Consider the following 72089-nt stretch of genomic DNA (forward strand, 5'->3'; position numbering starts at 1 on the left):
CTTGTCTTCTGCCCGCGTGTTGGCAGTTAGGGGAGAGTCTCTGTTGGGCTTGTCTTCTGCCCACGTGTTGGCAGTTAGGGGAGAGTCTCTGTTGGGCTTGTCTTCTGCCCGCGTGTTGGCAGTTAGGGGAGAGTCTCTGTTGGGATTGTTTTCTGCCCGCGTGTTGGCAGTTAGTGGAGAGTCTCTGTTGGGCTTGTCTTCTGCCCGCGTGTTGGCAGTTAGGGGAGAGTCTCTGTTGGGCTTGTCTTCTGCCCGCGTGTTGGCAGTTAGGGGAGAGTCTCTGTTGGGCTTGTCTTCTGCCCGCGTGTTGGCAGTTAGGGGAGAGTCTCTGTTGGGCTTGTCTTCTGCCCGCGTGTTGGCAGTTAGGGGAGAGTCTCTGTTGGGCTTGTCTTCTGCCCACGTGTTGGCAGTTAGGGGAGAGTCTCTGTTGGGCTTGTCTTCTGCCCGCGTGTTGGCAGTTAGGGGAGAGTCTCTGTTGGGATTGTTTTCTGCCCGCGTGTTGGCAGTTAGGGGAGAGTCTCTGTTGGGCTTGTCTTTTGCCCGCGTGTTGGCAGTTAGGGTAGAGTCTCTGTTGGGCTTGTCTTTTGCCCGCGTGTTGGCAGTTAGTGGAGAGTCTCTGTTGGGCTTGTCTTCTGCCCGCGTGTTGGCAGTTAGGGGAGAGTCTCTGTTGGGCTTGTCTTCTGCCCGCGTGTTGGCAGTTAGTGGAGAGTCTCTGTTGGGATTGTTTTCTGCCCGCGTGTTGGCAGTTAGGGTAGAGTCTCTGTTGGGCTTGTCTTCTGCCCGCGTGTTGGCAGTTAGGGGAGAGTCTCTGTTGGGCTTGTCTTCTGCCCACGTGTTGGCAGTTAGGGGAGAGTCTCTGTTGGGCTTGTCTTCTGCCCGCGTGTTGGCAGTTAGGGGAGAGTCTCTGTTGGGCTTGTCTTCTGCCCGCGTGTTGGCAGTTAGGGGAGAGTCTCTGTTGGGCTTGTCTTTTGCCCGCGTGTTGGCAGTTAGGGGAGAGTCTCTGTTGGGCTTGTCTTCTGCCCACGTGTTGGCAGTTAGGGGAGAGTCTCTGTTGGGCTTGTCTTCTGCCCGCGTGTTGGCAGTTAGGGGAGAGTCTCTGTTGGGCTTGTCTTTTGCCCACGTGTTGGCAGTTAGGGGAGAGTCTCTGTTGGGCTTGTCTTTTGCCCACGTGTTGGCAGTTAGGGGAGAGTCTCTGTTGGGCTTGTCTTTTGCCCGCGTGTTGGCAGTTAGGGGAGAGTCTCTGTTGGGCTTGTCTTTTGCCCACGTGTTGGCAGTTAGGGGAGAGTCTCTGTTGGGCTTGTATTTTGCCCGCGTGTTGGCAGTTAGGGGAGAGTCTCTGTTGGGCTTGTCTTTTGCCCACGTGTTGGCAGTTAGGGGAGAGTCTCTGTTGGGCTTGTCTTCTGCCCGCGTGTTGGCAGTTAGGGGAGAGTCTCTGTTGGGCTTGTCTTCTGCCCGCGTGTTGGCAGTTAGGGGAGAGTCTCTGTTGGGCTTGTCTTCTGCCCGCGTGTTGGCAGTTAGGGGAGAGTCTCTGTTGGGCTTGTCTTCTGCCCGCCTGTTGGCAGTTAGGGGAGAGTCTCTGTTGGGCTTGTCTTCTGCCCGCGTGTTGACAGTTAGGGGAGAGTCTCTGTTGGGCTTGTCTTCTGCCCGCGTGTTGGCAGTTAGGGGAGAGTCTCTGTTGGGCTTGTCTTCTGCCCGCGTGTTGGCAGTTTGCTTTCTGATTGGGTATAGGTCATATATTATGGCTTCTTTGTCAGAGTTTGTGGATGTGTCCTCAGTGTCTTTCTTAGATGATTGCAAGAAGACGCAGTTGGGTCGAAATAGCAGAGTATCGTGAATTCAGCCCAGGGGATCAGATGTTCGCTCTAATGCCACTGCAGGTCTCACCATTCCAAGCTAAGTCAGGGGTTGGGGTTGGCTGATGAGTGTGACGCCAGATGAAGAGAGCCGAGTTGGCGGATGCTCTCTCTCGTTCCCCGGTGGGATATTAAGTCTCCTGGTTCTGGCTAACTAGAGGACTGTCGGATTTTTACTTGCATTGATGTTATGGTACCTTTTTGTTGTTGGTGTAAAATACTTGCCGAATTCATCAGAACTAACCCAAACAGCTTATTGTGAACTATTTTAGTTTTAAATCAAAGTTTATTTGTAATTATACCCACGTTTTCCTTAAATACTCAGATATTTGGTTGGAGTTTGGTACGTTGTGTGGTTTTGTTCGGTCTGGCCTGAATGGAGCCCGGTGGCTCGGCAGGACAGAGATAGCAGTGCTCTGAAACACGTGGTCCACTTTGATAAAGTGGCTAACTTTAGCAACGTCACTTAATGCCATTATCGTGGGAAGTAGTTCTGAAAGTTAGCTGATAGCAGGTTAGCATGGATTCAATCTAGAGAGTTAAAGTACACTTTAAAGCGATATGGATTCATTCTGAACGGTGTTGCTGCTTTTATTGATGCTTTTAACTCGTGAGTAAACTAAAAAATGATACATTTTATTTCTGGTGCCAGATTATGATGAAAACAAATAGACCAATATATTTACTATGCGTTTTGTTTTTCTGCCTGTCAGATTCAACATGGAAGCCTCCGACATTTTGAGAAGTAATAAGACATCCATTGTGGAAACTTTGGGAGCAAAATACAGGCGAATCCTCAACAAAGCTTATCTGAAAGACTTGATAACTTCACGTGAGTACAAAAAACTGGAAAGCATCAACAAACTAGATGCAGAGGACCACGTTGTGGAGTTGGTGGATAGCATCCTGGACAAAGGAGAGGCGAACTGCCAACTCTTCCTGGACCTCCTGCAAACTGATGAGGCTATCCAGAAGACTTACCCTGAGCTGAAGGACATACTGGAGGTGAGATAACCTAATATTGAAAAAGCACACTTCATGTTAAAATGCTTGCGTCAGGGTTTTTAGTTAGTCTTTGTAAAAAGACCCAATTAACATCCTTATGATCCTTATCAACTTACATTTTGAAAAGAATGCGTCCAATTTCCAAGATGGCCGTCATTTCCATCCAAGTAAACAGTATTTTTAACATTTTCACCAATCGACCAAATTCTGTGATGTTTGTTTTGAGTTACAGCCAAATTCACAATCTAGAAAGTTCTTCAGAGCGATGTTCTTTAAACACAGAACGTTACAATGTGGGGCACATTAGAAAGCTCACTGATGAGAGTGTTCTATGTTAGCAAGCTACCAACACTGAACACCATGATGTCCCCAGTGTACCTCTACACTCCTACACCCCAACATACCTCCAACACCTACAGCTGCACTGCATGTTGGCTACCCAGTTTTCTGTTGGCTGATTATTTAAATGTTATGGCTTAGACCACTTCTGAGTCATTCCTGACGTCTGAATTCTGTTTCTACGTGGTTATTGAATGTATGATTTGACACGAAGATCAATCATTGAGCGAGTGAAAGTGATTTAAAGGTGGGGTAGATAAGTTTGGAGAAACCAGCTCGAGTGGCTAGAATCTGAAAATACACAGCCGGAAGAAATCTGCCACTTCCTCACAGAGCCCCTCCCCAAGCACACAAACGCACACATGACCAATGAGGGCAGAGATCAGTTTGTGCACAGATGGAAGGCTGACAGGCAGGTAGGCCATCCAGTTAGTTTAGCCGGCTCAGATGATTGGTCGTGCTTTTTACAGCTCCACGGCTTCAAAGCACTTCAGATATTCATTGCTATCGGGATGTTGAGAGCACTCCATGGAATATAACAACAAGTGTATCTCGAGCCGGTTTCTCAAACTTACCTACCCCGCCTTTAATGGCAAAAAAAGGACATTTCCAAACAATCATTGGTGACCGTCTTGAACATTGCCGCCATCTTTGGAGTGGCAAGCGGGCTTCTTCAAAAGAGCCAACTCAAAGGAGTTTGTTTGTTTTGAGTACTTGCTTCCACTTTTGGATATTTATGAATATCTTTAATGATCTGCAGCACTATTTAGCAATGATATCCACATAGCTATTATTATTCATCAGAAACCTTAAAGAGTAAATGTATTAGATTGTGTCCACGTGGCCCCGCCCTAATCCATTCCAGTTCCATCATTTTGTGTTTGTGTGAAATAGTTTCTGTTGTTTTCAGGGCGATCAGTACGAGTTGAAGAGCCAGCCCACCGGCCTCTGCCTGATCATAAACAACAAAACGTTTCCTGCTGATGGTGTGAGACGTAAAGACGTGAGACATGGAACTGATAAAGATGCTGGTACGTTACAGAGTTGACAGATTCATATCATCATCCCGGTGTTGCCTGTTGAAGCCTAACTAGGTTTTATCTCACTGCAGAAAGATTGGGAGAGGTGTTCAGCTGGCTGGGGTTCAGAGTGCTGATGTGTAAAGACCAAACCAAGGTCCAGATGGAGCGAGCGCTGAAATGCTTTGCTTCTCAGCCGGGCCTTTCTGAGCTGCAGGAGCTCAAGGTCCAGGTCCAGGAGTGGACTGGCAGCGGACTCACCAATCTTCTAGAGCAGTGGTTGCCAACCAGTCGATCGCGATCGACCGGTCGATCGCGAGTGTGGTGCGGGTAGATCGCGGACCGTTAAAAAAAAAGTAACAAAAGAAAGAAAAATGTAATTAAAATAATGTTTGAAAAATACGTTTTTAGATATAAACCTATCATCCACCACCCCGTTAGCAGGTGCCACTAGATTGATGTATATTTGAGACACCTCAATAATATAATACATTAACCGTGCTTTACGTGAACCTCATCATGACACAAGAGACAACGGAAGGACTGTAATTTCCCCTGTTCAGTGAATGCAACAGAGGCAACACACCAGACCAATCAGAGAGTTGCATGGAAATACACGTGAGCTTGTGTCATTCAAGCTCGGCTCTGTGTGTGTGTGGCAATAGCGCATTTAGTGTGATAGAGAGAGGGAGAGAGGGAGGGAGAGAGGGAGAGAGAGGGACCGGGGCTAGCGGGGACCGTGATGTTAGCATCTGGTTTGCTAGCTGCACTAACTAACTAACCAACGGACATAAGGAGCTGTTTCCACAACAAGCTGGAGGAGAGTCCTCTCCTGTCAGACTGAGGGGCTCAGGTGACTCTCTTGAGTGATTAGAACGGTTTTGTCCCAAGTTATTCAAAAGATTATTTCCGCGGCACACCTTCATATGATCATTATAGTTATACAAACAATAAGAGAATAAATGAAAAACAGGTATGAAATACTATATGGCAGTAAAACAAGAATACAGTTTGAAAGGGGAGTGATTTGTAAAATATCCATAAAGAAAAAGAAAATCTGTTTACAGTTCTGTCTCATATGGGTGCTGAGAGAGGTATCCATAGATCTCTTAATGTTGCTCTCAAAGTGCACCAGATTGATGCTTTCAACTTCAATATTTAAAAAAAAATCTTCCCAGGGGAGCATCCCCCCGGACCCCACTAGAGGAGGTTAGGACCCCCCTAGAGGAGGTGAGGTCCACCCCCCAATAGCACTTTACCCCTGCCTATATGCTGTGAGCTGATTATGGAGCCTTCATTGTAACAGTAATTCAGATGAGCCAGATATAAAAGGCCTCAAATTGGAAGCACTGTCTGGGCCGTCTTTTTCACTCAATTCTGCAATAGGTGGATCTCTCCTTTCACCTAGGCCGAGGTCGGGGATCTTTGGCTTAAAAAGGTTGGTGACCACTGGTCTACTGTATGTCAGTGATGGGCCTGGTCAAACAGACAAAACCCATCAAAGATCCATCAAAAGGAAAAACCTCCCTCTATTCAGCCGGCCTCCAGTCCGAGAGAAGTCCAGGTCCCACAACAGCTCTCATCTCTGAAGAATGACTGTTCTCTGTTCTCTAGGCTGTACATTGTATCTGAGATACGTGATGGAAGTCTGGATGAGTTTTTTGAGCATGAAAACCAGGCATGTTCACCATCATTGTCACAAATGGGCAAGCTGAGCACTGGTACCAAGTCATATTGGTGGGCTGTTTGGAGGACCTGATTTCTTTACAAGAGAATGCATCTCACCGCACAGTACAGGTCATCATCCTTGAAGGGGCTGCTCTTGTGAACATGCTACGACCTGGTGCTGCTAAGACGCATAATCAGCAAAATGGCGCAGATTTTTAAAAGACCGCATAATACCCGCATTTTTCCACACAAAGTTGAGGAAAAAAAAAGTTAACTCGTCTTGACGTGAAGTAGTGACGATGATGACCTGACGTCATCAGCTCGCGCATCACAGAAGGTAAACAACACCGTAGAGTGAACGTGTGGAATTCACACGACGAACATTTTTGCTGAAGACCGGGCAAAGCAGTACCCCGATGTCTTTCAAGAAAGTGGGGGGAAACTATTCTGCACCCCGTGCAACTGTGTGTTGGAGCATACGTCTGAGAGAAAATCGATGGTGACGACCCACTTTGATTCATTCAAACATTCTAAAATGCTTTCTGCTGCTGCGGACAAGAGAGCCAAACAACTCGCGTTCACCGAGGCACCAACCTCCAAAACCCTTTAGAGGGCTACAAGAAACGAAGTGAGTAGCCTACAAGATTGAAGCTGCAGATAACGAACGAGTAAATGAAAACAGAATGATGCGGAGAAGTGTGTGTGTGTGTGTGTGTGTGTGTGTGTGTGTGTGTGTGTGTGTGTGTGTGTGTGTGTGTGTGTGTGTGTGTGTGTGTGTGTGTGTGTGTGTGTGTGTGTGTGTGTGTGTGTGTGTGTGTGTGTGTGTGTGTGTGTGTGTGTGTGTGAGGGAGTGATTAAAATAGGCCAATTGCTTTCACAATAAATAAACATTGAATGTGTTGAATTGAATAGTAAAGGGCTTTAACGTTAGTGGCAGGTTGTGTGTGAGAGAGAATAAATAAGACAGCCCAATATTTAAAAAGAAATCTATTCTTTTTCGCAACTTTCCGCAATTTCACCGCATAAAATCACAGAGAAACCTTGCATGTTTAATCGCATAATCAAGGATTTTAGGCCGCGTTTTTCTTGGCATGTTCTAACAGTGTGCCAAATTTCATGTTTTTATCATCAAAAGCAAAATTATTTCACATATCTGCTGGGCTATAATAAAAGCTTTTGATGTGAGGTGGGATGTCTAATCTTTATGACGTGTGATGACAGGTGTCATATGTTTATGACGTGTTGTTTATTATGGTATAATAAACCTTTGATGTCCGTCCTTTGATGTCCGTCCTTTGATGTCCGTCCTTTGATGAGTGTCTGATGACCTGTTGTTCAATTGCCCTTCCTAAAAGATTAGTTTAATATGATTTTTGTTAATTAAGGAAGTTCTTTTAAGTTTTATGGTGTGTGAACTAATGTTAAATTACTGTATTAACTATAAGGAAGTCTCTTTGAAGTGGGTAATAATAATTTAAAGATCTTAATGACCCATTGATCTTTTATTGTTTAATTACTTAAACAACCATCTTGTGGCTTCACAGTTCAGTTTCCTCTCTTTTTTCTCTCTCCCGGTTACTTTATATTTTGTCACTTTCCGTTGTACCCCTAGTCCAGTAGGGAACGTAACAATACTATGGGACAGTAAACCAAAAATATTGTTTAAAACTGGAGGGATTAAAAAATATGCATAAATAAATGTTAACTGGTAAAATAAGATATGAATGAACAACAAGAATAAAATAAGTTGCATTTATTTGTTATTGGCTGAAAGTGGGTGATTGGTTATGTTCACATACTTATTTGGTTATTAAAATGTAAACCGATCTTTTTCATATGGGTGTTTTAGAGTTCCCCTAGATCCAGTCTCTAGTCATTGTGTGCTCAAAGTGCGCCAGATTGAAGCATTTTACTTTAAAATGTTCAAACATGTCTTCCCAAATCTAACATGTTCATACAATACTGAATACATTTGAAGCCTTTCTGATGCATATAACCAACATGTCAATACATTTCTGTTTTTGTAGTTTATTTTGTAGAGATTACAAAGATCTCGCCCAGGGCATCAACTTCTCTAGAACCGGCCCTGGGCACAATAAACACGATTACAATAAACATCAAATATAGTAATTGGTATTTGTTTATGTACAGGTATTTAATTCAATTAATTAAAGGTGGGGTAGGTAATTTTGGAGAAAGCAGCTCGAGTGGCTAGAATTTGAAAATACACAACCAGAGAAAATCTGCCCCTTCCTCACAGAGCCCCTCCTCCAACACACAGGAACGCACACATGACCAATGAGGGCAGAGATCAGTTTGTGCACAGATGGAAGGCTGACAGGCAGGTAGGCCATCCAGTTACTTTAGCCGGCTCAGATGATTGGTCGTGCTTTTTACAGCGCTACGGCTTCAAAGCACTTCAGATATTCATTGTTATCAGGATGTTAAGAGCACTCCATGGAAAATAACAACAAGTGTATCTCGAGCCGGTTTCTCAAACTTACCTACCCCACCTTTAAGTGACAGTTCTTTGTTTCAGTAGTTTTCTTTTTTCCTTTACAGAATGCTTTAAGTAACTAAGTAACACTATTATTAAAGGACATTAACAGAATTTGCTGCAACACTGAATGAAAAACTCAATCGATCCAGGTCACTGCATTCTAGGCTGAAGTTTTCTCTTCTTTCACATTACACAACCATTTCCTGCGTTCTTAGTGATTCTTAGCCTCACAGGTGTTATTGTTTTCCATAAACGCTTCAGCCAGCCACTGGCGGTGTACCGCTGAAAGGGGTCTGACTGCAGACCCCTGCAGAATGCAGAGAAAAATTAGTTTGGCCTATCGCACCAGTAAAGCCAATAGATCGTAATATAAAAAAAAACCGCCCCTGCACAGAAATCCTGTTTATTCCTCCATGTGTTGAATCCGTTCTAAAGTCCTCCATGTGTCCAGGAAGCTTCCAAATAACGGTAATTGATTTCCCCCTCATCACTCAGTTACTCAACGGCTTTCATAGAAATGTACGAGTTCTGCAGGCTACGGGTCATGCTTGAATGTATTAACCTAAGACATAATAGATAGATGTTTGTTTCAAAGGTACTTTATGAACTTGTATGCATACTGGAGTAAACAAATGGTTGATCATTATGATCCTATGTGTCCCCAGAGTCCGGCAGAGGCTCCGGCATGTAGGGCTTCTGTTTGTACAAAGTTCCAGTTCCCCCCCCCCCCCACCAAAACATGGACCAAGTGATCATCGTTCTTTGGGTATAAAGAAAGATTTATTCTGCAACAAAAATCTGTGACAAAATAAAATACAATTATTCAAAGTGACGATTAGAAAAATAGAGATTAAGAATAATAAAAAAGATAGAATGCATTTTAAGAAACCCCCCCCCCCCCCCGAGTTGATTATACCTCCTCAAGTCAGACATTGTGTATCGTCATGGCCTGGCTCTGGGCCATAACGGAAACAGACACGGTATAAGGAAGATATTCATTATGAACCATTCAATTGAACAAAGAGCTATGGGGGGTGTTAGTCAGTAAGATCAGTAGTGTGTGTGTGTGTGTGTGTGTGTGTGTGTGTGTGTGTAGCATGAATCAGATAGCTGCTCTCCAAACAGATCCTCAGCAGAGAGAGAGGCTCGGGCGTTTCACTCCTCAGGTACCGGCGGCCAGGTGCCCTCAGTCAGTGCTGATAGGGAGGAAGGGAGATCGTTAAAGAGCCACACACACACACACACACACACACACACACACACACACACACACACACACACACACACACACACACACACACACACACACACACACACACACACACACACACACACACACACACACACACACACACACACACACACACACACACACACACACACACACACACACACACACACACACACACACACACACACACACACACACACACACACACACAACAGGTCATCAGACACTCATCAAAGGACGGACATCAAAGGACGGACATCAAAGGTTTATTATACCATAATAAACAACACGTCATAAACATATGACACCTGTCATCACACGTCATAAAGATTAGACATCCCACCTCACATCAAAAGCTTTTATTATAGCCCAGCAGATATGTGAAATAATTTTGCTTTTGATGATAAAAACATGAAATTTGGCACACTGTTAGAACATGCCAAGAAAAACGCGGCCTAAAATCCTTGATTATGCGATTAAACATGCAAGGTTTCTCTGTGATTTTATGCGGTGAAATTGCGGAAAGTTGCGAAAAAGAATAGATTTCTTTTTAAATATTGGGCTGTCTTATTTATTCTCTCTCACACACAACCTGCCACTAACGTTAAAGCCCTTTACTATTCAATTCAACACATTCAATGTTTATTTATTGTGAAAGCAATTGGCCTATTTTAATCACTCACTCCCTCACCCACACACACACACACACACACACACACACACACACACACACACACACACACACACACACACACACACACACACACACACACACACACACACACACACACACACACACACACACACACACACACACACACACACACACACACACACACACACACACACACACACACACACACACACACACACACACACACACACACACACACACACACACACACACACACACACACACACACACACACACACACACACACACACCAGGAGAGAGTAAAGCAGGGGTCCTCACAGTATTGTGTGTTTGGCGATGAGGCTTCAGTTGCGAGGAGTCAACACAAGACGCTTCCTCAGGGTGTGCCAAATTTTGGGCATCTGCTTTACTGGACCATGGATCAAAACACGCTCTTTCCCGGCTACTTCCTTGTTCACGCGGCGGAGAATGACTTCAATTTCTTCCTTCCTGAAAAATATGAGGGGTAGAAGAACATGTCATCACATGATGGTCACATTAAGTCCAGGGTAAAATATACATGCTAACGATTTCATCATCAGATTTAGATCTACAACATCTTTCAGATATTTCAATAACTACATCATTAAAGTTGAGTTTGACATTTACCTCTTACAGCCCTCTATTAGCTGCTTACAGACAGATTGGATGAACACGCTCCCCTTCATTGGGTCTCTATTAGCATAACAATCTTGAACAGTGGAACTATGAACTAGAAAATCTGCTTCCTGAGGGATGGATGTCGAGTGAGAGCCGTCAGCCTGCCGTGTCGAGTCAGAGTTAAGCGGACGGCTTGATGCCACCGTAGGCTGTACCTTGCCCCCCTGGCAGGACTGGATCAGGAACACTTTGGGCTTGCCACTGAGGGGAGATTGAGGAGTTGCCATGAAGGTTCTCGTTATTTGTTTGATACGGAGGGACTGCCCATCAACCCCCGATACGACACCCTTGTCTCCGTGACTGAGAACACAGCAGATGAAGGCATCGCCATGCTGAGGAGCCTCTAGAAGATTGGTGAATCTGCTGCCAGTCCACTCCTGGACCTTGAGCTCCTGCAGCTCAGAAAGGCCCGGCTGAGAAGCAAAGCATTTCAGCGCTCGCTCCATCTGGACCTTGGTTTGGTCTTTACACATCAGCACTCTGAACCCCAGCCAGCTGAACACCTCTCCCAATCTTTCTGCAGTGAGATAAAACCTAGTTAGGCTTCAACAGGCTACACCGGGACGATGATATGAATCTGTCAACTCTGTAACGTACCAGCATCTTTATCGGTTCCTTCTCTCACGTCACCACTATCAAAATTTTTGTTGTTTATGATCAGGCAGAGGCCGGTGGGCTGGCTCTTCAACTCGTACTGCCCGTCCTGAAAACAACCAAAACTATTTCACGCAAACACAAAATGATGGAACTGGAATGGATTAGGGCGGGGCCACGTGGACACAATCTAATATATTTACTCTAAGGTTTCTGATGAATAATAATAGCTATGTGGATATCATTGCTAAATAGTGCTGCAGATCATTAAAGATATTCATAAATATCCAAAAGTAGAAGCAAGTACTCAAAACAAACAAACTCCTTTGAGTTGGCTCTTTTGAAGAAGCCCGCTTGCCACTCCAAAGATGGCGGCAATGTTCAAGACGGTCACCAATGATGGAAATCACTTTCACTGGCTCAATAATTGATCTTGGTGTCAAAATCATACATTCAATAACCACGTAGAAACAGAATTCAGACGTCAGGAATGACTCAGAAGTGGTCTAAGCCATAACATTTAAATAATCAGCCAATAGAAAACTGGGTAGCCAACATGCAGTGCAGCTGTAGGTGGTGGAGGTATGTTGGGGTGTAGGAGTGTAGAGGTACACTGGGGACATCAGGGTGTTCAGTGTTGGTAGCTTGCTAACATAGAACACTCTCATCAGTGAGCTTTCTAATGCGCCCCACATTGTAACGTTCTGTGTTTAAAGAACATCGCTCTGAAGAACTTTCTAAATTGTGAATTTGGCTGTAACTCAAAACCAAAATCACAGAATTTGGTCGATTGGTGAAAATGTTAAAAATACTGTTTACTTGGATGGAAATGACGGCCATCTTGGAAATTGGACGCATTCTTTTCAAAATGTAAGTTAGTACAGGATCATAAGGATGTTAATTGGGTCTTTTTACAAAGACTAACTAAAAACCCTGACGCAAGCATTTTAACATGAAGTGTGCTTTTTCAATATTAGGTTATCTCACCTCCAGTATGTCCTTCAGTATGTTCTTCAGCTTAGGGAAAGTCTCCTGGATAGCCTCATCAGTTTGCAGGAGGTCCAGGAAGAGTTGGCAGTTCTCCTTTCCTTTGTCCATGATCTTATCCACCAACTCCACAACGCTCACGTGGTTCAATTTGTACCTGTTTCTGGACAATTCCAGTGTTTTGTATTCACATCGATTTATCAACTTCTTTTCATAAACTTTGTTGAGGATTAGCTTGTCGTCTGCACACAAAGTTTCCACAATGGATGGCTTATTACTTCTCAAAATCTCGTAGGCTGCCATGTTGAATCTGACAGGGAGAAAAACAACAGGCATAGTAAATATATTGGTCTATTTGTTTTCATCATAATCTGGCACCAGAAATAAAATGTATCATTTTTTAGTTTACTCACGAGTTAAAAGCATCAATAAAAGCAGCAACACCGTTCAGAATGAATCCATATCGCTTTAGAGTGTAACTCTCTAGATTGAATCCATGCTAACCTGCTATCAGCTAACTTTCAGAACTACTTCCCACGATAATGGCATTAAGTGACGTTGCTAAAGTTAGCCACTTTATCAAAGTCGACCACGTGTTTCAGAGCACTGCTATCTCTGTCCTGCCGAGCCACCGGGCTCCATTCAGGCCAGACCGAACAAAACCACACAACGTACCAAACTCCAACCAAATAATAGTTCACAATAAGCTGTTGGGTTACTTCTGATGAATTTGGCATATTTTTGATCTACTATTAAGCTCTGTATTTTGAATAAATTACTTAATAATCTTAACACACAAGCACACAATGTACCGAACTCCACCACAGAAACGTGGGTATAATTAATGTTGATTTAAAACTAAACTAGTTCCTAATAAGCTGTTGTGGTTAATGCTGGTGAGTTCTGCATATATTCCATCCTCTATTAAGCTCTGTATTTAGCATGCCTCTCCTCATAAACTAACAGACTACCTGAATTCTATAATGCATGTTTTTCCAATGAGGTCTGGTTTAAAGCACCGCTAACCCTCCTGTTGTGTTCGGGTCTGACCGATTTACTACTTTCATCACTTTTTAGTTTTACATTCGACTGCATTAAGGCTTCATGAGATCCTTCAGAGACATTTGAACATAGAAAATGCTGATCCCCACTTTCATTGCATTTTGGATGATTTAGTGAACTTTGTAACCGCCATAAAGAAAAGGAATTAGTAACCATCCGGATCAATTTGATACATTTCCTGCTCTTATGTGCCCCCCCCCCCCCCATGGATCACACCTGGCACACGCAGTACATGTTCAGTGTCTATTCTTTGTATATTGACTGCAGTTTTTCATGTATAGAGAGCCACAGGGATGCGTCCTAAAACCCGGAAGTGAGCTTCTTCCAGCTCCCTCGACAAAAAAGATTTTGAAAAGTAAATCTATCGATTAGATTTATGATTAAAAAAATATAAAAGTAGGGTAGACATGTGGATATCATCCGGCTGAACAAAACGTGATCCGTCTCTTCAATGTGTCTCAACCACAGACCTTATTTCCAGCTACTTTCCTAAATCCTGTGGAGAAATCTCATTGCTTTTTTGTCGAGGGAACCGGAAGAAGCTTACTTCCAGGTTTTAGGGTGCGGCACTGCAGCACTCTATACCAGTAGTCTGATACATTATTTACAGTTTGAAAGGGTGATCAATGAAATGTGGTGATTAATGGTTTTTGTGTTAATGTAACAGCAGTTAAAACAGGACCGGTCAAATTTGAGTAAGGGGGAAAAACCCAACAGCACCATTAAAGAGCGAGCTTACCTGCATCAAGTCCTCCGTTAGAAAAACCTGGACCGGGCTCCTCTGGGGGGTTTGTATCCGAGAATAGGAGCTGTTTTTCGGCTGCAAGAGTGTGTGTTCTCCGCTCCTCTGTTCGGAGAAGTGACTCCTTTACAACTTGACTTTGAATTAAAAGCAGATTCAACCCGCAGAAAGGGGCGGGGCCTGCCCTGAGCTGTGACTGACAGGAGGGGGCGGGGCCTGCCTTCAGTGCTGACTGACAGGCAGGACTCAGTACTACACTACACATGTATAAATAATTGATTGATTAGTCCAGGTGATGTGTTTGATGTCTTCAGATATATCAGTTTATAATAAATATTAGTTGTTGTCATACCCTGGGTCTCCACTATCAGCTGCAACCAGAAAGGACATCAAATACCACCAACATACAAATATGTATTCAAAGATTATTGTTATTTCTGAAAAAAATCTGATATATTAAAATAAAGAAATAAAGAAAAATAATGTTCTATAAAATGTCTTGATTTGTCAGTGAACATTTTATAAAAATACGATTAATTAATTAAAATACTCAATAATAATAAGGGGTCAAAAACACGTGAAATGCCCCAAAAATAAGAACAGAAATAAAAAACTGCACTTTTTTCCTTTTGTTTCTTAAGAGAGAATAGTTTCTTGGATATTTAGTTAAATTAAGAAATAAAGAAAAAGGAAAATTACTTTTAGAAATACTAATATTTAATATTCACATAAATACAAAATATTTCTTGTAAGATAACAACATTAAAAAAGAGCAGAAAATTAGATGTGAAAATGTTTTGCAGGTAAAAATCTATTGTTTAAATTATAATAAAGTAAGACATTTATTTCGTTATTATTTCCTCTCGTTTTTCCAGCAGAGGGCGCTGTGGGATCAAAGCAAACGTTTAAGAAAATGCACTTGTTTTTTGTGCAAATTTAAGATTTTCAAATACAAATATATGATTGTAAATGTCCTGCTTTATTCTTATGTTTTCACTGGATAATCACCCCTCAATATTCTGAGATTAAATTAATAAATCAATAAATAAATGCTTAAAGGTCCCATGTCATGCTTTTCCGGTTATCACCCGTCCCCTTGTGTGTTATGAAGGTTTTTATGCATGTAAACGGTCTGCAGAGTCAAAACCCTCAAAGTACAGCTTGTAGCGAGTAAAACTCTAACACAGAAAATACCTCGTTGGAGATATGTCATTTTCCATTGTTTACTTCCTGGGTACTGTGACGTAGGAATGGCCAGTAGCCGCGCCCAGAGCTATGACGTGATACGGTCATGCGTTACCCAGAACCAAATGGACCAATCCGTGGAGCCGTTACGTTACGTCCGCGGAGCCGTTACGTTAAGCCCCCGCTGATTGGTCCAAATTGACCAATCCACAGACTTCCTCACACACACACTCAGTGCAGGCAGATCTGCTGATCCCTCCTCTCTGGCTGCAGGCTGATAACAGACAGTTGGGATCTCTCTGAAGTTCTCTCTGCAGACCCATTCTCTCTGCAGACCCATTCTCTCTGCAGACCCATTCTCTCTGCAGACCCATTCTCTCTGCAGACCCATTCTCTCTGCAGACCCATTCTCTCTGCAGACCCATTCTCACAGCGTTTATCAAACTTTTTCTTACTCAATATCAAGACACACTTATTGTTTTTACTTCGGCTGTGACTTTGTGTGTGCTCAGGGTGAGTTTGGCTGTGTTGCGCTGTGTATCGCTAAACAAGGAAACCACACCTCCACGGAGCTCAGCGCGATTCACAACGTCCCGACCAATCAGAGCACACTGTGCTCACAGGGAGGGTGGGGGCTGGAGCTATTGGAGCTACAACGGGCCGTTAAAGGCAGAGAGTGAAATTCAGTGAATACACGTAGTTTACAGAGATGCTGTTTGAGAAACCAAATTGATTTTGGAACATTGCACAATATAAATCTATTCTAGTCGACCTCAACAATGGAATTATGATCAGTGGAAATGGCCATGACACGGGACCTTTAACAATAAATTAAAGTTGATCTAAAAATCACTTTCTACCATGCAAACTTTTTTAAATCGTTTTTCTAATAATAAACTAGAATAATGATTTTTTTTGTGTTTTGATGGTTGAGATGTCGAATCCTGGATTTTGCATTCATTTGTCACTTCTTTTTCAGTTCATTTTTTATTTAATATACAGTATATTATTATTTCATTGTGACGTCTTGTCTATATACTTGTGCTTTAAAATGTATTGTTTGATTTTACATGTTTACATGTTACATGGAGCACGTTTCATGAATGTGACACTTTTATTGTCAGAGATAGCAAGGGGTGCATATCGTGGCAACCAGGCCTGTCATAAGAAGCACCACCCACCCCCAAAGAAAATATGTTTCTATTAGTACCACCCTCAAGCACTTGATGTAAAAATCCATTAGCTCATTTAGACCCGAATAATGGACACAAGGTAAAAGAGTATTCAGTCAAACAAGCTAACAAGTGCTTGTTAGCTCCCGGAGCTACGGGTCGTTAACGCGTCCTCCAGGAGCTGTGGCCGGCTGTGCGCTGTGCAGAGCCTCCACGGACAGGTTTGTGTCAGCTTGTTGCTGGTGACGGCTGTGTCCCCGCACCCTCTCCCAGCCAAGTTGTCCTGATTGCCGTCTTATTTTTTGTTTGGCTTAGACTTTCTGGTGACGACAGTGTTCCCGCTTCCTCTCCCATAAAGTTGCCCTTTTGAAAGTTCTGCTTGTGGCGTTGTGCCCGAGCTATCATTAGCATTTGAGTCCCAGCTTTGGCTGCGTCCCTCATTCAATTTAGTATGGAAAGCCCAGTGTCATATTTTAAACCCGTTTTTCGTTTAGATGCAGAGAGTAAGGTAAGTACTTTCTATTTCATAGAAGCTAATTATCTGGTCTTAACATTTGTGTTGTGACTTGGTTGCTTGATTGTTAGCAGCAGCCGCTTGGCTAACACCTTGCATGTACTGTTAAGCTTCATTATTTAACTCAGCCGGTGAGGGCAGTGCTCTCGCTCCCGCTCCCGGTAAACGCATGGTATGGTTGCAGTAGCGCTATATCGTTATATTTACTTCTCCTAGTACTAGACTCCTAGCACTAGGACGATATGCAGAGAACAATCTTCACTGTGTGTGCATTGTGTTCTGCATGTGTGGCCATTAAAGAGGATTTCATCCTCCCAATATTATATTATCTAGTGTGCAGCCGTTTGGCTGACACTTTTAGGCACCGCTCACAGTTACTATTGTAACTACGGTTCAAAGCCGCGTAAGTACTGGCCATAGTCAATACCGTAGCTACGGCTCTAGGTGGTGTAAGTACTGGCCATAGTTACTACTGTAACTACGGTTCCAAGCCGTGCAAGTACTGGCTAGAGTTACTACTGTAACTACGGCTCTATGCTGTGTAAGTTCTGGCCATAGTTACGACTGTAACTACGGTTCCAAGCCGTGCAAGTACTGGCCATAGTTACGACTGTAACTACGGTTATATGCCGTGTGAGCACTGGCTATGGTTAATGCTCTAACTACGGCTCAGTGCTGTTCTCTTCTTTAGAAGCTAGTTATCTGGTCTTCGACATGTGTGTTATTTGACTTGATCTCGCTTGATCGTTAGCAGCAGCCGCTCGGCTAACGTCTTGCGTGTACTGTTAAGCTTCTTTATTTTACCCAGCTAGGTGAAGGCAGTGCTCTAGCTCCCGCTCCCTCTGCCGGTAATGCGGATGTAGCTACATCCCTTTTTCTGTTCGGCGAGTAGCAGCACAGCTCTACTCTTTCCGTTCAGCAGGTAGCTGGTGAAGGCTTTGTTCCCGCACCTGCTCCCGGTTACGCTGCATCTGGCATTCGTCTCTAACTCAACCAGTGAAGGCAGTGTTCTCGCCCCAGCTCCTGGTAGACGCGGAACTGCCCTGTCACACTCGATTTCGCCAATTTTCTTGTTGCCCCAGCTGTTCGACACCTCTTTTAGCAGAAACAAAGGCTACATTAATGTATTAAATCGATGTTAATCCATGTGTGTGGATGTGGAATTAACGGACGTGACGTTGTGCAATTGCGTTGCCAGGCAACAACTTGGCTTCATGTTAATTTACAAACTCTTCAACTACAACCGTAGTTATATTTAAAAACATGTTAGAAAGCCTCACAAAATACTTTAATGTAAATTTAAATTTAAATGTGAAGGAATGTGTGTATAAAAAAACACATCCATCATAAACAATACCGGAAACAGACATAGGCAAGATCCTCAGCTCGGTGATTGGATGGTTTAGCCGCAATGCATGCTGGGATTTGGTGTTTATGTGATGTGAAATCTGAAAACATTTTTTAAAAATAATACTTTATTCCGAGTGTGCTTGCTTTTCTCTTTGGAGGTCATTACATAAGGGCACTGTATTACACGGTTCGGCTGCATTAAATATTACACATCTGCCGTAGTTCTCTATTTATAGAGCCCTGATGAGAGGACTTCTAGACAAACATGAGGAACTGCCGCCAACACTGAAAACGTGACGTGGATCATAAATATATCAGAAATTAAACAACTTCTTACATTTCTTTTCACACAATACGTCTCCTTACAGGATCAACACTAATTCGGCTGACTTTTATATTTGATCCAATCGGTAGATAGGCTTTATTTACTTATATTTTTATCATCAAAAGCAGAATTCTTTCAGATATTTCACATATCTGCTGGACTATTAGGGGTCATAAAGATTAGACATCACACTTCACATCAAAAGGTTTTATTAGGGGTTGTAACAGTCTGAGAAGTGTTTATATTTGGATTTTCATTTGTGTGCCTGGCTTATCAATTTATGATTTAGTACATTTGAGTGAAATTAGACAATTTTAAAATGTAGAGTATTATCTGGTTATCGAAATGTAGAATGGTTCACATTTGGGATGTGGTCGGTGAGTTGCATGACCACAGTCAGGCGTACTAATGTGACGAAAGTGGTATGAATATTCCACGGTCGTTATTGCGTAACAAAACTGGACAGAGTGAGCAGCTTGCTTTTGCTCCTGACTTTTAACATTCTCACTGTAAAACAAAAATTCCTCTCTGTTGGGAAATTGAACTGTATTCTCTGCAACTGCTTGCTATGAAGAAATAGCAGCATGTACAACGCTGTAATTGATGAGTTTGGTGTGTAACAAATGCTTTGTGTTAGAAATGTTTCCCGCACAAGGAAACAAACAAATCACCTTCTATGACTCCAAATTCCCCTAGTTCTTGTCTCATCTGATAAGACTTGTGTTTTTTTCACTCAGTTCCTTGTTTGTCACTCGGGTTGATGTTTGGCTCTTCCTTAACTGTGAAACAGTTGATTTATTTGATCAGTTAGTATCAGTTGAAGTAATTCAATCTCTATTTCCTTGTCTGTTGAAGTGGCTGAAACCAGAAACCTCCCAGACCCGGACAGATACTACTCACCATTTTGCATTTCTTTACAGAAGGTCAAACAGTAATATCAGCGGGTTCAACAGTGAGATGTGTCCTGATGATCAATCGCTAGGTTTAACTGTGACCTCTGGGTTGACTGTTAAAAGAATGCTTCGCTGTTTTTAAGGTAACACATAGTGAAGGTGGTACATTTCCAAATATTAAAGCTTTGATTGTGCTACAGTCATAATAAATCGGATCAGACAGATGTTTCATAAAAAGCTTGTGAATCACTTTTAAAAGAGCTCATTTCCACTCACTTTTACGCTTGTTATTAATCTATTTTCTGCATTTTAGCTCAACGAGGAGCCTCTAACGATGAACCAGGAATCCCCCTCTCAGGAGTTGGTGCCCCTGAAGAAGCGGCGCACACACATTTCAGACAAACTCAACTATTCTCTCAATATGTGGAGTATCATGAAGAACTGCATCGGCAAAGAGCTGTCCAAAATCCCAATGCCTGTGAGTCTTTTTAAGAGGGTACTCCAGATCAGATGTCACTTACAGGAATGATGTTAGTTGGCATGACCAGAAAGGACTCCACCTTTTCTTTTTAAATTCTTTGTTGCAGGAATGCATTCAGTCAAATAAGTGTGTTTTAAGAGCGCACTGCTTGACTTCTGGCACCAACACATTCATGTGATGCCAGGTCAATCAAAAACACTGATCGTCTTCATGTCTTCACTTCCTGTTGGTCAACATTCTGCCAGAGCCATCCAAGTTTCAAATGGCTCTATTGACAGATTAATGGGAGCAGTGGCGAACAAGTTGTGTTCTCAATCAGCAGATAATCTGTCGATTAACATCTCCCATCTTAACTTAGCTTTCTTTTGTTGGCCCTTGTTTCGTTTAGATCAAACACGATCTGCTATAGCGTGCACGTTTCTTCTTCTTTCAAAAACAACCTTTGAGGCGCTTGGTTTGTAAATACACATCAACTTTCACACAATGAAGAGAAACAAAAACAGAATACAAGAACATATCCGACATGGGGCGACAAACATTGTAAAATCAAATGAAACAAATGAAATAAACTATAAAAAGCACATTAGTTATGGATACAATTTAAGCTGGATAAAAGCACTACAAATGAATATAACATATCATACAGTCCTGGCCTCCCCAAAATCATATAACCGTTGTTAACAGCAGTCCTTGTGAGTATATATACATAATAACTTGTTATTAGATATATAATAATGTGCTCTTAAAACACACTTGTTAGCTTGTTTGACTGAATACTCTTTTACCTTGTGTTCATTATTCGGGTCTAAATGAGCTAATGGATTTTTACATCAAGTGCTTGAGGGTGGTACTAATAGAAACATATTTTCTTTGGGGGTGGGGGGTGCTTCTTATGACAGGCCTGGTTGCCACGATATGCACCCCTTGCTATCTCTGACAATAAAAGTGTCACATTCATGAAACGTGCTCCATGTATTGGTGCTAGTCCTTCAACTATACCCTCAAAAGTGCTTGATGCTGGGAGCAACAGAAACACATGTCACCTAATAGGATCATCTCATTTGAATAAAACCGTTATGCCTTAACCTTCAACACTTCATTTGAGAAATGCATACAAAAAGTCACTTATTGGGAACATTTATATAATTTATTCTAATTAAAACACAATCACATATTGAACATAGCAACTTACAACAAACATGTGTGAAATACATCAAGTATCAAAAATGGGTGATGCCCCCATGGTTTTGCATCCTGTTGGCCTTTGTACACATCGGGGTCCCACCGCTGACAGATGGCACAGCAACTCTGAGGACACAATAAATACTTGTTGTGTAAGGTATGCATTCTGGGGTTTTCATGATGATAGAATATCTCACATGTATTTACCATTCTAACCATTCCTTCAATTATCGAATTCTTTCAAAAACATAAATGTTGTGTTATGAGTAAGAAATACTTATATTTAGAAAAACAAGCACAACATGAATCCTTTATCAGTTAATTCTGAAGACGCCAAATATAGTAGCAACTACCAACGCTAATGTTATGTTGATAAAGTCTGGAAACATATTTCTGCTCATTTCTTTTATTTGCAATGTGCAACAGGAAGTGACCCGATGTTCTTCATCCTGCAGTAACAGCAAAGCCTGCTGAGATCATCTGTTGAGACAAAGGTCATCAATATCTTCAGATAAACCACATTGCAGATTTGGGCTCAAGTTGACCCATTCCAATGTCTGACTAAAAGGAAAATGACATAAGGACACATGTTGTGTGCAGAGTGGTCTTTTATTATTTTGTGTGAAGAAAAGGCAAAACACACACGTAGATGTTCTACATGATGAAAGGTGAGCACAGAGGAGCCCTCTCCGTACCCTCTGTCGAATGGGAACCTGCTCAATGTCATTAGTAGTAGTATTCATACCGCTTCAATCAAAAAAGTGATAGTTGGTGTGACAGGTGACACCTCTCCCTACTTATTTTATGACCCCAATAAACCTTTGATGTTAGGTGTGATGACAGATGTCATACAGGTGTCATATGTTTTATGAGGTGTTGTTTATTATGGCATAATAAACCTTTGATGCCCGTCCTTGGATGAGTGTCTGAAGACCTATTGATCTTTTATTGTTTAATAGAGAGGCAAAGTCCCTCCCTTTCCGGGGGACCTCCATGGGACCTTATTTAGGAAAACTTATGTATTGAAGTCAATGGAGAGAGAAAGATTATCTTTTGATCCCGTTTGAATTGTGCAACGAATTACACATATGATGTTTGTCAATTAAAAAGATAACTTTGCAAAAAAAATAAAAAAAGATGTGTCGTAAAACCGCTTCAATGAACTACATCTCCCGTCTCGCACCACACACCCAGACGGCCGTCACGTTGGCACATTTCACTTCTTTCTTTCAGAACGAGGCGGAAAGTATTAAAAGAGGTGAAAATCACTCCAAGTCTGGGCATGTTGAGAGCTGTACACACACACAAGGGGAGTTAGTCGGTTCATTAGAGCCAGCATGCGGGAGAGGTGGAGTTAGTTAAAAGAAATAACGCTCAAACTAAATAAAAAGCCACTCATTTTCATCCACTAAGTCACCTAAAACCTTTCAAACGAAAATGGCAAAGAGACGCATCGATATGGGTTTAATCAGCGAGACGCCTGTGACAACTTACCGCCATCCATCGGGAGCGCCAGTCAAGAGAATTGAATTAACTTCCTTTCTACCATCTGAAGAATGGGGAAACGTATGGACCCCGCAGTGTTAAAGCAACGGATTGGGCTGTGTTACCTCTGGTGTCTTCCAGAGATCTCCACGCAACAGTTGTATCAGAAAAAGCAGTGCATCAAGAAACCATCGTGGAAGCAGCGGTGTACAAGAAACCTATAACAAAAAGCAAAGAAACGCTAACTGTTGTCGAGATAAAAGAAGAGTTCTAATTCGTCCCTACTGACCGCCAGAGGCGGTGCTTTAAGCACTGGATATGTCCATCGCGCGCATGCGCAGCTCGAGTGCCAATAACAACAAAGTCACCTGTGACCCACGTGACACCGGCTATAGCAGCCGGTGTCGTCAGAGGATCTGTTCCTTTCATCTTCTCGCTGCGCGAGAGTACCGTGGCTACATTTTTGTAGCAACAGCGTTCAGGTTTGAACGTTTGATCTGAGGGATTTATCTGCAAGCAGCTATCCGCGTGCAGCTTCGCGACTGACAGCCGGAGCTACGGGTCGTTAACGCGTCCTCCAGGAGCTGTGGCCGGCTGTGCGCTGTGCAGAGCCTCCACGGACAGGTTTGTGTCAGCTTGTTGCTGGTGACGGCTGTGTCCCCGCACCCTCTCCCAGCCAAGTTGTCCTGATTGCCGTCTTATTTTTTGTTTGGCTTAGACTTTCTGGTGACGACAGTGTTCCCGCTTCCTCTCCCATAAAGTTGCCCTTTTGAAAGTTCTGCTTGTGGCGTTGTGCCCGAGCTATCATTAGCATTTGAGTCCCAGCTTTGGCTGCGACCCTCATTCAATTTAGTATGGAAAGCCCAGTGTCATATTTTAAACCCGTTTTTCGTTTAGATGCAGAGAGTAAGGTAAGTACTTTCTATTTCATAGAAGCTAATTATCTGGTCTTAACATTTGTGTTGTGACTTGGTTGCTTGATTGTTAGCAGCAGCCGCTTGGCTAACACCTTGCATGTACTGTTAAGCTTCATTATTTAACTCAGCCGGTGAGGGCAGTGCTCTCGCTCCCGCTCCCGGTAAACGCATGGTATGGTTGCAGTAGCGCTATATCGTTATATTTACTTCTCCTAGTACTAGACTCCTAGCACTAGGACGATATGCAGAGAACAATCTTCACTGTGTGTGCATTGTGTTCTGCATGTGTGGCCATTAAAGAGGATTTCATCCTCCCAATATTATATTATCTAGTGTGCAGCCGTTTGGCTGACACTTTTAGGCACCGCTCACAGTTACTATTGTAACTACGGTTCAAAGCCGCGTAAGTACTGGCCATAGTCAATACCGTAGCTACGGCTCTATGCTGTGTAAGTACTGGCCATAGTTACTACTGTAACTACGGTTCCAAGCCGTGCAAGTACTGGCTAGAGTTACTACTGTAACTACGGTTCTATGCTGTGTAAGTACTGGCCAGAGTTACTACTGTAACTACGGCTCTATGCTGTGTAAGTACTGGCCAGAGTTACTACTGTAACTACGGTTCCAAGCCGTGCAAGTACTGGCTAGAGTTACTACTGTAACTACGGTTCTATGCTGTGTAAGTACTGGCCATAGTCAATACTGTAACTACGGTTCTAAGCTATGTAAGTACTGACCATAGTTACTCCTGTAACTACGGCTCTATGCTGTGTAAGTTCTGGCCATAGTTACGACTGTAACTACGGTTATATGCCGTGTGAGCACTGGCTATGGTTAATGCTCTAACTACGGCTCAGTGCTGTTCTCTTCTTTAGAAGCTAGTTATCTGGTCTTCGACATGTGTGTTATTTGACTTGATCTCGCTTGATCGTTAGCAGCAGCCGCTCGGCTAACGTCTTGCGTGTACTGTTAAGCTTCTTTATTTTACCCAGCTAGGTGAAGGCAGTGCTCTAGCTCCCGCTCCCTCTGCCGGTAATGCGGATGTAGCTACATCCCTTTTTCTGTTCGGCGAGTAGCAGCACAGCTCTACTCTTTCCGTTCAGCAGGTAGCTGGTGAAGGCTTTGTTCCCGCACCTGCTCCCGGTTACGCTGCATCTGGCATTCGTCTCTAACTCAACCAGTGAAGGCAGTGTTCTCGCCCCAGCTCCTGGTAGACGCGGAACTGCCCTGTCACACTCGATTTCGCCAATTTTCTTGTTGCCCCAGCTGTTCGACACCTCTTTTAGCAGAAACAAAGGCTACATTAATGTATTAAATCGATGTTAATCCATGTGTGTGGATGTGGAATTAACGGACGTGACGTTGTGCAATTGCGTTGCCAGGCAACAACTTGGCTTCATGTTAATTTACAAACTTTTCAACTACAACCGTAGTTATATTTAAAAACATGTTAGAAAGCCTCACAAAATACTTTAATGTAAATTTAAATTTAAATGTGAAGGAATGTGTGTATAAAAAAACACATCCATCATAAACAATACCGGAAACAGACATAGGCAAGATCCTCAGCTCGGTGATTGGATGGTTTAGCCGCAATGCATGCTGGGATTTGGTGTTTATGTGATGTGAAATCTGAAAACATTTTTAAAAATAATACTTTATTCCGAGTGTGTTTGCTTTTCTCTTTGGAGGTCATTACATAAGGGCACTGTATTACACGGTTCGGCTGCATTAAATATTACATATCTGCCGTAGTTCTCTATTTATAGAGCCCTGATGAGAGGACTTCTAGACAAACATGAGGAACTGCCGCCAACACTGAAAACGTGACGTGGATCATAAATATATCAGAAATTAAACAACTTCTTACATTTCTTTTCACACAATACGTCTCCTTGCAGGATCAACACTAATTCGGCTGACTTTTATATTTGATCCAATCGGTAGATAGGCTTTATTTACTTATATTTTTATCATCAAAAGCAGAATTCTTTCAGATATTTCACATATCTGCTGGACTATTAGGGGTCATAAAGATTAGACATCACACTTCACATCAAAAGGTTTTATTAGGGGTTGTAACAGTCTGAGAAGTGTTTATATTTGGATTTTCATTTGTGTGCCTGGCTTATCAATTTATGATTTAGTACATTTGAGTGAAATTAGACAATTTTAAAATGTAGAGTATTATCTGGTTATCGAAATGTAGAATGGTTCACATTTGGGATGTGGTCGGTGAGTTGCATGACCACAGTCAGGCGTACTAATGTGACGAAAGTGGTATGAATATTCCACGGTCGTTATTGCGTAACAAAACTGGACAGAGTGAGCAGCTTGCTTTTGCTCCTGACTTTTAACATTCTCACTGTAAAACAAAAATTCCTCTCTGTTGGGAAATTGAACTGTATTCTCTGCAACTGCTTGCTATGAAGAAATAGCAGCATGTACAACGCTGTAATTGATGAGTTTGGTGTGTAACAAATGCTTTGTGTTAGAAATGTTTCCCGCACAAGGAAACAAACAAATCACCTTCTATGACTCCAAATTCCCCTAGTTCTTGTCTCATCTGATAAGACTTGTGTTTTTTTCACTCAGTTCCTTGTTTGTCACTCGGGTTGATGTTTGGCTCTTCCTTAACTGTGAAACAGTTGATTTATTTGATCAGTTAGTATCAGTTGAAGTAATTCAATCTCTATTTCCTTGTCTGTTGAAGTGGCTGAAACCAGAAACCTCCCAGACCCGGACAGATACTACTCACCATTTTGCATTTCTTTACAGAAGGTCAAACAGTAATATCAGCGGGTTCAACAGTGAGATGTGTCCTGATGATCAATCGCTAGGTTTAACTGTGACCTCTGGGTTGACTGTTAAAAGAATGCTTCGCTGTTTTTAAGGTAACACATAGTGAAGGTGGTACATTTCCAAATATTAAAGCTTTGATTGTGCTACAGTCATAATAAATCGGATCAGACAGATGTTTCATAAAAAGCTTGTGAATCACTTTTAAAAGAGCTCATTTCCACTCACTTTTACGCTTGTTATTAATCTATTTTCTGCATTTTAGCTCAACGAGGAGCCTCTAACGATGAACCAGGAATCCCCCTCTCAGGAGTTGGTGCCCCTGAAGAAGCGGCGTACACACATTTCAGACAAACTCAACTATTCTCTCAATATGTGGAGTATCATGAAGAACTGCATCGGCAAAGAGCTGTCCAAAATCCCAATGCCTGTGAGTCTTTTTAAGAGGGTACTCCAGATCAGATGTCACTTACAGGAATGATGTTAGTTGGCATGACCAGAAAGGACTCCACCTTTTCTTTTTAAATTCTTTGTTGCAGGAATGCATTCAGTCAAATAAGTGTGTTTTAAGAGCGCACTGCTTGACTTCTGGCACCAACACATTCATGTGATGCCAGGTCAATCAAAAACACTGATCGTCTTCATGTCTTCACTTCCTGTTGGTCAACATTCTGCCAGAGCCATCCAAGTTTCAAATGGCTCTATTGACAGATTAATGGGAGCAGTGGCGAACAAGTTGTGTTCTCAATCAGCAGATAATCTGTCGATTAACATCTCCCGTCTTTACTTAGCTTTCTTTTGTTGGCCCTTGTTTCGTTTAGATCAAACACGATCTGCTATAGCGTGCACGTTTCTTCTTCTTTCAAAAACAACCTTTGAGGCGCTTGGTTTGTAAATACACATCAACTTTCACACAATGAAGAGAAACAAAAACAGAATACAAGAACATATCCGACATGGGGCGACAAACATTGTAAAATCAAATGAAACAAATGAAATAAACTATAAAAAGCACATTAGTTATGGATACAATTTAAGCTGGATAAAAGCACTACAAATGAATATAACATATCATACAGTCCTGGCCTCCCCAAAATCATATAACCGTTGTTAACAGCAGTCCTTGTGAGTATATATACATAATAACTTGTTATTAGATATATAATAATGTGCTCTTAAAACACACTTGTTAGCTTGTTTGACTGAATACTCTTTTACCTTGTGTTCATTATTCGGGTCTAAATGAGCTAATGGATTTTTACATCAAGTGCTTGAGGGTGGAACTAATAGAAACATATTTTCTTTGGGGGTGGGGGGTGCTTCTTATGACAGGCCTGGTTGCCACGATATGCACCCCTTGCTATCTCTGACAATAAAAGTGTCACATTCATGAAACGTGCTCCATGTAACATGTAAACATGTAAAATCAAACAATACATTTTAAAGCACAAGTATATAGACAAGACGTCACAATGAAATAATAATATACTGTATATTAAATAAAAAATGAACTGAAAAAGAAGTGACAAATGAATGCAAAATCCAGGATTCGACATCTCAACCATCAAAACACAAAAAAAATCATTATTCTAGTTTATTATTAGAAAAACGATTTAAAAAAGTTTGCATGGTAGAAAGTGATTTTTAGATCAACTTTAATTTATTGTTAAAGGTCCCGTGTCATGGCCATTCCCACTGATCATAATTCCATTGTTGAGGTCTACTAGAATAGATTTATATTGTGCAATGTTCCAAAATCAATTTGGTTTCTCAAACAGCATCTCTGTAAACTACGTGTATTCACTGAATTTCACTCTCTGCCTTTAACGGCTCGTTGTAGCTCCAATAGCTCCAGCCCCCACCCTCCCTGTGAGCACAGTGTGCTCTGATTGGTCGGGACGTTGTGAATCGCGCTGAGCTCCGTGGAGGTGTGGTTTCCTTGTTTAGCGATACACAGCGAAACACAGCCAAACTCACCCTGAGCACACACAAAGTCACAGCCGAAGTAAAAACAATAAGTGTGTCTTGATATTGAGTAAGAAAAAGGTTGATAAACGCTGTGAGAATGGGTCTGCAGAGAGAATGGGTCTGCAGAGAGAATGGGTCTGCAGAGAGAACTTCAGAGAGAATGGGTCTGCAGAGAGAACTTCAGAGAGAATGGGTCTGCAGAGAGAACTTCAGAGAGAATGGGTCTGCAGAGAGAATGGGTCTGCAGAGAGAATGGGTCTGCAGAGAGAATGGGTCTGCAGAGAGAGAGAATGGGTCTGCAGAGAGAATGGGTCTGCAGAGAGAGAGAATGGGTCTGCAGAGAGAATGGGTCTGCAGAGAGAATGGGTCTGCAGAGAGAACGGGTCTGCAGAGAGAACGGGTTTGCAGAGAGAACTTCAGAGAGAATGGGTCTGCAGAGAGAATGGGTCTGCAGTGAGAACGGGTCTGCAGAGAGAACGGGTCTGCAGAGAGAACGGGTCTGCAGAGAGAATGGGTCTGCAGAGAGAACTTCAGAGAGAATGGGTCTGCAGAGAGAATGGGTCTGCGGAGAGAACGGGTCTGCGGAGAGAATGGGTCTGCAGAGAGAATGGGTCTGCAGTGAGAACGGGTCTGCAGAGAGAACGGGTCTGCAGAGAGAATGGGTCTGCAGAGAGAACTTCAGAGAGAATGGGTCTGCAGAGAGAATGGGTCTGCAGAGAGAACGGGTCTGCGGAGAGAATGGGTCTGCAGAGAGAATGGGTCTGCAGAGAGAATGGGTCTGCAGTGAGAATGGGTCTGCAGAGAGAATGGGTCTGCAGAGAGAATGGGTCTGCAGAGAGAACGGGTCTGCAGAGAGAATGGGTCTGCAGAGAGAATGGGTCTGCAGAGAGAATGGGTCTGCGGAGAGAATGGGTCTGCGGAGAGAATGGGTCTGCAGAGAGAATGGGTCTGCAGAGAGAACGGGTCTGCAGAGAGAATGGGTCTGCAGAGAGAATGGGTCTGCAGAGAGAATGGGTCTGCAGAGAGAATGGGTCTGCAGAGAGAATGGGTCTGCAGAGAGAATGGGTCTGCAGAGAGAATGGGTCTGCAGAGAGAATGGGTCTGCAGAGAGAATGGGTCTGCAGAGAGAACTTCAGAGAGATCCCAACTGTCTGTTATCAGCCTGCAGCCAGAGAGGAGGGATCAGCAGATCTGCCTGCACTGAGTGTGTGTGTGAGGAAGTCTGTGGATTGGTCAATTTGGACCAATCAGCGGGGGCTTAACGTAACGGCTCCGCGGACGTAACGTAACGGCTCCACGGATTGGTCCATTTGGTTCTGGGTAACGCATGACCGTATCACGTCATAGCTCTGGGCGCGGCTACTGGCCATTCCTACGTCACAGTACCCAGGAAGTAAACAATGGAAAATGACATATCTCCAACGAGGTATTTTCTGTGTTAGAGTTTTACTCGCTACAAGCTGTACTTTGAGGGTTTTGACTCTGCAGACCGTTTACATGCATAAAAACCTTCATAACACACAAGGGGACGGGTGATAACCGGAAAAGCATGACATGGGACCTTTAAGCATTTATTTATTGATTTATTAATTTAATCTCAGAATATTGAGGGGTGATTATCCAGTGAAAACATAAGAATAAAGCAGGACATTTACAATCATATATTTGTATTTGAAAATCTTAAATTTGCACAAAAAACAAGTGCATTTTCTTAAACGTTTGCTTTGATCCCACAGCGCCCTCTGCTGGAAAAACGAGAGGAAATAATAACGAAATAAATGTCTTACTTTATTATAATTTAAACAATAGATTTTTACCTGCAAAACATTTTCACATCTAATTTTCTGCTCTTTTTTAATGTTGTTATCTTACAAGAAATATTTTGTATTTATGTGAATATTAAATATTAGTATTTCTAAAAGTAATTTTCCTTTTTCTTTATTTCTTAATTTAACTAAATATCCAAGAAACTATTCTCTCTTAAGAAACAAAAGGAAAAAAGTGCAGTTTTTTATTTCTGTTCTTATTTTTGGGGCATTTCACGTGTTTTTGACCCCTTATTATTATTGAGTATTTTAATTAATTAATCGTATTTTTATAAAATGTTCACTGACAAATCAAGACATTTTATAGAACATTATTTTTCTTTATTTCTTTATTTTAATATATCAGATTTTTTTCAGAAATAACAATAATCTTTGAATTCATATTTGTATGTTTGTGGTATTTGATGTCCTTTCTGGTTGCAGCTGATAGTGGAGACCCAGGGTATGACAACAACTAATATTTATTATAAACTGATATATCTTAAGACATCAAACACATCACCTGGACTAATCAATCAATTATTTATACATGTGTAGTGTAGTACTGAGTCCTGCCTGTCAGTCAGCACTGAAGGCAGGCCCCGCCCCCTCCTGTCAGTCACAGCTCAGGGCAGGCCCGCCCCTTTCTGCGGGTTGAATCTGCTTTTAATTCAAAGTCAAGTTGTAAAGGAGTCACTTCTCCGAACAGAGGAGCGGAGAACACACACTCTTGCAGCCGAAAAACAGCTCCTATTCTCGGATACCAACCCCCCAGAGGAGCCCGGTCCAGGTTTTTCTAACGGAGGACTTGATGCAGGTAAGCTCGCTCTTTAATGGTGCTGTTGGGTTTTTCCCCCTTACTCAAATTTGACCGGTCCTGTTTTAACTGCTGTTACATTAACACAAAAACCATTAATCACCACATTTCATTGATCACCCTTTCAAACTGTAAATAATGTATCAGACTACTGGTATAGAGTGCTGCAGTGCCGCGTCCTAAAACCCAGAAGTAAGCTTCTTCCGGTTCCCTCGAAACAAAAGCAATGAGATTTCTCCACAGGATTTAGGAAAGTAGCTGGAAATAAGGTCTGTGGTTGACACCAGTGGTGTAGTCTACTTTTTTGTAGTGGGTATTGTTAAATATGTTCTTTATTCTCGCGTCCAGGAGAGAAGCTTTAAAATGAGACTAAATGGAGTCTCTGAAAAGATTCAAATGGGATACTTTAATTAAAAAAGGCGCGGTAGTGTTACAGACAGAATATTGTTCCGTCAGACAAACAGCTGTGGTCCGGTTCTCCTGAGCAAGAAGAAGACAGCGGATCTCTCCTCCGGCGCTGCTATATATATATATCCTCTGCTGGCTCCTCCCCGCCAGCCGGCTCGCCTCGTCTCTAATGTCCGTTATTGCATTTAAACAGAGGATTGGTTCTTTTCACATTCAATATATGCTTAACACGCCGTTTCTCCTCATATTCTCTTTCATCACTTTTCATTTAACACATTCTAAACGCTGTAATCAATACTCTAAACAATACTTCTCGGCTCGTTTGGTTGCCGGTCATTCCGGATGTTGTCACATGCTACTCTCGTCTGTAAACAATAATGTATTCAAATAAACTGTACTTTCATTTAATATTCAACATGGTAGTATCTCGACATCTATCGTTGTAGTGTTAAATCAGTAGGTTTCGGTTTTCACCACACCAAGTCATTTCGCTTCTCAATTCACCTCTTTAGGAAATCGTATATTAGCCACATGCTACATGCTAACCGGAGATGTAGGATTTTCAGAATAAAAGCTTAACTGCTTGTGCACAAGAATTTCTGGTTTTTCAGTATAAAAGAGCGTTTAAACTGACGGTATGTTTAAGCTACATTATACCATCAAAACATTGATTTTAATTTCTAACAGTCCCTCCTTACACACCTAAAAGGTGTGTATAATACTGAAATCAATGAGTTCTTCATCTGAACTTTGCATATTACATATCTCATATTAACAAACATACAATCAAATGGAATGGTTTCACAGCCGGCTTTACAAAAATACAAAATAAATTCTTGTCTGTGTTCAAACCTAAAAGTTTTCCCTTGTGCATAACTTCTAGTCTTTACATTCAATATCATTCTTCAAAATAGCAGCAATGGCTTGGTATCAGAACATTTCTTCCTCCCTCCTTTCACAGAAACCGTTCTCATACCACGCTCAGTGTTAAGGCACTTGTTTTTACAAAGTGAAAAGAAACAAACCATTTTAGAATAGCAATGATTTATACAACATGAAATCTACCATATTAGAATAGTATAAAATAATAATGTCAAATACAATGGACTATCTTAGAATAGTGTAAAATTAATTGGAATAATAAAAATATACTATCTTGGAATAGTATAAAGTAAATTGAAATGGACTCACTCCATTTTAATTTTGCTCACTTCTTCACATGATATCATGTAAAGAATCACATCGGCTGGACATTCATTGATCAATCTCATCTCCGAACATCCATATCATTTAAACTAACTCATCATTGTCATCCACATCTGTATACGGGGTGGGTCGTCTTGTTCTGCTAGCATTTGTAACTGTCTCCTCCTGAGAAATTTACCCTCCCTCCTTTCATACCATTTAAGGTATGAAAGTAATATGTTCTCTAGAAGGGGCCGTTGTACGTTCTACTCTGGGGTACGGCATTCTAGACAGTCATTTCTGGGAGAAGATTTTGGTCAGTTACAACAGTTGTAGAGTTTCATCACTTAAAGGTTCCTACTCAGTACCTTTGGGTGGTCTGTTCTAATGCAGTGATAAAGTCCCTGAAATGGTGTGAGAACCAGTGGAATATCAATAACTCATTATACTAATTTATTTTCAATTCTTGTCTCCTTAAATAGCTATGCTAACCCCTTTAACAGTGTGTGGAACCTTGGGTGCCCGAGCATGTGATAATTACTCCCTCCTTTAACAAGGACTTTAAAAACAGAAGTCATTTCATTAATGGTTTGTAGTTTAATTCAGGAATTTACACCTATGGCAGATATGTTTCTCCTTTAAATAACATCTCTAAACGTCAGGTCATCACTGATTGAATGGATGACCTTTAGGAGCTGGTGGCGCTTGTCTTTTAAAACTCATACTCTGGTGCCGTGCGCTCCCCCTGAAGCTGCAAGTAAGATTTAAAACATCTGCAGGGTGGGTTGAGCGACCCCTTCTCCCTGAACGATATTTGTTGGTACAAATATGTACCATCACAATGAGTGATCCAAGGCCCCGCATGTATTACTCCCAATTATATTAGTTTTTTTTTTTTTAAATTAAACTTTGCTTTCGCTCTTTGCCCAGTGTCATTTTAAAACTCTACATCTTGGACGAAAAACAACTGTTATTTCCACCTTAATCTTCCCTCCTGAGGTAATAACCATGCTACAATGGAGAAATCAATACTCTAGATTGGAACACCATCTTTGGCTTGGTACTAGCTCTACCTTTAACATTTTCCATACAAATAAAGATTTGTCTGCTTTTATAGAGTGGTTCCTAAAACCATCCCTTTAAACTGTAGGTCTATACTGTAACAAATTAAATCTTACCCAAATTCACACATGAATAAAAAACTCTTAAAGAATAATTTGTTCATATTATGAAAAGATTGAATAATCTGTTCTACCCTCAGTGTGTTTTTAGGGTTATTTAATAGTTTCCTCTTTTTTCTTTATAAATTCACCAATTGATTAATTCATGGCTGATAAATCTTTTTCTTTACGTATTTCTCGTTGGTGAATAAGTGTGTTTATGTGTAAACTCACTCACTCCCGTTTTCCTTCTCTCCCCCTCTGGTTGTCAAGCCACGCCCCCCTCACGTTCTGCCGGACCATGCCAACTCCTCCGTCCTTTCCTCTCCTCCGTCCACCTTCTCCTCAGTCCATCTGCTCTTGGATCCTTCCGCTGTAACTCTTCTCAGTGTCCCATCTGCTTTGCTTTTCATCTCCTCCTTTACAGTCTCTACTTTGTTGCATGGAGGGCGTATTCCGCTCTCATGTCCCACACTCTGCTCTTGTGCCCAAATCTTGTGGCTCAGCTTGGAACTTCATGTCCTGTGGGGGACCGATGAGAGTGTGCCTTTTTATGTCACCTGGTTTTGGTTCTTGGTGCCTCAGGTGGAGATGGTTCTGGATGCAGCGTTGGAGTTGTTGGTTCAGCTCTGGTTCTCTGTCTGTTCTATGGAGGAGGAGGAGTCTTCCGTGGTGAGGTCTTTTGTCTGCTTGGACGATGGGGTCGTAGCGTTCTGACAGGTGGAGAGAGAGAGATCTCGGGAGGCATTACGTATAGTTACATTCTAACACACTGAGGTAAAATAAATCCAACCTTTTCCACTCTATTTTCCTAATCTTACTTTCCATCTTAGTTGTTAAATGTCATCTAAACACAATTCATGTCTACTAATAATTGTACCATATCCCTAAACATTGCCTTCACCCACTGTAACATGTTTATTCCAATTAACTCTTTCAGGAAACCATTTTCTTCTATAAATTTAAATACCTAGATGTTTCAAGCACCACATATTTCACACACTATAAAAGAACGTCTCCATATTTTCTCCATCACTTTAAATCTCACTGTTATTTAGAACCGTAGTAACTTTTGTGACTGGACATATCTGCAATGTCGCCACTATCTGCTGGGGAATCTTGTTCATAGAGTTTGTACATACAAAGCTGTACTTGTGGGTTAGTAGCCTGTGTCAACTGTAATCATTTTCAATAATTGTGCTCAGGTCACCGGTCGGTTGTTCATAAACTTAACAGGGGGTGTTTCTGGTAAAGACTAAAACATGGATCCAGTGTATTTAGAGATTCCCCTAATCTGTAAATCCCCATCACTTACATATCCCAATCACTTAAACCCATCTCATCATTTGATACAAGAACTGCATATAGGGGGGGGTGAATCATCTTGATTATAACCGCCTCTTGTTTGGGACCGAGTATTTCTAACTCCTCCTCTTGTTGCTCAGCTGATCTTTTGGCTCTGGGGATAAGTGAAAGTCTGTGAAACACAGCTGGAGTCTTGTTAGTGATGTGGGCATTCTATGAGTGAACTAATGGATCCATGTCTTACATAATATTGTACTCCCCTTCCAACCAGAAAGGTGCCAAGTGTAATGAGCACAATCAACAATGCTATTCTGCCTCTTATCCCTAGGGGACCCCACGATTGGTTTGGCTTTGTTCTCGTCATCATCTCTATTTTATCCCTGGTTGTGTCCGTTACAGAATTTAAATAATGAGTCCAAAAATAACATAACAAATTGGACTCTTTTTACAGATGTAAAACAAAAAATAGGTTTTCACATTAATGTACAATCTATAAAAATCTATAGACAATTTGTCTTTTGAGCTGTTTCTATCTTTATCTTATTTCTATTTATTGTTTTGTTCCAGCTCTGCCAAATCAGTCCTAACTCCCAATAATGTTCTGGAAGTTGCCAGTGAAGGGTGACAATGTGTGAGGTGGTGTCAATTTGCTCCTTTTTCTTTACCTTTAAACCGGAGCGCGTTTGAAGTTCGTTACAACCTTTCACGCTTCCGTCCACCGGGGATGAGCCCACTGTCTTTTGTGAACTTTCACCCTCACCCAATCACCTGGCCGAACAAGAGTCTCTTCTGGTGTCTCGTCTGGTATCTCTGTAGTTTTCCTAGCCTGCTGTGTAGACAAAACTTGCATAATATTACTCAGAGTTCTGACATATTCATCCACTTCTATTTGTCTAATATCTAAAACTGGACCACTCCCTCCTTGGAGAAGGCCCGAGCTTCGGCATACCTCTTGTTGACTACATGTTATTATTTATTAACTACAACGTCACTGAAATCAACATATCTGTATAATCATGACACTCCCTCCTTTGAGCATAAAATGCTCAATTAATATTGCAATGATTACCCTATTCTGAACAGGACATGTAAAACCCATAACGTTGCATTAAATAAATATAAGTTCTCCGTGTACCCACAAGGGGTACAAAAATATCATATGATTTATGGTTTTCTGATGTTATAAATGCATATTCACTATAAAAAAAAATCAGCAATTAGCACTTCTAAAAGTTTACTTGTTTCAATAATGGCTTTTGTCATGGTATTATGCATCATCGTTGCTGCGAAAAACAATACCCCTGGTGTCGCTAATGCGTCTCAATAATTCTAGGATTAGAGGATTGGTTGACACTGCTGAACTAACATATGATAAAATAATCTGTCTCCAAACTGGAGGGAAAATATGAACTATTCTCTCAGAGAGTGACCTGCATGAAGGGCTGGTGCTGGTTGATCATCAGCTGGATACAGTCCTCTTGTTTGCCATTGTTCCAACAGTTTCTCCATGTGGTTCCATGTTTTGTGTCTAAGATTTGGAGCTGTTATGGCATCTGATCTGATTTTTACCCTTTCCTTGATATCTGCAGTTGAGCCTGGCCCTGCGTCTAGTCTCAACTTAGTTTGTTTTGGTGACATGTTCTCTAATTATGTATTAACCTATCAAAGATGAAGCACTAATCTTCTGACTAGCACCTTCGTTGCTGTTCGTCCGAACTTTAATTTTTTTTTTTTTTGCTCAAAGTTTTATTATTTTTATAGATTTTTTTTTTTTTTTTTTTTTTTTAAGTTTAAGGTAAAATATTAATAAAGTTAATTAATATATAAAAAATATGCAAAATTAAAATATAAAATGTTAAAATAAAGTTGTACCGTGTATGGTTTTGACTTTGAAATATGAATTTGGTTCAAAATCACAATGTTATGGTGTTTCCGCTATTTGGGTAATAATTCTGTACTACCACCAGAGTGCGCTATTTTAAATTCCAGCTTAATCCACTAGGGAATAGCTGTTTCAAAACTGACTCGTTTTTAACACAGGAGAAACTTAGTTTCCTCAAAAATATCTTTAAAATAGGAATTTACACTATGGTTAAACAACACAACACATAACCGCCAAAACACATTTGCAAAGAAGAATATTCACAAAACCGCCAATACACATTTGCCAGCAGAAGTACTTCCAATAGTTCTAACTCTAACAAGAAGTATGATGTTCTTTAGAAGATGGAATGCCCAGCCTCAGTGTGTTAAAGCAAACAGAGTACTTCAATTACCATTTCATGAAATGGTGACTGCCGTGGCTCACCGTGAACATGAGGTCAAGACAAAATGGCAACTGGTTTTCCAACCTTTGACCTGAAGAACAAAGGGATTTGAGAAAACACCTGGAGTTGAAATTGGTGAGGTGATATTTTGTCTAGTAAATTCAACACACAACACTGTAGTTTAAAATAACATTTCCATTTAGTTTACAATGATAAATGGGCCTCATACCCTTACGTCATAGCCCTCTACCCATGTACGTAAATGTTTTGACTTTAAGAGCCAGTATGGTCATCTCTTCTGTTTAAACACGCTATTTATGGGACAAATAGGACGCTAAGCAAACACAATCAGAAGAATATCGTCTATCTAACGCACGAATGTCGCACTTCCTGCCGTAATCCACAACGCAATGTCTTGAAAAACAGAATGGTGTAACCACTGAGAGCTTCAAACTACTCAGGCCTTTTCCTTGAAATAGGACTTTTTTAAAACAGCCTCACGCTGTTTGTTACACAAAACACTCACTCCAATAACCTTAGCTTCAAACTTTGGCTGTGTCTTTGCCTCAAGCAGTCCCGACTGCTTAATGGCCTAAAACCATTCACGTAAAACGCCACAAAAGACACATATAGTGATTGGCTTCTAGCCGACATGTACTAACAGACAAACGAATAGCATGCAGGGTTAAATAGAAAAAAAGAAATTGAACTCACCCTGCCTGTAACAAAGCAACGCCACGTGGTAATGCTACCAATATTTATCAATTTAGGCTTGTTTTAACTTAAATTGCACAGCTATTTTCAGGATCCGCTGGCCGCCGTCAAACACACAGAACTAACATTGTCCTACATTAACTATTGAAGAATTCGATATAACAGGTTTCTCCTTACCTAGTTGATTTGAGCTCTCTGTGTGTTGAACGGATGCCAGCGGGTCCAGCAAGCAGCCTGCTGTAGTCTCTCCCGGTTTTGCGAGATCCTGGGCTAGCTCGCCAATTGTTAAATGTGTTCTTTATTCTCGCGTCCAGGAGAGAAGCTTTAAAATGAGACTAAATGGAGTCTCTGAAAAGATTCAAATGGGATACTTTAATTAAAAAAGGCGCGGTAGTGTTACAGACAGAATATTGTTCCGGCAGAAAACAGCTGTGATCTGGTTCTCCTGAGCAAGAAGAGAAGAGACCGGATCTCTCCTCCGGCGCTGTTATATATATCCTCTGCTGGCTCCTCCCCGCCAGCCGGCTCGCCTCGTCTCCAATGTCCGTTATTGCATTTAAACAGAGGATAGGTTCTTTTCACATTCAATATATGCTTAACACGCCGTTTCTCCTCATATTCTCTTTCATCACTTTTCATTTAACACATTCTAAACGCTGTAATCAATACTCTAAACAATACTTCTCGGCTCGTTTGGTTGCCGGTCATTCCGGATGTTGTCACATGCTATTCTCGTCTGTAAACAATAATGTATTCAAATAAACTGTACTTTCATTTAATATTCAACATGGTAGTATCTCGACATCTATCGTTGTAGTGTTAAATCAGTAGGTTTCGGTTTTCACCACACCAAGTCATTTCGCTCCTCAATTCACCTCTTTAGGAAATCGTATATTAGCCACATGCTACATGCTAACCGGAGATGTAGGATTTTCAGAATAAAAGCTTAACTGCTTGTGCACAAGAATTTCTGGTTTTTCAGTATAAAAGAGCGTTTAAACTGACGGTATGTTTAAGCTACATTATACCATCAAAACATTGATTTTAATTTCTAACAGTATACTGTAATAATTGTATTCATCCATCCTAGAGCGACGCATCGCGGAGCGACACCTCATGAACACCATCACACTCACTAATGCATAGACTAGTCTTGAGACTGTGTTATCAACATGTCAATGTATTATAAACATTTGTATGTGACTTTGAACTACCAGTGACATTAACAATAACAAAATAAAAGAATGAACAATGATGGAAAAAGCCCACTTATCTTCTAGGGTTGAACAATTAATCGAAATATTCATCAAAATCTCAATATGGCCTACTGCAATTTTTAAGTAATATACAATAAATATGGTCATGCTATAGATGTCCCGACCATCACATCATATTCTACACTTAAAAAAACATCTTTGTTTCTCATAGATCTGCACAAATATCACACAATAATCATTTTCAACATATTTTTCAATGCATTAAATATTTATTCAAACTTGTTCAGCCCTATTATCTTCCATAAATCATTGTCAAACTATGTACTCTATCAGCTTAAATGAACAAGCAAACATCCTTGAAGTGCTACAAGACAAATTAGCTTCAAACAAAAAAACAATTAACAAATATGCTTCACCTCAATAAATGAGGGTTGAAAAAGCACTCAACATGTCCATACTGGGTTCACTGTGTTAGTCCACAAGCCCTGAAAAAAGGATGGAGCACTTCTGGACATAGTCTGGTAGTCTACAGAGCTTTCCAGATATGTTTGTACTCAGGCATCTGAGGTGGGCATTGCCTCCTTGCTTGCGTGGCAGAGCGATGGCTTCTCAGCCATGTTGTGACGTACTTCTTTGGCTCAAAAAGTGTTACAGGGGGCCCATTGATGCTGATCATCATCAAATGACTTACATTTGACAACAACAGTGTCGATCTCTTGTCTGTGCATATATTGTTCATGAGACTGAAGCCCCTTTCACACTCAGCAGTGCTGCAAGGGATGGTCTTCATGCATTGTATGAGTGGCTTTAAGCTTTCAGGCTCACTGTCTGGGTGCTCAAGGAAATCTCTCATACCATTAACTGCTTGCTCTTCACCAAGATTGAACCGCCTATAGAGTCGTTTCACTTGTGCCTCACCATGCCGTATGCCAGGGGTTGATGGCCAGTTGCCTGTATCCAGAACACTGAGATCATGAAGCATTTCACCATCAAATGAGAGGCGCTTCTCCAAGTTGTTGATCAGACTTTGTAGGAATTGTTTTGCATTGATTGGTGTGAGCTTTGCATTTGACTCCAAGGGAACAGATCCTAAATGTCCCAACGCTTGTGCAGTCAGTGCCTCCTCTAATTTCTCTCCTTGGGTATCTTTGAATGATGCCAGCACTCTGATGGTGCGCTTTAGAAGATGGTCTGCTCTCAAGAGTGTGACAGAATGGGCCTGGAGTTGCTGAGACAGGTTTGCAAGTTCAGACAGTGCATCAAACATGAGTCCGAGGTCACACAGGAATTCCTTGCTTTGCATTCGGCGTGCCAGGCCTCTATACGTTTGTCTCTCTTTGCTGCTTCTTGTTTGGTCGCCTGCAGCTTTTCAAAGTGTCTATTGAGTGCTTTATATGATGTCCACACAGAATTTACAGAACGGAAACTGCTGGCCACCCATCGCGTACTTAAAACTCTGCCAATTTTCAGGACTTGCCAGCCCACTTCTTGTGCTGCTACCAGAAGCTCTCGTGAATTTTTATTGGACTGACTGTAGAGATTGTGGATCTTCTCTAGGAACACTTTGAAGTGGTTGACTGCCTGAACCTCATCCACTGCATCAGATACAGCCAGTTCCAAATGATGGTTCATGCAGTGCCGTGTGAAGAGGTTACGGTACCTTGCTGTCAGCCTGGTTGCCACACCAGAGTTCTTGCCTAACATGACACTGGCTCCATCAGAAACAAATGAGACCCAGTTCTTTTGAAGCCACTCTTCAGTGAAGCCTGCAGTGTCCAAACAGTTCAGCAGAGCTTCTTCGATATCCTTTGCCCTTTGGCTCTCCAGCTCAACCAGCTCCAGGAACAACAATTCAGGAGTAGCTCCATCCACTGAGGCTTTCAAGTTGACAATCATTGCAGATTTGTGGCTGATAGATGTAGCCTCCTCAATGAGAACAGACAACTTGCTTGAAGACGTCACAATACTGTGAACTATTTTTTTCTGCATCTCTTTTGCCATGTGTTCTACAATTTGTGTGGAACTGTACCTTGAGTGCAGACTAGTGCCCATGTTGGCACCATTTTTCTCCTGAAGCTCAATGAGACTATCATGGTCAGTAAAAGGTCGGTTCATCTTCGCAAGATAGTATGCTGTTCTGAATACAGAATCTGTCTCTGCAAACACAGTCTCTGACACAGCTCTCACCAAATTTCCAACTAATGTCGTCTTCCAGTCTCATGTCGTCTAATCTTGTTTCTCAAAGAGGCCAGAGATGTTGATCTGCTTGAATCTGAGGACTGGATCTTAAAGTGCACCCACTCCTCAGACATAGACACTCGTTGTTCTGTGAGGACACCTGTTGATTTTGTAGCGCTGCAAAGAGCACAACCTGGAAATAAACAAAACCATGATACAGGTTTGTACCAATAACATCTGCAGAAAAGATCCAAGATTTACTCAAAAGTATTTAATAAACTCTCACTATTGCTCACAATATTTACATCATGGCTAACAAATGCATGAAAAGGAGAAAAATGTTCCACTTTTTCAATAGCTAATTATTTGACAACTACTGATAACTAACATATAGTAATGTAATGGTGCAAATGTTTTAAATGCACTTTTAACATGACCATGAATTAACTCTCATTTGCATAATCATTGACTTTATGAATTTTAGTGTTTAGATCCTCTCTGAAGAACCAGCACCTTACCGTGGTTGAGAGGTTTGTGTGCCCTGATGAACCTGGGGGCTGTGTTGTCTGGAACCTTGTGTTCCTGGTAGGGTCTCCCATGGCAAATTGGTCTCAGGCAAGGGGCCAGACTAAGATTGGTTCACAAGACCTCATGAAAGACGACACACGAAGTGAGGATACCCGGCCCGGAGGAAGCCCGGGGTCCCCTTGTGGAGCCAGGCCCGGAAGGAGGACTCGTCGGCGAACGTCTGGTGGCCAGGCTTGCCACGGAGCCCGGCCGGGCACAGCCCGAAAAGGCGACGTGGGCAACACCTCCGCTTCTCCGTCCCGCGGGCCACCACCTACGGGAAACAGCGATGGGGTCGGGTGCGCTGCCAGAAGGGTGGTAGTGAAGGCAGAGGGTCTCGACAGACCAGACCCGGGCGACAGAAGCTGGCTTTGGGGACGTGGAACGTCACCTCTCTGGGGGGGAAGGAGTCAGAGCTTGTGCGGGAGGTGGAGCATTACCAGTTGGATCTGGTTGGGCTCACCTCTACGCACAGCGTCGGCTCTGGAACCTTACTTCTGGATAGGGGTTGGACTCTATTCTTCTCCGGAGTTGCTCAAGGTGTGAGGCGCCGGGCGGGTGTGGGGATACTCACAAGTCCCCGGTTGGGTGCTTCGTTGTTGGAGTCTACCCCAGTGGACGAGAGGGTCGCCTCCCTACGCCTGCGGGTTATGGGGGGGTAAAACTCTGACTGTTGTGTGTGCTTATGCACCCAACAGCAGTTCAGAGTATACGGCCTTCTTGGAGACCCTGGAAAGAGTCCTGTATGGGGCTCCTGAAGGGGACTCTTTAATCTTGCTGGGAGACTTCAACGCACATGTGGTCAATGATGGAGACACTTGGAGGGGAGTGATTGGGAGGAACGGCCCCCCTGATCTGAACCGGAGTGGTGGTTTGTTACTGGACTTCTGTGCTAGTCATGGATTGGCCATAACGAACACCATGTTCGAACATAAGGATGCTCATAAGTATACGTGGTACCAGAGCACCCTAGGCAGAAGGTCCATGATCGATTTCGTTATCGTATCATCGGACCTGAGGCCGTATGTTTTGGACACTTGGGTAAAGAGAGGGGCGGAGTTGTCAACTGATCACCATCTGGTGGTGAGTTGGGTCGAGTGGCGGGGGAAGCCTCTGGATAGACCTGGTAAGCCCAAACGTGTAGTTCGGGTGAACTGGGAACGTCTGGAGGAGGCCCAAGTTCAGAAGGCCTTCAACTCACACCTCCGGCAGAGCTTTTCGGGCATTCCTGTGGAGGTTGGGGACATTGAACCAGAGTGGTCGGTGTTCAAAGCCTCTATTGCCAAGCCACGGTGGGGAGCTGTGGTCTCAAGGTCCTAGGTGCCTCAAGGGGCGGTAACCCTCGAACCTCCTGGTGGACACCGGTGGTCAGGGAAGCCGTCCGACTGAAGAAGGAGGCCTTCAGGGATTTGTTATCCCGGGGGACTCCCGAGGCAGTTGCAAGGTACCGACAGGCCCGAAGGGCAGCAGCCTCAGCCGTGGCCGAGGCAAAGCAGCGGGTGTGGGAGAAGTTCGGAGAAGACATGGAAAAAGACTTTCGGGCGGCACCAAAGTTGTTCTGGAAAACGGTCCAACACCTCAGGAGGGGGAAGCAGGGAACCATCCAAGCTGTGTACAGTAAGGATGGGACGTTGTTGACCTCAACTGATGGAGTGTTAGGGCGTTGGAAGGAGCACTTTGAGGAACTCCTGAACCTGACAACTCCGCCCTCTATGTTAGAGGCAGAGCTGGAGTATGACGGGGGATCGACACCAATCTCCCGGGGGGAGGTCACTGAGGTCGTCAAACAACTTCACAGTAGTAAAGCCCCGGGGGTGGATGAGATCCGCCCAGAAATGCTGAAGGCTCTGGGTGTTGAGGGACTGTCATGGTTGACACGTCTCATCAACGTTGCGTGGAAGTCGGAAACAGTACCGAAGGAGTGGCAGACCGGGGTGGTGGTTCCCCTTTTCAAAAAGGGGGATCAGAGGGTGTGTGCCAATTACCGAGGCATCACACTACTCAGCCTCCCCGGGAAAGTTTACTCTAAGGTACTCCAAAGGAGGGTCAGGCCGATTGTCGAACCTCAGATTGAGGAGGAACAATGCGGATTCCGTCCTGGTCGTGGAACGACGGATCAGCTTTTTACTCTCACAAGGATCCTGGAGGGGGCCTGGGAGTACGCTCATCCAGTCTACATGTGTGTTGTAGACTTGGAGAAGGCGTATGACCGGGTTCCCAGGGAGTCACGGTTGGAGGTGCTGCGGGAGTATGGGGTGAGGGGGTCTCTACTCAGGGCCATCCAATCTCTGTACTCCCAAAGCGAGAGCTGTGTCCGGGTCCTCGGCAGTAAGTCGGACCCATTTCAGGTGAGGGTTGGCCTCCGCCAGGGCTGCGCTTTGTCACCAATCCTGTTTGTAATATACATGGATCGGATTTCGAGGCGTAGTTGTGGGGGGGGGGGGGGGGGTCTGCAGTTCGGTGGACTAAGGATTGCACCACTGCTTTTTGCAGATGATGTGGTTCTGATGGCTTCATCGGTCTGCGACCTTCAGCACTCACTGGATCGGTTCGCAACCGAGTGTGAAGTGGCTGGGATGAGGATCAGCACCTCCAAATCTGAGGCCATGGTTCTCAGCTGGAAACCGATGGACTGTCCACTCCAAGTAGGGAATGAGTCCTTACCCCAAGTGAAGGAGTTCAAGTATCTCGGGGTCTTGTTCTCGAGTGAGGGAACAATGGAGCGTGAGATGGGTCGGAGAATCGGAGCAGCGGGAGCGGTACTGCAGTCGCTATACCGCAACGATGTGACGAAAAGGGAGCTGAGCCAGAAGGCAAAGCTCTCTGTCTACCAGGCTATTTTCCTTCCTACCCTCACCTATGGTCATGAAGGATGGGTCATGACCGAAAGAACGAGATCGCGGGTACAAGCGGCCGAGATGGGTTTTCTCCGCAGGGTGGCTGGCGTCTCCCTTAGGGATAAGGTGAGAAGTTCAGTCATCCGGGAGGGACTCGGAGTTGAACCGCTCCTCCTTCACGTCCAAAGGAGCCAGTTGAGGTGGTTCGGGCACCTAGTTAGGATGCCACCTGGGCGCCTCCCTAGGGAGGTGTTCCAGGCACGTCCAGCTGGGAGGAGACCAAGGGGTAGACCTAGAACCAGGTGGAGGGATTATATCTCTTCGCTGGCCTGGGAGCACCTTGGGACCCCCCAGTCAGAGCTGGTTGATGTGGCCAGGGAAAATAAAGTTTGGGGCTCTCTGCTGGAACTGCTACCTCCGAGACCCGACCACGGATAAGCGGGAGAAGTAGGATGGATAGAAGATGGATGGATGTTGTTTAGATCAGCTTTCCTTTGCATGTGTGCTGACATTTACCTAACTTTCTGTCCCTCCACTCTAACCAAGGATGCCTGTTCTTAAATTCCATAGCCTGACTTTCAGTCCACAAGGCCGGCCAGGAGCTCTCATCTGTGTCCGAAACAAGGAGAAAATATAAACATTGTGTTCTGTTTATGACTGCACACACACACACACACACACACACACACACACACACACACACACACACACACACACACACACACACACACACACACACACACACACACACACACACACACACACACACACAGTATCTCGCTCTCTTTCTCTTCCATTGATCCACCACACTAACGTTGATCAAGTTAGCTAGCAAGTTAGCTAGTTAGCTACAGTTACGTTAATGATAACCATGCTAATTTCACTTACCGGGTAAATTTGCGGTAGCGCCGGGCTCGTTCTCTGTCACCTTTAGGACAGCCGCCTGACCTGGCTCTTCTTCTGTAGTGGTAATAGGGGAAAACTTTGGAAAACATTGAAATATTGTCGTCTGTTTTCGTTTCATGTTTGCTTCCTGTTTAGCGCTCCGCAAACTTGAATGGTGGACGGATCCAATTCTGATAATGTTAGAGAAACGTGGGGTTTGTCAGAGCCGAATAGAGTGTGTTGCTGTTGCCTAGCAACAGGCCACAGGCGACGGAAGCCCCAGACGTCCAAAAGTATTAACACAGAAGGGGCGAAAGCGTGAAAGCGCAGTCACAAAATGATGTTGTTACGTATCATCGCTCATTTTTAAGAGGGCATACGGAAATCACTGGCATTTTCTAGTGGGTATACGGCATATACCAGCGTATCACGTAGACTACACCACTGGTTGAGACACATTGAAGAGACGGATCACGTTTTGTTCAGCCGGATGATATCCACATGTCTACCCTACTTTTATATTTTTTTAATCATAAATCTAATCGATAGATTTATGATTCAAAATCTTTTTTGTCGAGGGAGCTGGAAGAAGCTCACTTCCGGGTTTTAGGACGCATCCCTGTGGCTCTCTATACATGAAAAACTGCAGTCAATATACAAAGAATAGACACTGAACATGTACTGCGTGTGCCAGGTGTGATCCATGGGGGGGGGGGCGGGGGGCACATAAGAGCAGGAAATGTATCAAATTGATCCGGATGGTTACTAATTCCTTTTCTTTATGGCGGTTACAAAGTTCACTAAATCATCCAAAATGCAATGAAAGTGGGGATCAGCATTTTCTATGTTCAAATGTCTCTGAAGGATATCATGAAGCCTTAATGCGGTCGAATGTAAAACTAAAAAGTGATGAAAGTAGTAAATCTTCAGACCCGAACACAACAGGAGGGTTAGCGATGCTTTAAACCAGACCTCATAGGAAAAACATGCATTAATGATCCTGTAGATGTTTACATTAAAACACACACTCAATAGCACGAGTACAGGAATCTAAAGGGTCACACCTCTTACTCGGTGTACACACATCCCAGCTAGACATTTTTGGTTCTAAAAACATTCTTAAAATGTTTGGAGATAACATTGTTGGAACATTATGCCCTCCTATTCTTAAAACGACACAAAAATCAGTGTGAGGCAAAATCAGGCGAAGTTGTCAAAGAATATGCTGGTAAAAAGCTAGAGTGGCACGCAACAAACCGTTCACGGCAACAATCAATTGTTTGCCTACGCAAACATGCAATATCATGAGTTACGCGCTTGTTTTTTTCTAAAAAGGAAAATGTGGTGACATCAGATTTCTTTTAAACATCCTTTTCAAACAAATGCAACAAGTTTGTTTTTTAAAGCGCACTAAAAATAAATCTGACGTTGACCATGACCCTGTTAATATTTTGAATCACAGGAACGTTTTATAAAAAAATAATAACCTCCTGAAAACATTATCCAAATGCTGCTTTCAAAAGGTTCTTCTTTGGTTATCATGTAACATTGAGGGAACGTTCTATAAAAGAACATCTTTAATGTGTCACCCAACAACGTCCAAAACACATCCTAAGAATGTTGGAGGCAAAACGTTCCACCTTTGTTAACGTATCACATGAAAGGAACATTTTATAAAAAAACATTCTGTCATCTCAGGCCTCGATAACATCCTGAAAACATCCTCTGAATGTTGCAGTTAAAACGTTATGTCTTAGTTAACCTTAAGCCTTATAGGAACATTATTTGAAATAATAAACATCCTAAAAATGAACATCAGATTAAAACGTTTATTTAAAACCTTATTAGTACCTATAGGTAACGTTAGCCAAAATTGTGAGAACGTTCCCCGCTAGCTGGGATGTATTTATTATAAACATTAGTCCTTAACATCTATCACTGTGTACATCATTCAAACATCTTTTAAAAGTTGAACAAACCCCACACAGCTCAGTGAAATGTTGACTTTATTTGATCATTTCAGTAAAAACTAACGTTCATATTTCTCTGTTTGATTATAAAACTGATGAACGTTCAAAACAAAGCACTTTGGCAACTTACCACATACGTTTTAAAATGCTTAATAAGCACCGTAACTTTCATGATATCATTTCTCCGTCATAATCGTTTGTGTCCGTGAACGGCCGACTGTTGTGTGACGGCAAATGCTGCGGCTGCAAGGCATTGTGGGGCTTTTTTTCCCCTCTCCTGAGGAGAGGGGAAAGGGAGGGAGGTCCAGTGGTTCCTAAGCTAAAGGAGGTTATAAAGGAAGTTTGAAACCTCCTTTCCTATCATCTAGAGAATTTGAACGGCACTTATTATTAAGATGTATGCGCTCATACATCTTAAGAAAGTTATCACCAAAAATGTTAAGAATGTTTTTAGAGAACGCTATCCTACATTTCAGAAGAACATTCTGGGAACCAAAATAAAACGCCCCGCTGAAAACGTTTTAAGAACAGTAGGGCATAATGTTCTAACAATGTTATCAAAAACATCTTAAGAATGTTATCGCCAAACATTTCAAGAATGTTTTTAAAGAACGTTATCCTACCTTTCAGAAGAACATTCTGGGAACCAAAATAAAACGTCCCGCTGAAAACATTCCTAGAACAACGAATGGTAACGAACATTTCTAGCTGGGACCTCACACATGCCACCACAAACATGCAATATCTGCTTACAGCTTATCATGAATTACGTGCTTGTTTGTTTTTTTCAAAAGGAAAATGTGGTGACATCAGATTTTTTTTAAAACATCCTTTTCAAACAAATGCAACAAGTTTGTTTTTTTAAAGCGCTCTAGAAATAAATCTGACGTTGACCATGACCGTGTTAATATTTGCCATAACAGGAACGTTTTATAAAAAAAGAATAACATCCTGAAAACGTTTTCAGAATGTTGCTTGGAGAATGTTCTTCATTTGTTATCAAGTAACATTGAGGGAACGTTTTATAAAGAACATCTTTAATGTGTTACCCCAACAACGTCCAAAACACGTCCTTAGAATATTTCAGGCAAAACGTTCCACCTTTGTTAACATATCACATTAAAGGAACATTTTATAAAATAACTTTCTATCATCTCAGTTGCAGTTGAAAAGTTATGTCTTAGTTAACCTTAAACCTTATAGGAACATTGTTTGAACAAATAAACATCCTAAAAAGGTTCTTTGAACATCAGATTAAAACGTTTATTTAAAACCTTGTTAGAACCTATAGGTAACGTTAGCCAAAAGTTGTGAGAACGTTCCCCGCTAGCTGGGATACCTGTTAGTATATTAATATTTGTACAACTTGTATTCCCACCACTGCTGTTTTCCCGCTCTTAGAGGAAAATGAACGTTGCGTAGTAGTATAGGAGATAACGGGGAGTGGGACGTTTATTTAGCGATTTATGAACAATACAGAGCTTAATAGTGGATTAAATATATGCCGAGCTCACCAGCAGTAACCGAAACAGCTTATTATGAAATAGTCCAGTCTGAAATCAACATATGTTTGGATGAATACTCAAGTTTTCCTTAAACACACAGTAATGTGAGTTGAGTTTGGTACTCAGCTGAAGGGCAGCTGCACGTTCCGCATAGAGACCCACAGGTTGTCAGTTCATTTATTGAGCTATTTATTCAAGATACATGTTTAATAGTGGATAAATGACATGCCGAATTAATCAGAAGTAACCAAGACAGCTTATTATGAACTATCCTGTCTGAAATCAACACATATCTTTATAAATATCCACGTTTTTGTTAAATATACAGCAAGTTGAGTGGAGTTTGGAACCTGTGTGCTTGTGAGACAAATGGAGGTTGAGCGCGCCGTACAGGTAGTCTGTTAGTTTATGAGGAGATGCATGCTAAATACAGAGCTTACTAGAGGATGGAATATATGCAGAACTCACCAGCATTAACCACAACAGCTTATTGGGAACTAGTTTAGTCTTAAATCAATGTTTATTTTTAATTATATCCACATTTCATTTAAATACTCAATCATTTGGGTGGAGTTTGGTACATTTTGTGCTTGTGTGTTAAGATCAGGGTTCAAGTTATGTGTGAGCCAATGGTGAAGTCCCTCCTTATGGGACGCAGTGAAATCATACATCTGTGGGGGTCGCTAATACATTACCAACAACCATTATTTTAATTACAAATAATGCATGTGTCAATGTAAATTGGCTAAAAGAAAACCATGTTTTGCAAAATAACTACTTATCTCTTGAATGGCAATATGCCTGCGCTGCACCTCCAAGGTGCGCAATACATTATTGCACACTCTATGCCTGTGAGCGTGCTGCGCGAGCCGAGATTATGTGTGTGTGCGTAGTTGAACCTTTTCATATTTAAGTTTGTAGCAAGTTGTGTGTGTGTGTGTGTGTGTGTGTGTGTGTGTGTGTGTGTGTGTGTGTGTGTGTGTGTGTGTGTGTGTGTGTGTGTGTGTGTGTGTGTGTGTGTGTGTGTGTGTGTGTGTGTGTGTGTGTGTGTGTGTGTGTGTGTGTGTGTGTGTGTGTGTGTGTGTGTGTGTGTGTGTGTGTGTGTGTGTGCATAGCCGTGGGAACATGTTTCAAATGGGGGGTGCTGTGGGGATGACACAATATAAAGGGGGGGGAGGGCAACAACAGCGACTGGGTACTTCCTCCGAAGCCAAACTTTAATGATAAAATAGAGACTACAGACACAGGATGATTGGATACACAAACTGTAACTCCCTCCCAAGTACGGGCAAGCACAATGCCACAAAAATAATAAACGCATCGACCACTGACATATTGCAAACTGACATATTGCAAACTGACATATTGCAAAACTGACATATTGCAAAACAACCACTGACACAGGAAAAACAACGGCATCAGATCTATCTTAAAACTAAAAATAGCAATAGTAGGCCTCGGGACTGTACATGGTGTTCGTGCATGAAAAAAATGTCTTACCTTAGGCTAATACTCCGAAGGTGTTCTTGCGCTCGGGATTCATACTGAGGAAACTTTTCATCATGTCCTGTATATCCATTTGTTCAACGATGTCTCCGTGCACATGCATGAGTGTAAGGTGTGTAAGTCTTTTCTGGGACATGCTGCTCCTCAGCCAGGTTTTAAGGCGTCTGAGTGTGGAGAAACTTCGCTCCGAAGATGCAACTGATATAGGAAGGCACATGCAGAGTTTCATTAGCCTCTCTGCTTCTCCAAAAAGAGATCTTGTCTGAGGATGAAGTTCTGACAGACCTGATGCAACCTCTTGTACTGTCTTGTGAACAGTCTCTTTAAAGGCACCTCCCAACATCTGGAGCTGCAGTTGCAGTCGGCCTAGGTCAAACCCCGTGGGTAATTTCAAAGCCTCTGCGTCCAAACCGCAACCGGCTTTCCGTTTGCTGCGTCAATTGCGATCTTCTTCCTGAATGTAGCTACTCTTATCCCATCCTGGTCGAATCTCCTGCTGAGCTCAGAGTGAACCAGATCCACAGCCTCGTAAAATTCAGTCCTCCATCTGACATCATACGTTGCCTGTTGCAGAGATTCAGCCTCTCTGGTTTGACGATACCGGGCAGGTGTTTTGCTTACCCTCACCCTGTATTCATTTTCATCAGGCATCTTTAGGCCGTACCGGGTAGCACTCTCTTTCACTTCGTTGATCATACCGGCCACACCATCAACTCGCAGGGCACTAACGCGGTCCATCAAAAGGTTAACACACTCAATGGCACCGAGTGCACTTGCCTTTTTGCTCTGCAGGGTTTTCGCGACAGCCTCACAAGGGCCAAATAGCGCTTCACATGCGCGGAGGCTGAAAAGAGTTTTGCCTTTGAGGGCCTGTTTGTGAAGCCCGGCAACTTTGGCCCTGGTATCCCCTCTCACACTTCTGTCCTCCTTCAAACTCTCCAGTGTTGCCAGTAAGACAGAGTATGATGCGCAACAGCGTTGAATTGCTTTGGTGCGCACACACCATCGCGTTGGGCATAGACCCAGAATGTTAACAATGACGTCTTCACAGCCAAATAGTGATTCAAACAATTGCTCGCGTTTCGCCGACTCTTTGATAATCACAGCAACACTCTGCACAAAATTGAGTCCTTCTGCAATCAGGTTTACCTCACGTGCAACTTCCTGGAGTACAAGATCCAGGGCGTGATTGCAACAGTGTACATAAAGTGAGTGTGGGCTCGCTTCTTTCAGCCGGGCCTGAACACCGGACAAACGGCCTGACATACTGGCGGCACCATCAAAGCAATACCCCTGTAGATGAGCAATAGGAATGTTCAGTCTCAGTAGAATGTCTTTCAAACAGGTAAAAAGTGTCTCTGCTGTAGTGTCTGGGCAGTTGTAAAATCCTAAAAAGTCACAGTGCGTCTCCAGATCCTTGTCCACATACTGAAGGCAGCAGGAAAACTGCTCGTCAGTGCTGATATCGGTTGTACCATCAGCTGTTAGTCCGTAAAATTCACTGACAGACGCACGGGAAACTATTGTCCTTTGAACAGAATGCGCAAATTGGGAGATAATCTCATTTTGTATGGTGTTGCTGACCCAGTTGTCCCGCCTCATAACGCATTCTCTTTCCTTGGGTAAATTATATGTCCTTTCCAACATCAACTCGTAGAGAATGCCGTCGCGCATTGTGTCTCCTCTAAATGGCAATCCCTTTCTTCCAAGAAAGGAAATCGAACGGAACAAAATCTCCAGGACATTTCTTGCCGTCTGTTGTCTTTTAACTACACCATCTGAAAGAAGTGCAGTTATTGGAGTTTGCTGTAATCCAGAAAGTTTCCTGATTGCCTCTGTGTGTATAGGCGATTTCTCGTGCAAACTGAATTTAGCAGTTGCTTTTTGCCAGTTGGAAAATCCCCTCCCCTCAAAAAACTTATCACCATGGTCTGACTCTGAAGATATTAGTTTTTTCTGCACAGCCTGGAGGCATGCAAAACAAAAAACGCTATCAGTCTCTATACTGTAGGTAAGCCATCTCCACTTATCAAACCAGCCGGGTTGAAAAGAACGGGAAAAGTTTTCCTTTCCGAAATGCCTACCAGGGAAAACGTGGTTACGAGGCTGGCACGACGGATGCGTTAAAGCTGCAGCAGCCTCACTTGGTTTGGAGCCGTTGGTATTAGCTCCCCCCTCTCCTCTTCGCACTTGAGAGAATGAAGCTAGTGCTAGCGCTAGCTTCATTCTCTCTTCGGCAGCTGTCAACGACTTCAACAGTGTTAAGGACGTTCTCTCTTGGCAAAGAGTTTCCCGAGGTACTTGGGCTTGAGCTATTGCTTGGCATGCTGTCCGAGGTTGTGTTGCAATCAATTTTACATCTTTTTGAAGGATTCGAAAAGAAATCTAATATTCGCTTTTGTGCCGCCATTATAGTATGTCCGTCCTGTTACTGTACTTGTACTGTACTTAACTTGTCTGTATGTGCTTGACGTCATTTCCGACCAGACTCAAAATGTGTAAAATAAGATCTTCATTTTTTAAACCACATCCTATCATTTAAATATTGTCAGTATATGAACATAACCAAAACAATTGAATGAAACTGTTTTTGTATTATTAATATATTTTTATTATTTTTTATTTAATCTTGTGGAAGTGCAAATTCCCTGTCCTCCACCGGGGGGTGCTGCAGCACCCTCAGCACCCCTACTTACCACGGCCCTGTGTGTTCGTAAGACCATAGAGCTCAGTTTATAACTCGAACCCTGGTTAAGATTATTTAGCAATTTATTCAAAATACAGAGCTTAATAGTAGATCAAATACATGCCGAATTCATCAGAACTAACCCAAACATTTTATTGTGAACTAGTTCAATCTTAAATCAACTTTTATTTGTAATTCTACCCACGTTTTCCTTAAATACTCAGATATTTGGTTGGAGTTTGGTACGTTGTGTGGTTTTGTTCGGTCTGGCCTGAATGGAGCCCGGTGGCTCGGCAGGACAGAGATAGCAGTGCTCTGAAACACGTGGTCGACTTTGATAAAGTGGCTAACTTTAGCAACGTCACTTAATGCCATTATCGTAGGAAGTAGTTCTGAAAGTTAGCTGATAGCAGGTTAGCATGGATTCAATCTAGAGAGTTACACTACACTCTAAAGCGATATGGATTCATTCTGAACGGTGTTGCTGCTTTTATTGATGCTTTTAACTCGTGAGTAAACTAAAAAATGATACATTTTATCTTTGGTGCCAGATTATGATGAAAACAAATAGACCAATATATTTACTATGCCTGTTGTTTTTCTCCCTGTCAGATTCAACATGGCAGCCTACGAGATTTTGAGAAGTAATAAGCCATCCATTGTGGAAACTTTGGGTGCAGACTACACGCTAATCCTCAACAAAGCTTATGAAAAGAAGTTGATAACTCAACATGAGTACAAGAATCTTGAATGGTGCTATTTCAACAAGAACGATGAGTTGATGGATATGATCATGAACAAAGGAGAGGAGAACTGCCAACTCTTCCTGGACCTCCTGCAAACTGATGAGGAGATCCAGGACACTTTCCCTGAGCTGAAGTACATCCTGGAGGTGAGATAACCTAATATTGAAAAAGCACACTTAAAGGTAGGGTAGGTAAGTTTGGAGAAACCAGCTCGAGTGGCTAGAATTTGAAAATACACAACCAGAGAAAATCTGCCCCTTCCTCACAGAGCCCCTCCTCCAACACACACGAACGCACACATGACCAATGAGGGCAGAGATCAGTTAGTGCACAGATGGAAGGCTGACAGGCAGGTAGGCCATCCAGTTACTTTAGCCGGCTCAGATGATTGGTCGGGCTTTTTACAGCACCACGGCTTCAAAGCACTTCAGATATTCATTGCTATCGGGATGTTCAGAGCATTCCATGGAATATAACAACAAGTGTATCTCGAGCCGGTTTCTCAAACTTACCTACCCCACCTTTAATGGCAAAATGCTTGCGTCAGGGTTTTTAGTTAGTCTTTGTAAAAAGACCCAATTAACATCCTTATGATCCTTATCAACTTACATTTTGAAAAGAATGCGTCCAATTTCCAAGATGGCCGTCATTTCCATCCAAGTAAACAGTATTTTTAACATTTTCACCACTCGACCAAATTCTGTGATTTTGGTTTTGAGTTACAGCCAAATTCACAATTTAGAAAGTTCTTCAGAGCGATGTTCTTTAAACACAGAACGTTACAATGTGGGGCGCATTAGAAAGCTCACTGATGAGAGTGTTCTATGTTAGCAAGCTACCAACACTGAACACCAAGATGTCCCCAGTGTACCTCTACACTCCTACACCCCAACATACCTCCAACACCTACAGCTGCACTGCATGTTGGCTACCCAGTTTTCTGTAGGCAGATTATTTAAATGTTATGGCTTAGACCACTTCTGAGTCATTCCTGACGTCTGAATTCTGTTTCTACGTGGTTATTGAATGTATGATTTTGACACCAAGATCAATTATTGAGCGAGTGAAAGTGATTTACTGGCAAAAAAAGGACACTTCCAAACAATCATTGGTGACCGTCTTGAACATTGCCGCCATCTTTGGAGTGGCAAGCGGGCTTCTTCAAAAGAGCCAACTCAAAGGAGTTTGTTTGTTTTGAGTACTTGCTTCTACTTTTGGATATTTATGAATATCTTTAATGATCTGCAGCACTATTTAGCAATGATATCCACATAGCTATTATTATTCATCAGAAACCTTAGAGTAAATATATTAGATTGTGTCCACGTAGCCCCGCCCTAATCCATTCCAGTTCCATCATTTTGTGTTTGCGTGAAATAGTTTTGGTTGTTTTCAGGACGGGCAGTACGAGTTGAAGAGCCAGCCCACCGGCCTCTGCCTGATCATAAACAACAAAAATTTTGATAGTGGTAACGTGAGAGAAGGAACTGATAAAGATGCTGGTACGTTACAGAGTTGACAGATTCATATCATCGTCCCGGTGTTGCCTGTTGAAGCCTAACTAGGTTTTATCTCACTGCAGAAAGATTGGGAGAGGTGTTCAGCTGGCTGGGGTTCAGAGTGCTGATGTGTAAAGACCAAACCAAGGTCCAGATGGAGCGAGCGCTGAAATGCTTTGCTTCTCAGCCGGGCCTTTCTGAGCTGCAGGAGCTCAAGGTCCAGGAGTGGACTGGCAGCAGATTCACCGATCTTCTAGAGGCTCCTCAGCATGGCGATGCCTTCATCTGCTGTGTTCTCAGTCACGGAGACAAGGGTGTCGTATCGGGGGTTGATGGGAAGCCCCTCCCTATCAAAGAAATAACGAGAACCTTCATGGCAACTCCTCAATCTCCCCTCAGTGACAAGCCCAAAGTGTTCCTGATCCAGGCCTGCCAGGGGCACCAGATACATCCTACGGTGGCATCAGACGGTGTGCAGGCTGATGGCTCTCACTCGACACGGCAGACTGATGACTCTCACTCGACACGGCAGGCTGCTGGCTCTCAATCGACATTCATCCCTCAGGAAGCAGATTTTCTTGTTCATTGTTCCACTGTTCAAGATTATTTTTCTCTAAGAAACACAAAGGAGGGGGCCTGGTTCATCCAATCTGTCTGTAAGCAGCTAATAGTGGGCTGTCAGAGGTAAATGTCAAACTCAACTTTAATGATGTAGTTATTGAAATATCTGAAAGATGTTGTAGATCTGATGATGAAATCGTTAGCATGTATATTTTACCCTGGACTTAATGTGACCATCATGTGATGACATGTTCTTCTACCCCTCATATTTTTCAGGAATGAAGAAATTGAAGTCATTCTCCGCCGCGTGAACAAGGAAGTAGCCGGGGAAGAGGCTGTTTTGAAATGTGTTCCGAGCTGTGGTCCGAGCGGTTGTCCGAAGTGTGGTCGAACAACGCAGATGCCCGCAATGAGGCACACCCTGACGAAGCGTCTTGTGTTGACTCCTCGCAACTGAAGCCTCATCGCCAAAAATTCCTCCCTATCAGCACTGACTGAGGGCACCTGGCCGCCGGTACCTGAGGAGTGAAGCGCCCGAGCCTCTCTCTCTGCTGAGGATCTGTTTGGAGAGCAGCTATCTGATTCATGCTTTGGTTTCCCTTCACCTTAGTTTGGCATTCAACACCTGGTACCACATGTTGAGATCTCCATATCAGGTTGAATAATTCAAACGAAAGTTAGTTATAATTAGTGGTGGGCATAGATAATTTTTTTTAATCTAGATTAATCTCACTGTATTCTTGGAATTAATCTAGATTAATCTAGATTAATTCCAAACATAACGTGGTGGTAATTAAAAGGCTACGAAATTAAATTATGTAATTTAAAATGACATAACGTAGTGTTAACTGTGTTCGTTATTCTCCCGACCAGGAGAGAAGCTTTAAAAGGAGACTAAATGGAGTCTCTGTGAAAGTTCAATTGGGTCCTTTAATTTAAAAAGGCGCGGGTTGGTCACAAGCATGATATTGTTCAGTCAGACAAACAGCTGTGATCCGCTCCTCGTTAGGGAAGAGAAGAGGTGGATCTCTCCTCCGGTGCTGTTATATCTCCTCTGCTGGCTCCTCCCCGCCAGCCGGCTCACCTCGTCTCCAATGTCCGTTGTTGCATTTAAACAGAGGATAGGTTCTTTTCACATTCAATATATGCTTAACACGCCTTTTCTCCTCATATTCTCTTTCATCACTTTTCATTTAACACATTCTAAACGCTGTAATCAATACTCTAAACAATACTTCTCGGCTCGTTTGGTTGCCGGTCATTCCGGATGTTGTCACATGCTACTCTCGTCTGTAAATAATGTATTCAAATAAACTGTACCTTCATTTAATATTCAACATGGTAGTATCTCGACATCTATAGTTGTAGTGTTAAATCAGTAGGCTTCGGTTTTCACCACTCTATATCATTTCGCTACTAAATTCACCTCTTTAGGAAATCGTATATTAGCCACATGCTAAATGCTAACCGTAGATGAAGGATTTTCAGAATAAAAGCTTAACTGCTTGTGCACAAGAATTTCTGTTTTTTCAGTATAAAAGAGCATTAAAACTGACGGCATGTTTAAACTACATTTCCCCATTAAAACATTGATTTTAATTTCTAACAGTAGCATACCTAAAGCGAAGGAGTGAAGTTCCCAGCTAGCATCGATGAGGTGTACTGTAACGCCGAGGTAGTTGTCGTTGTTAACGGACGTCCAATGGTCCCCAGTCAGTGCTACAGACCTCGCCTCTACCATCTTCTCAACTTTCGTAGCTTTCTCTTCTGCGTGCTGGTCATGTATTCTCCTCATGATAGTTCGCCTCGCAGGTAGTTTGTAAGATGGGTCACCTGTGGCCGCCTGGAGAACAAGCTCGAGCCCGTCATCTTCAACCACGCTAATGGGCCTGCAGCTGGTGGCAATCCACTGAGCGAGGAGACTAGTTAGCTTGGCTGATAGAGCTGTGCTGACGGGCTTGCCTCGGTTGCACTGAAACATAGTTGTTTGACGACGAGTCTTCCCCCGCGCTACATCAGTGCTTGGCCCGGCATCTTCCGCATTAGCTAAGGGATGCTTTGCGTTTAGGTGGTACTTGAGACTGGATGAACTCCTACAGTAAACTAATTCCGCATTGCACAAGGTGCAAACAACCTTATTTTTGTCGAGGTTTCCATCGGGAAGCTTCTTAAAAATAAATTTCCCCTGAAGCAAACCCGGCGGCTTCATTCCTGCTGTATCCATGTTAGCATGTCACGTTTAATGTGGCTGATTTGACCGGGGTCAGATCCATAGACAGTAGAAGAAACACAGGTCAAAGACTCGATCTCGCCCCCTACAGTGCAATTCGGCTAGGTATACATCCGCGCTAAATTATCAAGGTGAAAGTCATCATAGCTTGCGTAGTATAGACCCAGCTCCCAACCCAACTTTGAGAATAGATTAACGGCGATATTTTTTTTTATCGCCGACAAGAGTCTCACGTTAACGCAGCACGTTAACGCCGATAACGGCCCAGCACTAGTTATAATCAAATATAGTCAATTATATTATTGTATAACCCAGAATGAAAATGCTTCATATTTTATGATTTTCTATATTTACAGTATAAACAAAACACAAGTGTTTTTTTAAATTGAGTGTAAGGCCTATTATGATTTATGGGTGTCACTGATAAGAGAGGAGAGAGTTTCTCCCCTCTTCCCTCACAGCAGTACACAGGGAGGGGGGCTCCTGACTTAAGGAGAAATACATTGAGGCCTCAAAAAGGTGGTTATGTCATAGCCGAGAATAATATTTTGCAAGCCCTGCAGAGTAGGGGTCATGACCTTTTTACACAAACATGGGAAGGTGTGTCTTATGCCATAGCCAATAGAATATGTCTGGTCATGTCCAGTCATATATATCAGAGGCCATGCCCAGTTTCCACAAATATGGGTATGGAGGAGGTGTCTTAGGTTTTTCCCTAGAGGGAGAGAGAGAGAGAGAGAGAGAGCAGATTGTGAGGTTTAGATTATTTCCCTCTCTCAATCCAAATTGAACTGTATGAAATAAAAAGGCACATTTGTCTTGTAGTAAATAAAAAGGGCGACCTGGAGCCAATCCTGCAATCTCTCCACAGGTGAAAGAGTTGACATGCTGAAAACCCAACCCCTGCAGGGGGGGGGGGGGGGGGGGGGGGGATTCTCCCCCAGGAGATTTTTTGAAATACTAACATAAAATACACATTCTGGTAGCCTAGTCTCTTGAGAAGAAAAATAAATAAATCTATCACTCCACGACATATTTTAAAAAATGAATGCCATTTTAGTTTTTTGTTACTTTGTTCTGAAAGCTGAACCTCCTGCTCCTCACAGAGAGAAGAGGGAAGGGGCTGTGTGAATTACTTTACTTTGTGGATAAGGGTGGATAGCCCCCATTGTTCTGTGTGTCAAAATGAGAGACAGCCCACACACCTATCAATCATCAAACCGTGGGGTCTTATTTCATTACGTGTTGATTTCTATCAACACGTAATGTTGTATCGATGTATAAAGAGATGTACTACAGCAAAAGTATTCTCCGTCGGGACTTCCTGCAACAACACCACGCCGTTATCTTGATTCTGATTGGCCAGAAGACATTATCAAAGATGTTCTATTGAGAAGACGATCACTACGTGACAAAAGTTTTCAAAACCGTTTCTAGTCTTCAGTATTTCCAGACAAGTGGCTACTGAAATCAATCTGACTAACTGCTGTCTGTGTGATTTACTCTGCGCGAGTTGGCGGACTTTAGTTTGCTTACTTTAACATCATTGTTCATGGTGGGGCTAAGCCATTTGTTGGTATGGCTGTAGCCTACCCCAGCGCTGCCCCTGGTGCCGCCACTGCTTGTGAATGTTAGAACCTTTGATCCCTCTGGCTTCTGTCGGAAAACTTTTAATGTGTGAACTATGAATTAAGGTTTTAGATTAAAAAAAAAACCCCAGCATGATATGTTTAGTATGATTATAATGTTGTAAAGAGAGAAGGTAAAAACCTTGTATAAGTTTGGACCTATTTGTCTTCAAATAAACTGATCCCACCTTTTGGACTGGGACAACTTAAAAGACATCTGTGCTCTCCTCTCCTGCTTCAAAGGTAAGATTGCACCCTGCCACACTCACACTTAGGTAGGGCCACACCTCATTACTGATATCAAAATCCTTCGGGATCGCTTAAACAGATTTAAGAGAGTTGTCTGAATTGAACCAAAACGGCCTAGTGAAAAAAGTCGATGAGTAAAAATCAGCTAAATACAGGCTGAAAGTCTTGTTAAAATATCTACCCAAATCCTAGAATATATTTTTAAACCTAAAAGTGTAGTAATTTAAGTTGATACTATTGCACCGGACTGAGGGTTATATTATATCGGATATTGCTGTCTGTATTAAAGAAGCTAAAGTAGGTTCTTCTTCCCCTAGCCCAGGGGTCGGCAACCCGCGGCCCACGGGCCGCATGCGGCCCTTTAAGCCCTCTGCTCTGGCTCCCTTGAGCTTAGACACAAATAAGAAGGAAATAAAATTAAAGTATTTGTAGGACTATTTATATTTTGTTGCACGGTTTAAAATGTTTCGTATTTTGAGGTGATACTGTGACACATAAATAAAAAACAAAACGGTTTTAATTAGGTCAACTAAAATATGTGTCACATCCAGCTACGGTCCAGCGCGAGCGCCTTTTCTTGGAGGCGCTCGCGCTGGGACCGCCGGCTCGATGAGCGAACTATGGATAAATCAAAGAAAAGTACCGGAGGAACACAGGATTTAATTCTGTGTGGACAGAGTTATATGCTTTGACAGCAAACGATGCTGGTTTACCGGTATGTTTGATATGTAGAGAGAAGTTGTCAAAGGTGCTGCAGCCTTTAGTATCGAGGAACAACACGGAGAGGAAGAAAGCTGACGATCTTCAGTCATAATTCAATGGGGTATGTAATTTATTTCAGAAAACACTTTTTGTTATATTCCATGGAATGCTCTTAACGTCCCGATAGCAATGAATATATTAAATGCTTTGACAATAAATACATAAACAAATTAATCTGTGGAAGCCGTAGCGCTGTAAAAAGCACAACCAATCATCTGAGCCGGCTAAAGTAACTGGATGGCCTACCTGCCTGTCAGCCTTCCATCTGTGCACAAACTGATCTCGTGCCCTCATTGGTCATGTGCGCGTTCGTGTGTGTTGGAGGAGGGGCTCTGGAAGGAAGTGGGAGAAAGAGGCAGATTTTTTCCGGTTGTGTATTTTCAAACTCTAGGGCACTCGAGCTGGTTTCTCCATTCTTACCTACTCTACCTTTAACTCTTTTTAGGGTGCAGCTATATTTTTTATTTATTTCAAAGTGGGCTCATTTTAATAATATTTTTTTCCCTTCAAATGTGCAGAGGACTCCCCAAGTGCTGTGTTTAATTCATTTTAAAGTAGGCCTGTGTATTATTTGTAATTCTCCTTATAGGAGTTCTTTGTTTCTTATTAGAGGTTAACAGTTTTATATAATGTAATAAATAGTCTAATAAATGTAAAAAAACTGTAGTTCTTGTCTGATATAACAATAAATACAACTTTATTAGCTATCAGGCTATGAAATATGTTTTGCGGCTCCAGACAAAAAATGTTTTGGGAAAAAGGAGCAAAATGGCTCTTTTGGTCAAAAAGGTTGCAGACCCCTGCCCTAGCCAAACTGAGAAGCCCCTGTGGTTCCTTTAACACAGGTTTGGTGGCTCGTAGTGAAGTCAGCCGTAGGAGCACTGCTCAGTACCTGTCCAATGACTTTGAAGCTTATAGGTAGGACTTGACAAAGAGCTGCGGTTAGAACTTTTGCGTTAAAATATAACGTGGTGAAGAGTTGATAGGAGATTTAATAAAGATAAACATCGGTCTAAAGCAGGGGTTCTCAACCTTTTTTGGGCCAGCGCCCCCCTGTCCATTATCCAGGTCTCTTACCGCCCCCCATCAAAAAAAGTAGACTTATTTTCTTCCCTGAATATTAATGTTGACTAATATTCTGTTTTATTTCATTTAAAAAGCATGTCACTGAATGCCAAATAATAGATTTGATTTAACTGGGCAGTTGGAATATCATGATCATTAGTTTACCAGAAAGCAGAAAAGCCATGTGAATGTGAATAAAAATGATATTTATGAGTGTTAAACAAACTCAGACAAGAGCAGAGAATACAAACAGACTGCTACGGAACAGCAGCAATTTCAAACATGTCCAGTGCAGAACAAACAGTAGGCTACAAAACTGTACATTAGGCCTACAGAACTAACAGGTCGGAAAGGTGTTGCATTTCGCCAAATTGCGGGGGGGGGAAGGTTAGTGTGAGCCCTGCGCTTGGTGGTTCTCCGCCAGTTTCTTCACTGCGGGTTGCAGAGAACTTAGTTTCAGTCGCAGTGCACCTGAGGCCGTCAAGTTCAAGCGATTGCGGTACTTGGACTGCATGTGGAGGACCTGGCTGAATCCCTGCTCCACGAGGTATGTGGTTGGGAAAGCCAGAAGAAGCAGCCTCGCTTTCTCCCAGAGAGCCGGGTAACGCTGAGAGTATTTGACCCACATGTTGCCCCAGCCAGAGGTGCGGAAAATAGCCTGGGCCTCATCGTCACTCTGGATGTCGATGAGATGCTCCTGTATTGCTGGCTCGCATTCCGCCACGTCCGCCTGAAAGGGCTGCACCACCCAGGTGGGAACATCGAGGTCCAAAAGATCTCTGAAGCGGATCTTCAAATCGGCATTCACCATCCTCAGGTGGTCTGTGTAAATGAGAAGGCGCTCATCGGTAAGAGCCTCAGACACCTGCAATGAGTATAACCAGGAAATTGTTATCGGTGCAGAATGTTTCCATCCGATTTTAAACTGGTTATTTTATTGCTAATTAGTTTACTAATTGATGTTTCTTTATTCTCATAATACATTCAGAACATAAGTTATTTATACTAACCAGGAACACAAATATAGTGTTGCATAGAGTAGCCTACATTTATTACATGTATTATTTATTATTATCATTATTTAGTAGCCTAGGCTAGATCACCTTGGTCAACAGCGGGAAATGAGCAAACTGCCTCCTGCCTATGCTCTGCCGGTATAGATCCAGCCTGGAGGTGAGACTGTGGATGACCGCCTTGCTCTGGATCAGAGTAACTCCTTTTCCTTGGAGCTTCAGCGTGACTTCATTCATTTTGCCAAAGAAGTCTGCGAGGTACATGATGTCGCAGCGGCTGGATGACACCTGTTCCCCGAGAGCTGCATCCACCTCCTCCAGGAACTCCACGATGCTGTCAAACAGCTCACAAAAACGAGCAAGGCAGTTTCCTTTTGAGAGCCAGCGGACATCAGTGTGGAGAAGAAGACGCTCAAAGGTCTCATCATTTTCCTGACACAGCTGTCGGAACAATCTGTTATTCAGGGCGTGGGCTTTTATTGTGTTTATTGCCTTTACTGCAATATTGAGAGACTCGTGGAGAGGTGGACCTTTAGATTTGGCCACAAGGTTGTGGCGGTGCAAGACACAGTGGACTGTGAGGACATGCGGGACCTGCTCCTTCAGCAGAGTGGTGAAGCCACGGTACCTGCCAACCATGGAAGGGGCACCGTCAGTAGCACATGCGAGGATGTTGTTGATCGGGATTGACTTCTCCTGTAGATAAGCATCCAGTGCATTAAAAATGGTCTGGCCCTTGGTGTCTGTGACCAGATATTTGGAAAATAAAAATTCCTCAGCCATCTCCTGACTGTTGGAGGTGCTATAGCGGACATAGGCCATCAACAGAACATTGTTGTCAGAAGTGGTTGTCTCATCCAGCTGAAGGTTGAATGGAGTTTCCCGCAGGATGGCACACAGCTGCTCCTCTGTATCAGCGCCCATTTCATCAATCCTGCGTGCTACGGTGTCATTACTGAGTGGGATGGATTTCAGCACCTGTGTGGGATCACGCTCCATCACAGTAGATATGACCTCTTTGATGGCAGGGAGTACCAACTTCTCTCCGATTGTGAACGGCTGCCCACATTTGGCTATCAGCAAGGAGATGTTATATGACGCTATTAGCCCGCTGTCAGTCTGGGTGGTCTTCCTAGCGAAGAGACTGCTGATGGTGCTCCTTTCTCTTTGAGGGCCTGGAAGAACGGACGCTCCTTATCTGCCTTATCCGGGTGGATCTTGGTAAGGTGCTTCTTTAAACGTGAGGGTTTCATTCCCTCATTGGAAAATACATGTTCGCAAAGTAAACACATTGGGAGCTGTGCATTGGTAGGAGACGGTATAAAGCCATAGCTAAGATATTCAATAGATTACTGTCTGCATTTTATCTTTTTTCGCGGCCATTTTGCTGATGTAATATGATTTTTGTTGTTTTATGATGCTAATATTTAGGGGGGGGGGGGGGGGGGGGGGGGGTAGTGTCACGATATGGCGGCAAACGCTAGAGGGCTAGCTGGTGACATGACAAGACATCGTGCCGGGAGCGGACCGGAAGTCGTTGTAATTTTGAACAAACAGAGCTCTGTGTGGAGCAGCCTGGCTAGCCAGCTCTTCCATGTCGTAGCAGACATAGAAACGGGTATTATTTTCATAAACTGACCACTTAGTTCGAATCTGTTAGTGGAATTTGTCATATCAAAACATATCAAAATTTAACAAAGTGACACAGATTATTAACAGTCGCGATCCCAAAATTACAACGACTTCCGGTCCGCTCCCGGCTGCTTTTTGTAGGGTACGTTCGTAAATGCGCTCAGAGCGCTCCGAGCGTCCCCGTTCCACAGTCCAGAGGGCTGCGCTCTGAGCGCTCACAGCTGGGTGCTCTGGCGGAACAGACGGGTTGTCCGAGCGGACTGACCGTTCGTGCATTTACGAACGTACCCGTAATAACACTGCTGACAGCTGACCAATCGCAAGCAGAGTTGTGGTTTCCTATAGCAACAAAAGATGCTGACAGCTGCTTTTTGTACAGGAAAAGACGCTGTGGCCAGCGTTTTTCATGACAAAAAGACATTATGCGTGAACGCCCCCCAAGAACACCTCAACGCCCCCCTTTCAAAAATATTGCTTCCAGCGCCCCCCGATGTTCTCTGAACGCCCCCTGGGGGGTGGTACCGCCCCCGTTGAGAACCAGTGGTCTAAAGGGTACCTATGCTGTTGGAACAGCTCGAAGCTCGATACATAACCCTCTTAGTTGAGGTATCCACATGCACTAGCTGAATCCAGGAGAGTAACCTAGAACCAAGTGACGGTATAGTCGGACTGATCCTCCGGCGGGAGGAATAGCCGAGGAACTTGCATGTGTATAAAAGAGTGAATTCAAACCCTTAAAAAATGGCGGATGAGGTTAGAACGCAGTTTAATGACTCGCATTGTATCCCTCCCACAGATTGGGAGGGATACACAGAAGCAAGATCCGGAGCTTCTGCCCGCCCTGGTCGGATTAGCCGAGACCCACAGGCGTACCGCGACCTAATCACGTTCCTGTTAGACTACCGTTTGGACTGAGAGCAACAAGCAGGTGGTATAATGTCTGAGACCCTACCTCCACCCTACGGGGATAAAAGCTCACAGATGCCATTTATGAGTATCCCATCTACTACTCCTAGAAGAAAACACATTCTTGGACATGATATTCAGGGAAAAGGAATGTTGGAAATAATAATGGCAGATATTGAAAATCTTAAACTGGATCAACAAGCCATGTTAGTGAACCCTGCTAATACAGATGTAGCGCTTCGTTTCGGACGCCTACCCATGCGGGTCCCTGACCTGCACGGGGCGCCCCTGCTGAAAAGGAAAACCCCCTGCAGGACTTGATACGCCCCCTTGATAAATACATGTAATTATAATGAAACCAGCTGCAATGGATCATGAATCCACCAGGGGGAGCCGTGATTGAAAGCTGCCACACTGGAACTCATGTGAAATAAACAGCTGATAGATCGCAGCTATCTGATATAGCGGATATTTGTTAAGATATGTCACGGATAGGATCATATTCTGTGCTCAATAAGAGACATGTAATCATTTACTAAACATCACCATGTTTTTATTTAACAAAATAATGTTGTTTGATTCACGTTGGCGTAAGTACAAAACCATCGCTATGTTTTTAGATCAGGAAATGCAGCCCGGCTCAAATAAACGATTTTCAATCATCATCCTCACGATCATTGAATGTATCATATGTTCGCGAGTTGAAATGCACGCAATAGCCTACATTTAATTTAATTTTAACTAAATAAATGTGGTTTAATCCACATAATTTACTGTGATAATTGTTTACTGTTGTGCACATTACTTTTTGCTGTTAAACTACACTCTAAAGCGATATGGATTCATTCTGAACGGTGTTGCTGCTTTTATTGATGCTTTTAACTCGTGAGTAAACTAAAAATGATACATTTTATCTTTGGTGCCAGATTATGATGAAAACAAATAGACCAATATATTTACTATGCATTTTGTTTTTCTCCCTGTCAGATTCAACATGTCAGCCAACGACATTTTGAGAAGTAATAAGACATCCATTGAGGAAACTTTGGGTGAAGACTACACGCTAATCCTCAACAAAGCTTATCTGAAAGACTTGATAACTTCACGTGAGTACAAAAAACTGGAAAGCATCAACAAACTAGATGCAGAGGACCACGTTGTGGAGTTGGTGGATAGCATCCTGGACAAAGGAGAGGGGAACTGCCAACTCTTCCTGGACCTCCTGCAAACTGATGAGGCTATCCAGGAGACTTACCCTGAGCTGAAGGACATACTGAAGAACATACTGGAGGTGAGATAACCTAATATTGAAAAAGCACACTTCATGTTAAAATGCTTGCGTTAGGGTTTTTAGTTAGTCTTTGTAAAAAGACCCAATTAACATCCTTATGATCCTTATCAACTTACATTTTGAAAAGAATGCGTCCAATTTCCAAGATGGCCGTCATTTCCATCCAAGTAAACAGTATTTTTAACATTTTCACCAATCGACCAAATTCTGTGATTTTGGTTTTGAGTTACAGCCAAATTCACAATTTAGAAAGTTCTTCAGAGCGATGTTCTTTAAACACAGAACGTTACAATGTGGGGCGCATTAGAAAGCTCACTGATGAGAGTGTTCTATGTTAGCAAGCTACCAACACTGAACACAAATGTTAGATAAAGTTTGTGATCTTGATAGAGAGATTTATTTTACAGGTGATTTAAACATAGACTGGAATATGTCGCACTGTGCCCTAAAAAATAAGTTGCTGACAATTACTAACACATGTAACTTAGTACAAATGGTGACTAAACCTACTAGGATAATCAGAAAGAAAGATGGATCAAATAGTGCAACTTGTATTGATCATATATTTACTAATTTCAGCCATTTATGTTCACAAGCAATTTCAATCCCGGTAGGGTGCACTGATCATAATCTAATCATCATTGTGAGAAAGACAAAGGTGCCAAAACCAGGACCAAAAGTAATAGTTAGAAGATCAATGAAATATTTTTGTGAAGAGTCATTTATAAAGGATGTTCAAAAGATATGTTGGAAACAAGTTCTTGAGAAACTAAACCCAGATGATGCTCTTGATGGCTTTAATTTCTTATTCAAGCAAGTGATTGATAAACATGCACCACTTAGAAAGCAGACTGTAAGGAACCTTAGAACGCCCTGGTTAGATGATGAGCTAAGAGAACTAATGAAACAAAGAGATGATGCAAAACTTGTAGCTATCTCATCAAGTTATGAGTCAGACGGGCACATTTATAGAAAATTGAGGAATTATGTTACAGCATTAAATAAAAAGAAAAAACGAGTGTATTATGGAAATAAAATTAAAGCTATTAATGATGATAAGAAGAAGATGTGGGATTTAGTCAATGGCATGATGGGCCGTAAGCCCAAATCCACCTCAACATATCTTGAAGTGGAAGGGACATTTTTGACTAAACCGGTACAAATTGCTAATTATTTAAATGATTATTTTCTTGATAAAGTGGATACTTTGAGGAGAGATATGAAGCAACCTATTAACAGGAACTCCACTTTTCTAATAAATGATTTAATCATGGAAAATAAGAATTGTAAATTTAAAATAGAGAAAGTGTCAATTGCAGATCTTGAATGTCTACTAGGTAAATGTAATGATAAACCACCGGGTGTTGATAATCTAGATGGTACATTTCTTAGATATGTTGCTAATTTGGTTGCGGAGCCTATCTGCCATATCATCAATGTAAGTATTGAAAAGTGTATTTGCCCACAGGCATGGAAAATAGCAAAAATTATTCCACTTGCAAAAAATCCAGCTGGATCATTTTCTGGAATAAATAGTCGCCCGATAAGTTTATTACCAGCGTTAGGAAAGATAATGGAGAGAATAATGTTTAATCAAATACAGAAATACTTTGAAGGTAACAATCTTAATACTGCTTATCAACATGCCTACAGACCGGGCCATTCCACATGCACTGCTTTAACACAAATGACCGATGACTGGAAGGTGGAGGTAGATAATAGGAAGTTAGTGGGAACGGTACTACTTGATTTTAGTTCTGCCTTTGATGTCATCGATCATCCATTGTTGTTGAACAAGCTAGAGCAATATGGTTTTCATCTGACTGCACTGAGGTGGATAGAAAGTTATTTGACCAATCGATGTCAAACTGTTTTTTTCAATGGAAGTCTGTCAACTATTAAGAAAGTCAGTTGTGGAGTTCCTCAGGGGAGTTGTTTGGGACCACTTTTATTTTCTATTTTCACAAATGATCTACCATTGGTCTTACAGGAATCCAAAATTGTTATGTATGCAGATGACTCGACAATATATGGAGCAGGTTCATCTACAAGGGAGCTGAGTCACTGTATAAATAAGGATCTACAAATGATTTCAGAGTGGGTAATAAATAATAAGTTGGTACTTAATGCAGGAAAAACTAAATCTTTAATAATTGGGTCAAATCATCAGTTAAAATGTGAACCTAAATTGCAGTTACATTTAAACCATATTGACATTAAACAAGTCAAGGAAACTAAATTGTTAGGGATAACTCTAGATCAAACACTGTCTTGGTCTAAACAAATTGATAATGTTGTGTGTAAAATGGGAAGGGGTGTGTCACTCGTTAAAAGAATTGTAAAACATTTGCCAATAGATGTCAGGAGACAAGTCTTGGATGCTTTGGTGCTATCACAGCTTGATTACTGTTTTGTTGTTTGGTCTAGTGCTTCAGAAAACGATTTAAATAAACTACAAGTAGCACAGAATAAGGCAGCACGATGTGTTCTGCAGTGCTCCTACAGAACCAGAGTGACCGAAATGCTGGAGACACTGAAATGGATGAGTGTTAGACAGAGGTCCATTTATTCTCTGTTAAATTTTGTAAAGAATATTACAGTGACACACTTACCACATATATTGTCACAAAAGTTCATAGCACAGTACTCTACACATAACTATCAAACCAGACATGCAATAGAAAAAAGGTTCATTTTACCCAAATCAAGATCAAATATCAGACAGAAAACAGTACTATACAGAGCAATGGTCAGCTGGAATTCGTTACCGGTCCATATCATTCAAGACAACTCAAACATACATTTCAAACATTTGCTAAAACAATATCTGAGAACTACAAATTAAATTTGAACTGTACTTGTGGGTCAATTAGTAATTAGTAATTAGTATTATCATGTAAATTATATTGTTGGTAAAATGTTGTTTAGGTTTTGACTTGATGATGGCTAAAATGTGATGACTATTTTTTTCTGTTTTGTTTTTGCTTTCACTTCCTTACCATGCACTTTTCATGAAATGATGAGTTGTTCCGTTCTGGTTTGTATTATGTATGTTTTGTGTGGGTGAGGACCCCAGGAAGAATAGCCAATGCTCATGCTAGTGCTAATGGGGATCCTAATAAAAACTAAACTAAACTAAACACCATGATGTCCCCAGTGTACCTCTACACTCCTACACCCCAACATACCTCCAACACCTACAGCTGCACTGCATGTTGGCTACCCAGTTTTCTGTAGGCAGATTATTTAAATGTTATGGCTTAGACCACTTCTGAGTCATTCCTGACGTCTGAATTCTGTTTCTACGTTGTTATTGAATGTATGATTTGACACCAAGATCAATCATTGAGCGAGTGAAAGTGATTTAAAGGTGGGGTAGATAAGTTTGGAGAAACCAGCTCGAGTGGCTAGAATCTGAAAATACACAGCCGGAAGAAATCTGCCTCTTCCTCACAGAGCCCCTCCTCCAGAACACGAACGCACACATGACCAATGAGGGCAGAGATCAGTGTGTGCACAGATGGAAGGCTGACAGGCAGGTAGGCCATCCAGTTACTTTAGCCGGCTCAGATGATTGGTCGTGCTTTTTACAGCGCTACAGCTTCAAAGCACTTCAGATATTCATTGCTATCGGGACGTTGACAGCACTCCATGGAATTTAACAACAAGTGTATCTCGAGCCGGTCTCTCAAACGTACCTACCCCGCCTTTAATGGCAAAAAAAGGACATTTCCAAACAATCATTGGTGACCGTCTTGAACATTGCCGCCATCTTTGGAGTGGCAAGCGGGCTTCTTCAAAAGAGCCAACTCAAAGGAGTTTGTTTGTTTTGAGTACTTGCTTCCACTTTTGGATATTTATGAATATCTTTAATGATCTGCAGCACTATTTAGCAATGATATCCACATAGCTATTATTATTCATCAGAAACCTTAGAGTAAATATATTAGATTGTGTCCACGTAGCCCCGCCCTAATCCATTCCAGTTCCATCATTTTGTGTTTGCGTGAAATAGTTTCGGTTGTTTTCAGGACGGGCAGTACGAGTTGAAGAGCCATCCCACCGGCCTCTGCCTGATCATAAACAACAAACATTTTGATAGTGGTGACGTGAGACATGGAACTGATAAAGATGCTGGTACGTTACAGAGTTGACAGATTCATATCATCGTCCCGGTGTTGCCTGTTGAAGCCTAACTAGGTTTTATCTCACTGCAGAAAGATTGGGAGAGGTGTTCAGCTGGCTGGGGTTCAGAGTGCTGATGTGTAAAGACCAAACCAAGGTCCAGATGGAGCGAGCGCTGAAATGCTTTGCTTCTCAGCCGGGCCTTTCTCAGCTGCAGGAGCTCAAGGTCCAGGAGTGGACTGGCAGCAGATTCACCGATCTTCTAGAGGCTCCTCAGCATGGCGATGCCTTCATCTGCTGTGTTCTCAGTCACGGAGACAAGGGTGTCGTATCGGGGGTTGATAGGCAGCCCCTCCGTATCAAAGAAATAACGAGAACCTTCAGGGCAACTGATCAATCTCCCCTCAGTGACAAGCCCAAAGTGTTCCTGATCCAGTCCTGCCAGGGGGGCAAGGTACAGCCTACGGTGGCATCAGACAATCTGCAGACTGATGGCTCTGACTCGACATCCATCCCTCAGGAAGCAGATTTTCTAGTTCATAGTTCCACCGTTGAAGATTATTATTCTATAAGAACCACAGGGGGGAGCTGGTTCATCCAATCTGTCTGTAAGCAGCTAATAGTGGGCTGTAAGAGGTAAATGTCAAACTCAACATTAATGATGTAGTTATTGAAATATCTGAAAGATGTTGTAGATCTGATGATGAAATCGTTAGCATGTATATTTTACCCTGGACTTAATGTG

At 42.4% G+C, this 72089-nt stretch overlaps 3 protein-coding genes and 1 long non-coding RNA gene across 4 annotated transcripts in view; 2 read left to right on the plus strand and 2 right to left on the minus strand.

Moving 5' to 3' along the window:
- Positions 1-9142: 9142 nt before the first annotated feature.
- Positions 9143-11677, minus strand: LOC307021384 (caspase-8-like). Its single transcript, XM_079653432.1, has 4 exons — positions 11567-11677; positions 10919-11486; positions 10589-10759; positions 9143-9580 (listed from the first exon to the last, which is right to left on the minus strand). The coding sequence occupies exons 2-3, from the start codon at positions 11440-11442 to the stop codon at positions 10615-10617; spliced, it is 669 nt and encodes a 222-aa protein (XP_079509558.1). The 5' UTR covers positions 11443-11486; positions 11567-11677; the 3' UTR covers positions 9143-9580; positions 10589-10614.
- Positions 11678-31078: 19401 nt separating this feature from the next.
- LOC307021382 (caspase-3-like) lies at positions 31079-56973 on the plus strand. Its single transcript, XM_079653429.1, has 5 exons — positions 31079-31247; positions 54250-54529; positions 55780-55885; positions 55966-56566; positions 56720-56973. Exons 2-5 carry the CDS (start codon positions 54257-54259, stop codon positions 56898-56900), a joined length of 1161 nt encoding a protein of 386 aa, XP_079509555.1. The 5' UTR covers positions 31079-31247; positions 54250-54256; the 3' UTR covers positions 56901-56973.
- Positions 56974-62562: 5589 nt separating this feature from the next.
- LOC307022042 (zinc finger BED domain-containing protein 5-like) lies at positions 62563-66188 on the minus strand (the record flags this gene model as incomplete). Its single annotated transcript, XM_079654617.1, has 3 exons — positions 62563-63242; positions 63481-63887; positions 66185-66188. 3 exons carry the CDS (start codon positions 66186-66188, stop codon positions 62766-62768), a joined length of 888 nt encoding a protein of 295 aa, XP_079510743.1. The 3' UTR covers positions 62563-62765.
- A 5689-nt stretch (positions 66189-71877) lies between these two features.
- The window catches only part of LOC307021385, a 1075-nt gene continuing 863 nt past the window's right edge, over positions 71878-72089 (plus strand). Inside the window, exon 1 of the long non-coding RNA XR_013803140.1 lies at positions 71878-72089. This exon is cut by the window's right edge and continues 215 nt beyond it. This is a non-coding gene — a long non-coding RNA (uncharacterized lncRNA).

The sequence above is a fragment of the Notothenia rossii genome (genome assembly GCF_949606895.1).
Source record: "Notothenia rossii genome assembly, chromosome: 10".
Classification (NCBI taxonomy): Eukaryota; Metazoa; Chordata; class Actinopteri; order Perciformes; family Nototheniidae; genus Notothenia; species Notothenia rossii.

What these genes read in the sequence shown, in the direction of transcription:
- LOC307021382 (XM_079653429.1), top strand. Translation starts at nt 54,257, where the DNA reads ATGGCAGCCTACGAGATTTTGAGAAGTAATAAGCCATCCATTGTGGAA. An exon ending in AGCTGAAGTACATCCTGGAG is followed by an intron (nt 54,530 to 55,779) that starts GTGAGATAACCT and finishes GGTTGTTTTCAG; the next exon opens with GACGGGCAGTACGAGTTGAA. An exon ending in AGGAACTGATAAAGATGCTG is followed by an intron (nt 55,886 to 55,965) that starts GTACGTTACAGA and finishes ATCTCACTGCAG; the next exon opens with AAAGATTGGGAGAGGTGTTC.
- LOC307021384 (XM_079653432.1), bottom strand. Translation starts at nt 11,442, where the DNA reads ATGTGTAAAGACCAAACCAAGGTCCAGATGGAGCGAGCGCTGAAATGC. An exon ending in CTAATAGAGGGCTGTAAGAG is followed by an intron (nt 10,760 to 10,918) that starts GTAAATGTCAAA and finishes CATATTTTTCAG; the next exon opens with GAAGGAAGAAATTGAAGTCA.